Here is a 55,480-nt window from a genome sequence, read left to right as displayed (position 1 = left end):
AATTAAAATTTTTAGATTAACTTTTATAAATTCTAATATTAAACAATAGATTAAATTTAAATCAAAATCAAAAAGCTATACATTCTTTTAGAAAATCTCTTTAAAAAATTAATATACAATAATTAAAATAATTAAATACTAATATAATGTAATTATTAATATTTTAGACAATATTATATTTTATCCATAAGTTTAATATCAATAATTAATACATTAAATATAGATCAATATATAAATATTTCATAGATAATTGTTCTAAAATAATTTTTTTGTTTTATTTAGTATATAATAATTTGTTTATAAATAAACATATTAATTTTTTATAATTTTTTTTTTATTTAAACAAATAAAATAAAATATAATACAATTTTTATATTTTTAAATATCTTCAAAAATAGTTTTTTATTATTAGTTTTATTAAAATTTTAAATAAATATTAAAAATATAAAATTATTATTATATTTAATAATATATTAATAATATCTTTTATGTATATTTTATCAATAAAATAGTACATATTTAATGCAAATACAGATTTATTTAATAAACTATAATTTTATAAAAATTAAAAGCAAAAATTAAAAAATATTGAAAAATTATAGAAATAAGAAAAATAAATATAAATTACAATTACAATTAAAATCTAAATCTAAATATTTTAGAAAATAAATGGACCAATCAGATGTTAAATGTTTTGCATATTAATAAATATAAAATAGTATATCAACTATAACAAATTTAATACAAAATCAAAACCCTGAAATTTTCGATTTACATAATGATATCCAATATCAAAATGTCTTAACTACAGAATAAATAATTTAAGACATTAATTTAATTAACTTTCAAAATACCTACTAATAAAAAATAAAAAATTATTAAAAATTGAAAAGAGCACACACTAAAAGTGAGTAGAGTTTTTATGAATGCTATATATCATAAACAGAAATAAAAAATTTATGTGTATCAAATGGAAACATTTTTTATAAAAATTTAAGTCCATATAATGTGAATTTTAATACATTATAATAATAAGATAAAATAGCTAATTTATTGGATACAAAAGAAAAAAAGATAACTAAAATTTACTAAGTTCAGTTATTTTAGAGTAAAAAAAACAACAACTGTCTTAGAAAAAAAAAGTAAAAATATTTAAGAAAAATAATTCTAATTTTTACAATTGACAATTGAAGAAATTCAAGAAAAAAGCAATATTATGTAAAAATCTCTTCTAGATACAAAAAAAGAAAAAAGTATATAATTTTTTTTTTAATAATTTATTTAAAAAAGATTAACAAAAAATATACACATTAGGAAATCATAAAAAATATGATTAAATAAAAGTCTATTTTTTTAATAATCCTAATTATTGCTTAGATTTTAATTTAAACAAAGAATAAACTACAGTAAATAACTTCAAGTCCTTTGTTTTAGAATGCTATCTTTCAAATACCACTATGGATATTTCTTTAATAAAATAACATTAAAACTTCGATGAATATTATGAAATTAGGCCAAATTTAGGTTTTTAAAATGATTAATATTATGTTGCTGATTATGAAGTGCCAGAAATTTCTTAAGAAATTTTATTAATAAATACTGCTATAGAGGACATATGCTGTTTAGTGGAAAAAGAACATCGTAAATGTTCAATGGATTATTTTAATGAATTGTTATAGAAAAGCGATTTCGATGAAAATAATAAGCTTAGTCATATTTTCGATATAAAAAATACAAGCTTTAACTATTTAGATAATGCATCAAATTTATAAATCTTCGAAGAGGTATATTAGAGGAAAAAATAAATAGTTTTTTAAGTTTTTTATAGTGAAAAAGAATTCTAATCAATCATTAGAGTTGATTAAAATAAAAAAGTGATAGATTTATTTGATATTATAAGAAAGAAAATAAATATAAATAAAAATAATTATTTATTAATTGGAAAAATAAATGATTGTGAAAATTAAATACCATTAGACTTAGCATTACCTGTTTTATAAATTAAATCAAAATTTTTATAAATTAGAAAAAAAATATATTTTGATTAAATTTAATTATAAGAAACCAATAATACTTAATAAAAAATGAAATAATATTTTAGTTTAAAAAATGTAAATTTAAATAATAATGATGATAATTAAGATGATGATTCTTCAAAAACTTCTAATGATGATTCGATTCAATTAAATTACGAAAAATTAAATGAATTTGATATTGCTAATATACATTAATATGAGGAATTCAAAGTTATCAAAATTAGCAATAAATCAGAAAAAAAATCTTCTAGAATTATAGGTATTGATGAAAATAATATTTATAATAAAAAGCCAGGAGATATAGCTACTTTGAATATAAAAGAACTTATACTTATTTGCTATCCATTTCTTAATAGAAATTAAACCAAATATTATGAAAAATAAATTGATGATATCATCGATTTAAAAATAATATCTTAAGATACTGTTTTTATTGAGTTCAGGGAAAAAAAATAATCAAAAATCTGGCTTTTAAAAAATGAAACAGCTTACGAGGCATTTAAAATGATGAGAAAGTTGAATTATTTAAGAAAAAATTATGAATGTTGAAATAGGTAAAACAAAAAAAAGTTAAGTTTATTTATTTTTAATTAATTATAAATCACAATTTTATTAGAACATTTTTTATTTTTAAGAAATTAAGTAATCTAAGAATTAAAAAAATTAAATGAAATTCTTTAATTTAAGACAAAAGTAATTAAACCCATATTTTTTTATATTATTTATTATATATTTTTCTTTAAAAAGAACAAATGTGAGTCAAATTTTATTAGTTTAAACTACAGTCTTTCGTTTTTAAATTAATCTATAACAAATTTTAATTAATAAATTAAAGTCCAATTTCTTTTTAAACTTTTTCCTAAACCTTTTTAGCAAATCAATAATAACTATAAATTGAAAAAAACAAAAATAAAAATAAAATAAAATAAAATAAAATAGAAATGCAGTAATATTTTACAAAACCTGTTTTAATATATTCTTATTGAAGTAGATTTTTCTACCTTACTACTTAACTAACTATAAATTAATTTTTTATTTAATTCTTAAAACAAATATATTTGATTTTCATTCTTATATTTTACTAACATACCTATATTTATTTATGAAATTTGACAATTTAAGAATATTCATTTTTTTATTATTATTAATCCATTAATTTAAATCAATAATAGTTCAAAAAATCTTAAGTTTTTAAATTTTCTAAATATTGATATTTAATTTATAGTCCTTTTATTTAATCCATTTTTTTTTCTTTTTTAATAAAGTTAGCATCGTATTTTTTTTATTTTTTCCTAATTGCAATATTTTGAATTTTCATAATTATTTTATTTTAATCGAAAGATATATTTTGCATATTATTTAATTAAATTTAAGAAAATACCTATTTTTTTATTTGGGAGATTTATAATTAGAAATAATAATTTTTGTATTACCATTAGTAAAAAAAGTTTAAAAAATAAATATTTTTTTATATTAAATGATTTATTTTCACATAATCAATATAACAATTAATTTGAAAATACATTTTCTATAAACTTAATCTATTTAAGTTTTTATATGATACTACTAACTTATGCACAGTTGGATTCCTATTTTTTAATTCAATATAATATATATTTTTTAAAAAAACTACCTTAAACTATATTATATTAATTAACTTCAATAAAATATATATTTATTGAAAATATTAGCTAGTTCATATATATAATATATAAAATAAACTTACTTTATTATGTTTTTAAAAAAAATTCAAACTTTTAATATACTTTTATGAGATAATTATATTTTTATAAATGTAAAAAACTTCCTGCAATTAATACCAAAATATTATAATAAATGTAACAAAATTTCATATTAGTTTTATATTAATTATTAATAAATGTCTATATTATTTGCTAACTGGTAGGAAAATTAAATTAAAAAAAAATTAAATAATACTTTTATTTGTGAATATAATCTTATATAATTATGCCAAAAATTTTAGATTTTGAAATCGGTTGTTTGGCTTTGATTTTACTTCGTTTATTTTATACTTTGAGTTATTTATTTTTTTGATTATTTACAAAATATGTTTTAAGTTGTTTTTCAAAAATAAAATCATTAAGTTAATATATGTATATTATAGTAAAAAAATTATTATGATTTATATTTAAAAATATTATTAATAATAATTTCTTAATATTTTTTAAGGCTCCTTAATTTAAATTATTTTAATCTAATTATTTTTCAAATAAATAACACTTATGATAATTTTAAAGACTTTAATAATCTATTCAATAATTATTATTAACATTTATTTACTATTACTTAAATAATACATATAGGTTTTTACATTTCACTAATATTTTAAATTAGTCCTTGAATTGTTTTTTATTTATTTCTATTATTTATCTTTTAGATTTTTTATTATAATAAATATTTGATATATTTTTTTTTATTTACTTAAATATTCTAGCTTTTAATTATTCTTGATTTTTTATGATCTTTTATTTTTTATTTCTATCTTAATTTATTTTTAATGTAAATTTTTATCTTTGTTTATTCTTTTTACAAAATACTAATAAATATCAATATAAAGCATAATTATACATTTTCGTTTTCTTAAAGAAATTTAACAAATTACTTGTCTAAATCAAATGATTTATTTAATAATGTTTAGTCATTTTTGATTTAAAAATTGCAATTTTATATTATTTTTCATATTTAAGTCTTTATTGTTATATATATATATATATATATATATATATATATATATATATATATATATATATATATATATATATTAATATTTTTGCAAATTACTATTTGCCAATTTGCAATATTTTAAAATTATTAATTAATTAAATCAGCTTTTTTGTATGTAAATGATTTTTTGTTCTTTAAAATTATGTCGAAATAAAGAATAATTTAAATTTAAAGCATAAATCATTTATAAAAAAATTCAATAAAATAAATAAAAACTAACATGTAAAATAAAATTATATTTCTATATTGTAAAAGATAAAACATTGATAATACTAAATATATACGTATTTTTAATATTCGAATTTTTCAATTTTCAATTTTGTTTTTTTTATTTAGTGCCCAAATCTTGAATTATTGATTTGACATATGTTTCATAATATTTATTAGTTCTTGTTTAATTTACATAAACTATTCTTACTGTTATTATTAGTACTACATTTACCATACCGATATAATAGAAACGATTTATGTCATTTTTCTAATTTTAAATAAAGTAAATAAATTTATTAATTATAAAATATATTAGTACCCATGATTAATCTAGCGTTAGTATTTTTTGTAATAAAATGTCTTCTAAAATTGATGCTAATAAAACTAACGGAGATCCGAAAATAAAAACAGATAAAAAAAATAAAATATATTTAAGCATTTATAAAAATTTGATAATTAGATTTTTTTTTAAAAAAATTGAAAAATATTATAAATTTATAAAAAAATAATACAAAAGCTTTTTATAATAAAATTAATTTTATAAAATTTTTGTTATTATTTTTATCTTTTATATAAAATATATACTAATATTGATTTAATTTCCATATATAAATTTATATATTTTTTTTTTCAATTTTAAAAAATTATTTAAATATTTAATTATTATCATACATATTAAAATGTGTTTTACAAGAATAGTAAATATATAAATCTTCATTATAAAAAAACAAATCTTAAAATTCAATAAAAATAAAATAATTTAATTAAAGTTAATTTGATTAGTATATATATTATATTGAAACAATATCAATTATTTTTTTCGTGTATATTTTTATTATTTATAAAGTTTTTATTTTCGATTTCAAATTTTTCATAAAACATATAAGATAAAAATTAAATTAAACTCTTTGAAAAAATAGATATATTTATAATATAAAAAAAAGAAATACTATTCATATATGATAATTTAAGGATCTAGCATTTAAAGAAATAGAATAAAATCGACTCAAGCAAATTCCTATAAACATTTTTCAAAAAGAAATAATAGTGATTAAATTAATGCATATATACCTTAGTTATATAAATATGAACAAAATATCAAAGAAGATATAAATGAAGAATAATAATAAAATAGCAAAAGCACTTCTTAAAATAAAAACAATTCACCAGGAGCTCATTAAAGCAAAAAAAACAATTTTGTTCCTTATTTACAAAAACTTTCAAATAAATTAGTATTTTAATTGCTTGATTAGCCTATTTCGCTTTAATAATAATATGATGTATTATTAATTTTATTAAAAACTAATCACTTTGCTGATAAAAATCTTTCTACAATATAAGCTAATAAAAATAAAACCTAAACTTTAATTTAAATTTCATAAGGAATAAATTCAATTGACCCGTAATTTATAATAAAATATTTATTTATTTTATAAAAAAATTTAATAATACAGTATGATGATATTATTTATTTTAAATACCACTTTTGAAGAATTTCATACTCTTTTTTTAGATTTTTATACACTTTTTGACTAAAATAAAGATTTTTAAATTGGATAAAATGAGTTTTATTCTATAATAGAGTAAATTATTTTTTATTTTTCTAGAAATTAAAAAAAATATATTTTGTTTCTATTATATACAGTTTTTTGACATAAGAAGAGTTTATAGGAAAAGCTTAAATGGAAAATTTAAGTAAATTAATTTTAGGAAACGATAATTTATCCACAATTCAAAATTTAATATAAGAAATCCCTTAAGAAGGGAAATTATATTAAAGTATAAAAGATAAATTATTTTAAAAATTTGTTGGTTATTAAGAAACTCTTAACTAAACGGTTGATTTATTAGTAATTTTGTATATTAATTAATATATTTTTATAAGTTTTACTATTATATATTAGAAATTTATCGGAACTTTAATTAGCTTTTTCTTATAATTTACTAAAAAACGAATTGATGATAGAATTAATAAATTTAAAGTTATTTATATATTTATATTAAAAAAATAAAAAATAAAAATAGAATATTGTTGGCATAGAAACAATTACTGATAAACCAAACATTTAAAAGCCAATTGAAAATATTTATAATTTAATTTATGCCATAAAAATTTAAACCGGATACGATTATTTTAATTTATAACATTAATAAGCAAAAGAATTAAATTATAGGCAAATAGAAGATATTTTACTCAGATATTAAAACGAAAATAAACATATTTCTTCTTTTACAATAAATAATGTATTAAAAGATATATAAAAATTAATGAAAGTTGATTAAAAAACTAAAATCCATATAAAACCTGTAACTTTAAAAAGATTAATAACTAAATTAGGAATTTTTATAGGAATGCATTCAAGTTGTGATAATTTGCATAAAAATAATTTTAATGACAAGTTTAGATATTAGGAAGTATTAAAAAAAAAAAGGAAATTAAAATAAAAAAATAAAAAGGAAGCTTTATTATGGAATAATATAGATGCTGAATATATATTAAATAAATAAAATATTATAAAAAGTGTCAAAAAATTTTTTTTTAAGAAATAATTATTTTAATAGAAAATTTAATATAGTAGTTTAAAATAAATTTTAAGTGAATATTTTTAAGCAAAATGGACATTAATGTGTAGTAATGTAAAAAATATATATTTGATAAAATATAATTTTATTAATTTTAAGTCGGTTGAAAGAATTATTAATATTATTGTTGATACTGAAAAAGCTGAATATTATGAATAATTAGCTGAAATTTTATATACAAGAATTTTAACTGAAGCTGAATTTAAATTAAAATATTATATTTTGAAAATTGTAAAAAAAAAAAAAAAAAAAGAGATAGTAGTAATTTTATTTTTAATAAAAAATAGTTTTTATCTTAATAACAACATATTAATATAAATTAATTAATTAAATACTTTAGACTTTAAGAAAATGAATTTTATTATTTCAGTTGTAAACACTAGATCTTAAAGTAACGATGATTCTGATAATGAACATTAGAATATTTCATAATTATAATATAATGGAAAAGTTTAATAAAAATCTAGATTCTCTTTTTTATAAACTAATATTAATGATAAATAAAAAGATAATTAAAAATATATGGATATTTAAAAAGAATTAGAAAAAAAAAAAAATTCAGTATAAATAAATAGATTAGAAAATGTAAATACAAATCCAAAAGATTTAGGTTTTTTTTTATCATTTAATAAAAAATAAAATTAATATAATAAAATAAGATTTTTGGATTAAACTTTTATTAAACGGAAATAATTAAGATTCTTCTTAAAATTAAATATTTAAATATCACTAATAAAATAAAAGTTCTCAAGATGTATTAAACGCATGCTTTATTATGGAAGTATTTTATCTTTTTTTGTAAAAATAAAATAAAATAAAAAATATAAAAAAGCAATTTATTGAAAAATATTCTTATATGAATAAAGTAACAATAAATAAAGTATAAAATACAGACAACTCTTTATTTCCTAAACAAGATAAAAGGCTTTTAAAAAGATTAGGGACTTTGGATATGACATAAAAAAATAAAATTTAAGATAATAATAATTAAAAAAGTGAATAATTAGTTTCATAAAAATATATATTTAATTAAATGCCTAATATAAAATGTATATCGAATTAATCCATTCCAAATTTATTAAGTGAAACAAATATTTCAAACTCCAAAAGTGTTATTAATAACAAAAAGAAATAATTCTAATTACATGGTTTAAAAAGCATATAATAAGATAATTATTAAGACGATTTTGAAAATATTAAAACTACTATTAACCCTAATATTTAATCAAGTTAATAATTATTATAAAACCCAATAGTAGAAATGATGATGAGAAACAGTTTAGTATATTAATAAAGAATTAAAGATTAAAAAGCAAGTTAATCAAATATTGCTATTTACTAGATTGCTGAATCTAAAACAAATATAGATAAATAATTATCTTCTAAGTAATCATTATAATAAAAAAATCCTTCTAGATTTAAAAAATAGTCATTAGATTAAAAAATTATAAAAATTGATGAATTTAATCCAAAAATAAAAAAACATATTTTATAGTAACTAGCACAAGAAGAATTAAGATCTAAATAATAATAATAAAATTGGAATACAGTTATTCCAGTATAAACTTCTTATTAAATATAATAAAGAAAATCTATTAAATAAAATAAATAAAATTATTGTGTATGTTAAAAATGTATAATTTTTTGATTTAAATAAAATAATATTAATATATATATATATATATACAAACATATATATTTTATATATAAAAAAAATCTTTTAATAAGAAATGTTATGTTATTTGTATATATAAATAAAAATATTAATGTCTTATTTTGTTCAAAAAACACAACAACAATTACAATACTATGGTTAACTTATACTATTATACTACATACAAGGTTAAATTACACTTTAAACTAGAAACTAGGCGAAAATTGGTCTATGATCTGACCCTAAAACATTCAAAGCCATTTCATAATTCTACAACTATATACTATTTTTAATCTTTTCTTTAAATAATATTCTATCAGTCCATCCATGTATCCTGGCGTTACTTCCCAAGGCATAAGAGTTTTATTTCTTTAACATTTTATAGCTTGGTGGAAACAAAATAATTCCTTCCTTAAATTTTTAAAAGATATTTCCGTTAATTTTTTCTTATTAAAGTTAATCTTTTTTTAATAATTCGAACATACTTTTTTCTTTAATCATTAAGTCTGCTACATTCTTATTTTATACATCCAACCTATAGTTAAAATCTCCCATCCAAAAAATATAATCAAATCTTTTATTTAATTCTTATTCTTCCTTTTTTTTTCCAGGCGGTAAATCCAAATTTTTATAAATTCTTTCAAAATTATTTTTTCGTTTTTCAATTTCATCTTATCCACAAGCAAAGTGAGAATTTATAAATATGTATTTCTTAATCCCTATATCTAAACTTATCCCCAAACCTCCTTTGTTTCCTAAAATATTAAACATCCCTGTTGCTATTGAATCTGAATACACATTTTATATATGGTAAAATATATTTAAATGTGCAAATATTACTAAATGTAATGCATTCATTGTTACACTTTTTACTAGAATATATTAATTTCCTAATTAATTTTGCAAAATATTCTCCCATTTTTGCTTTGAAGAAAATAAAAAACTCATCGCAATAGACCTCTAACATTCCTAAGAACCTATAGCTATTAAATGATGTTGAACATTTTTTATTTCTATCAGTTATTTTATATTTTCTATTGCTAATTCACCATGCATATTCCAAGTTATACACAATAATTTTAACTATTAAGTATATAAAGGGTCTTCCAACTTACAATCTAAAAAAGCCCAATCAGGATTTCTTAAACAATCAAATCTTTCTAATAGTTAAAGTTTTTTTGTTTCGTTTTGTTATATATTATCTATAAATTCATTAAAGTTTTTATTTTATTCCAAATATTCATTTTATGTCTCAACAATACTATTTTTTTTAATAATTTAACTATTTTTTATTTATATTTTTGTACATTTATGCAGGAGGAAGTAATTATTTTTCATTATTTAAATTTAAATAAGTTTACTTTTTTTAAAAAAAATATTTTATTAAATGTATTATTTAAAAATTATAATAAAATATGAAATTATTTATTTATATTTATATATATAAATTACATTTTATGTGATCACTATACTTTATCTTAAGTAATTTTCATCCATTATTCCTTAAAAATATAATATTAATAAAATTTAACTATAATAACTAAATATTATTTTATTTTTATTTATTTATTTTTCAAGCCTTCAAAAAATTATATGAAATATTGAAAATAAAATAAATCTAAATATATAAATACATCTAAATTAATTTTTATTGTAATAAAATATTATTGATTATTAAAAAATTGAAATTGATAATTATTCATATAATATGTATAATATTATATATACTTTTAAATAAATAAAATATTAATTTATGAATTATATAATAGTAATAGTTATTAGTATAATTAATCGTATTACTACTATTAAATATTTTTTTTTCATTAAATATTAATTTTTATTTTTTAAAAAAACTTTTTTTAATTTATAATTTGTTTTAAAATTTGTATTTTATGTATTTCACATATCATATCCATAATAAAATAAAATACATTATATCCATTTTTAAAAAGTTTTTTTTTTATGATCTATTTTATTTCAATTTTTGTATGATTTTAATATTTATATTGTTTAACTATATATATTTTATTTTATGCTTATATTAATTTATTTTTTTGTTATATAATACTTTATATAAAAAAATATAATCAAGTATTATATAAAATTAAATGGTTGATTTAATTTTCATGTTTATTAATAATAAATCGTGAATTTTTTATAAGGTTTAAATAAAAATTACGAGTTTATTATTATTTTATTTTAATTATTTATCTAAATATTTAAAAAAATTAAATTAAATTGCTCTAAAAATATATTTAAGCTATTTTTAATTAAAAATCCTATTATTTTGAAATTTAAATTATTACTCTGTAATTATTCAAATAAATAATATAATTTCTTTACACAAAATTTAAATTATTTATTAAACTTTTATAAAATATAATTTCAATATAAATATAAATATAAATTTAATATTAGATTAAGTTTTTTTAGAAAAGTACACATATTTCGTTATTTATACTAAGGAATAAAAAGTAAAAATAATAATAATTATTATATTATTTGTTAAATATTTTAATTAAAAATTTTAATTATTAATTTAAAAAAATTATATAAATAAAATATATATTAATAACCAATTAAATTTAACAAAAAAAACAAAAAACAAAAAATATTTTTCTTAATAAAAAATTATTATATTGCAATATAATTTATAAATAAAAAAATAATTACAAAATAAATTTCTCTAATAAAAAAATAATAAATAAAAAATAAAAAAATGAGTGCATCTAAATAAGGAAATACAAGAGGTTTTGAAGACACACAAAAAGGATTTTATAATACTTAAAACTCTTTTGGAGGATCCAATCCTGCATCTTTAAAAGGAAAATTAATGTCATTAGAAGTAAAAAAAATATAATGTATATAACAAAAAAATAAAATAAAAGGAAATGATAAAAGGTATTGCCGAAGAAATGAATTTTCACAAAAAAGAGGTTTAAATTCTTAAAAGTGAAAAAGATACATTATAATCAGTTTTGTCAATGAAAACTTAAGATGTAAAAAAAACATTGACAAACGAATTGCAAAGAATCGATGAAGAAATGAAAAGGCATTTTGCACATTAAAAAGCCGAAAACGCAAGATTATAATAATAAATAACATCTCTAAAAGGTGAAAAAACAGCTCTTTAACAACAACTTTTGGGATTATAACGAAGAATTACTGAACTAGAATTATAAGTTGGAAACGAGGAAACTAGATGATATATTATAACTTAAATTATATATTCTAAAAGTAAATTTAACAATTTGTATTTTTTTATTTGAAAATAATAAAATCCAAAACATTATATTTACACCTATATTATTTCATATTTTTTTTTTTCAAAATAATATGTATTTATTTGATTTTGTTCTCTAATAAAAAGTCATAATTTTATAATAATAAAACTAAATAAAACATTATATATATTAAAAAATTTTATTTAAATTATTTATTTTATTAAACAGTAAAATATTAATTAAAAGAATAATTAAATGATTGCTTTAATACTTCAAATTTTACAATATATTTATTCATATAATTAATAAAAATAGCCTTTACTTTATTAATAAAATTCTAATACTAATATACATTAATTTATATATGTGTTTGTGTATATTCCTTATATAAGTGTTTATGTATGTTTTTGTGCTTCCAATAGATTAGATTTAGACATTAATCTTTATTAGCGATCGAAAGAAAAATTCATTTTTTATGGCAAATATGTTCGTATTAAGTTAAACTACACTATTCAACTTCAATAAAATCTCTAAAACAAATTAAATAAATAGTATAATGTCATCTTTATATAAAATATCTTTATATTTATTTATAGATAATTTTTTATCAATTAATCAATTTAATCTTAATATTATTTTTGGTGAAAGAAGATACTTTGAAAAAATGTTGATATGTAATTTTATTTTTAATGCATATCTTAAAAAAGGTGTTTTTTATGAAAAAATAATTTTTTTAATAAAATAATGATTTATGTAAAAAAATGCAAACAAATTTAATAAATGTCTCAAAATAAATTATTAAATTTTTCAGAACTAATTGAAAATATAAAATAAAATTAAGTATGTACTAATATTTTATTTGTTATAAATAAAAATTCATTTTATTTAAAAAATATAAATTAAATTTAATATATAATCATTTTTTATAATTAATAATAGAAATCAAATAAATATAGTTTAAGACTGAATGTAGTTAAATAAATATATAGATTTGATTAAAAATGTAAATATTTAATTAATTTATATAATAATAAAATAAAAATCAATTTTTTACAAAAGTTTTGTTAATATATATATAATTTGTAAAATAAAATTAGAAGTATAAAATTAAATAAAGCTTTAAGACAATTTAATTGTTAATAACATATTTTATTTTTATTGTTATTTATCAAATAAAAAAAAATTATAATAAATATTAAAGTAATAATAATATAAATACTATTCGTTTCTGATTAAAATTAATTAAGTAAAAATGTTTTTATTAATATTACTAAACCTAAAGACTTAAAGTTTATAATAATAAAATTATTAAGATTTTTGTAAAAATAATAATAATTAAAATTAATAAAAAAATATATCGCTCTGAATTAATTAAATACGACATTAATATAAAAAATTAAAGCTTTATTGTTTTTTAAGCTTTAATGTATTAAAAAAAAAAGAAAAGATTTTTAAATACGAAATTAAGTTTTTAACTATATTTTTGATAATAAAATTTATTTTAATTAATTCTTTTAACTATTAAAATATAAAAAAATTAATTTTAATTTAAATTGAAAATTATATATATTTAATAGCTTTTTTAGTAATTATAAAATTTAAAATATATTTCAAATAAAATATCATATTTAAACTTTACATATATATATGAAAATCTGATTATCTATATATAAATACTAATGAAACTAAATAATAAAAGTATATAATCAAAAATTAGTATTTATTTTTTTATGTAAAAAAATTATAAAAAATAACGATTTTATAAATTCATAAATTATTTTATTTAAAATAAATAAAATGATATCCATTAAAATAATAAATATATAAAATCAAAAAAAAAATGAATTATCAAATTAATATAAGTTTCTTAGTTTAATCCAAATTAATTTCTACAAATGCCATATATATTTTTAATTAAAAATATTTTTTACTCAATATATTAATGATCGTAACAAATCTATTTATGCATCCACTCTCCGACTATGTTTATTAGTAAATATTTGACTTTAAATCCCTTAAGATATTACTGAAATAATTAATTTTTGAGACTGTATAAACAAAATAATAACTTTTTTTCTAACTAATAATAATATTTTTCCTTTTATTCATGACATAAATTATATCATCTAAAAAGCATAAAATATTATATAAATATGTATTTTAACTTTAATGAACTAAAATATTTCTATTTTGCTTAAAAATTATCTCTCATAAGGAAATTAAAAAACATATGAATATATTGAAAATAAATTAAAATCTTCAGAATATTGAATAACCAATTAAGTATGTTTAATAAAATCAATTAATTTAATAAATATTTATTAATAATTTACAAATGAAATGACCCCTGAAAATATATAAGAAATTATCGCTTTTAATAAATGTCGAAATTTTTTCTTTAAGCAAATGAATATGGAAAAATTTTCTATTAAAAAGTTTATTAAAGAACTTTAAAATTGAGCTTTGATAAATTTAAAATAAATAAAAAAATATTAAGTACTTAAGTTGCAGAATTTTTTAAATATAAATTATTTTAATTTAAAATTAAATAAATACCACTCGAATTTAAGTTAAATTAAAGAATAATATTAACAAAAATTGTATCATGCAGCTAAATAATAAGCTTAAAGTACTAAATATAAAAAACCTAGTAATATAATTAAAGATTAATAGGATGATTTATTAGTTAAGTTAGAATATAAAATATCGCTAATGAATTTACATAATTTTTAAGAAAATATGATTATTATAATTTTTTAGAAATTTATATTTGTTTTTAATTTTTTTTTAAAAAAAAATACGAAAAAAACAATAAAATAAATATATTTTTCAAAAAATATTGATATTTCATAAGTTGTTGTATTTATACATATTTATAGAAAAAATAATATTTAAAATAATTAATTTTTATAAAAATTAAGTAACTATTTTGATGAAAATAGAAAAATATTAATAAGATATATATTATAAATTCAATTTTTTAATAATAAAATATAAGGAAAAAATATATTTATAATCTTGAAATTTTTTTAAATTATTATTTAAAATAAAAAATATATAATAAAAGTATATTAAAAATTATTATTTATGTTTTAAAAATAAAATTATTAAATATATATATATATATATATTTGAAAGAAAATTTTATTTTTTTTGATAAAATATTTAAATATTTTGTATAAATTATTTAAAAAAAAAATTAAAATATATATTAGTATTTAATTAAAACTAAAATAATAATAATACTAAATACTTTTTCATATAATTTATACATTACAAATGGAACAAAACGATAACTAAAACGATAATAATCAAAATAACAGATAAGATTCTTTCCAAATTGATGAACAAGAATTAAATGACTCTCACTAAGTACAAGAAATAAATTACATTTAAAATAATAATGAAGAAATATAACAATAATAATAAAATCCTATATAATAATAATAATTTAATCTTACATAATTTTAATCTGCGATAAATTTAATAAATAACGACGCTTTTTTACATGAAGAAAGTTTGTAAGGAATTTGTGATTTATTATGTTTAGAAGAAGAAGATATATTTGATAATATAAATTTGAGAATAGATTAAGAAAATAATGAGATTAATTAAAAAATAGAATAATAAGTTGAAAAAATATTAAAGAAAAAAATAGAAAGTCAATAAAAAAAAATTAGCTTTATTTTAGAAATTTATTAATAAAAAATGCCTTCGAAACAAATGAATAATCTAGAAAAAATAATGAGTATATTGAAAAGCAAAAATAAAGAAGTTTACATTAAAAAAAACACTAAATAAGAAACATCTTGTTAATGCGAAAATAATAAATAAAATGCAATGTTTTAATAACCAAAATAATTTTAAATTTAATAAGATGAAAATACATAGACAGAATAATAATATTAAGATGAAAATATTTAAAAAAAATCATAATAATAGAGAGAAAATATTTAAAAATAATAAGAAATAAATATGCAATAATAAGATAATAATTAATAATTATAAGAAAATAAATAATAATAATAAGAAAATATATAATTATAATAAGAAAATATAAAATTTATATAAGAATCGGATATTTAGTAGTAGGAAAATAATCAAAACATATATTAATAAACATAAATATAATAATAATAATAATAATAATAATAATAATAATAATAATAATAATAATAATTAGAAGAAGAGAATATAATAGGTTAATAATATGAAGAATATAAAAATAATCAAGAAGAAGATGATAAAAACAAATTAATTAATTAAATGCCTTAATAATTTATGACTATATAAGATATTAGTAACATCCTTTCAATGAAATTTGTAGATTTAAAACTATTTAAAAAATACGACCCGATTGATAATTCCATAACTTTTGACATGAACTAAAACTACACAGTAGTAGTAAAATCCTGTGAAAATATCAGATACAATACATCTTCATATTGTTCTAAAGTTCCTCATTTTATATTTCAGGATTATATATTCCCATGTTTATCTTCCTACGAGTTATTTAAAATACGAGCCGTTTGTCTTGAATGGAGACATATGATAAGAGAAGTGTGGCATAATACATTTAAAAGAGAAATGTACGAGTAATTAATGGCTGCTGATTTAGTGAAAGATATCGAAAATCAGTTTAAATTAGTTCATATAAGGAATCCTTTTAGGTCTAGACTGGCAATATTAATAAAGGCTATCATCGAAATAATAAACTGGGGAGACTTCGAGAAGAAATGCCTTGATAACTAATTATCTTTTAAAGAAAAGAAGATAATTTTTTGCATATTAAAGTTCCTTAATATTCATAAATTCGAAGAAATATATTAAATAAGTGATTTTTCTGAAAAAGACTATGAATTAATAAAAACCGATGTAAATATAAACTTAAATGAATATATGAATAGAATTTTTGAGGTTTCCTTTAATTTCTCATCTTCAGAAGATTTAAAAAAATTCAAAAAAAATTTCCTTAACGATAATGATTTGCAAACTTCTTCTTATAATAACTAAGAAGAAAAAAATTCACTTTTAATGGTTTTGTATTTGAAATAATTATATATATTTAGTTTGATTAAAAATTATATTTAAATAGCTTAAGTTTATATTTAGTAAGCTAAATTAAGATTAGATAAAATTTCTAAAGAATGGCCTGAAAACAAAGGTTTTTTGGAAGGTGCATATAAAATCTTATTACTCAGAAATGTCAAAATAGTCGAAGGAAGAGTTATTTCAGAAGATTCGGATGGTGAAGAAGCTACTTTAGTTTAAAAATAAGGGCAAAAAGAGGAAGATGAGGAAGAAAGTGATGTATCAAAACTATTAAAATCAGTCTTTAATGTCTAAAAGTAAGTTGGGGAAGACGAACCTGATTTCGTTTTAAAAAGAAAGGGGGTAAAACGAGAGTTTTTTTGGATTAAGGTACTAAATTCGATATAATTCTGCATTCTTTAATGAGTGTAGGGTTACATAAAATGTAATAATTAAATTAAATGTAATAGAGGGCTTAGGATATTGTAGAAGCATAAAAGAATACTTTATAAGAATTAGAGGAGAAACTTAATTATAATAAAAACTAGATAGAAATAATGAAATAATAAAAAAGAATTTTAGAAGAAAATTTAATGCAATAAATGCTAATTTAATAATAATAATAATAATAATAATAATAATAATAATAATAAGAATAAGAATAAGAATAAGAATAAGAATAAGAATAAGAATAAGAATAAGAATAAGAATAAGAATAAGAATAAGAATAAGAATAAGAATAAGAATAAGAATAAGAATAAGAATAAGAATAAGAATAAGAATAAGAATAAGAATAAGTATAAGAATAAGAATAAGAATAAGAATAAGTATAAGAATAAGAATAAGAATAAGAATAAGAATAAGAATAAGAATAAGAATAAGAATAAGAATAATCAGTTGAATAAGAATAATCAGTTGAATAAGATGTAAATTAATAAAAATTGAATGAAGGTAATAATTAATAAAAATAATAATAATAAGAATAATTGGAAATATAATTAAAAGAATAATTAAATTTATAATAATTAGAATAAAAAAATGAAAAAATTTAAGAGTAATAAATAGAAAAAATATAAGAGAAAATATAATTATAATAAAAAAATACAGAAAATAATGAAAATTAAGAAAAAAATTAAGTATAATATAAAAATTTTTATTTAAATAATTAAAATAATAATAATGTTAATAAATATTAATGAAAATTAAATGCATTTTGTATCTTTTTAAAAATAATAAGTATTAAATATATACATTTATTAATATTTTTAATCTTAAAAATGTAATTATATTTTATATAATATATCTAAGTATATATATTTATATATATATATATATATATATTATTTTATTTTATATATTTTTTTTTACTTTTATTTGTTTTTGAAATTTTAATAAAAATATATTATATATGATACTATTTATTTAATTATTTTTAGTTTTTATTTGTTTTTAATAATAATAATATGTATTATATTAAATAATAGTTTTTTTTAATAGATATAATTTAAATAAATATAGATTAATACAATATTTTTGATAAATATATATAAAATAGTATTTTAATAATATATATTTATTATTTTTTTTATTTTATTTTTTCTTATATATACTTTATTTTATATTAAAATTTATTATTTATCTTTATTTTTATTTAAATATAAATAAATATATTTATATATATGTCTCAATCAAAAATTATATTTCTAATTTTCATAAGCTTTTTTTTTATATTATTTATAAATATTCATAATACTTCTTAACTTTAAAATTACTTATTATTTAATATTCTCTTTTGTTTTACTTTATATTACTTAGTAATTTTATGATTTGTACACTTGAATTATTTATTAATTTATACACCTTTTATTATATTTGAAATTTTCCTTAAATTAAATATACTATTGAATGTATTTTTTTTTTAAACTTATTTAAATTATTCAAATATATATTTTCCACCTTCTACAGAATAATATTAAAAATTTATACAAATTTAATAAAAACATTTTAATATAAAAGTATATGAAAATATGACTTTAAGTATATAATTTTAAATATTATTAGTAATATATTATAAGTAAATAAAAATAGAATGTTTATTTCTTCTTTAATTAAATTTTTTATCTTAAATAAATTGAATTTGATGACGAGACAATATAAAAAACTAAATAAACTTTGTATAACTCTATAATATTACAAATTTATTTTTCCTGTAATTAATTTATTATAAGTATCTTTTCTGAAAAAGTTTGATTAAATAAAATTAAAACCTTAATTAATTGATAAAAAGAAAGTAATTTAAGTAAAAAAAATTCACTCTTAAAAATTAACAAAATGTATTTAGAAAATTATCTAAATGTATATAAAAAATTAACTTCGATAAAAAATTCTATCAAACAAGCTTACTTATAAATAAAATTAATATAAATATATTATATATTTTTGGACAATCATAGAATCATTAAATTATATATTATTTAGTTTTTTTTTTTATAATTATAAGAAAAATTCCTTAAAAAACTAATTTAACTAAAGTAATAAATAATCAATAAAATTCAAAGTAATTGTAAATATTAAAAGCTTCATAAAAGAAATTAAAAGGCCCGAAAACACTATAAATAATATAAGAAATATAAAATTAATATTTTTTTTAATTGTTTATTATTATTCAAAAATATTATTTAAAAATCAAAAATTAATCTTATATAAATTTGAATATTTTAAATATATTTATTGGCATTATAATATTATTTTAATATTAATTTTTTTACATATATTTTTTATGATTAAATAAAGTTTTTCATTGTTTTATCCAATTATCCAATATAAAATAAAAAATCAATAATTTTATTTTTGAAAATAAATTTAATTTATAATTAGTTTTTATTTATAATTTATATTAAAAAAAAAAAAATTCATTGAGCTTTATGAGAATATATTAATGGATTCATTGATTATATTTAATTAATATTTTATGATTTTTTTAACAAATCTTATTATAATTAATTTTCTTTAATAACATATTATTTTTAATGGTTGTTTTATCTTTCTTTTTCAAAATTATTTTAGCAATTATATTTCTTATAGAATAGTAATAACATTATTTTTTTAAATATATTGTCATTATTATTTCTAATACTATTTTTAAGATCCTTAATAAATTCAATAGTTTAATTATAATTAAGGGTTGCATTATATTATTACTATTTTGATATTCTTTCTTCTAAAATAGCTTAATTAAGATTAAACTTATCAAAATTAATAGAAAAGTTGCCTTAATTTTCTTCATTTTTATCAAAAAGTTAGATGATACATATTCCATTCAAAACATTAGTAATGTAATTCTCATAATATTTATTTAAAGATTTATCCTTTTCACATTCACAAATTATTTTTTTCACACTTTCATATATTTTCTCCTTGCATGAATTCTCAAATGGAATATAAATAGTTGTACTGAATTCACATTCTTCAATATTTAATTATTAAAGATGATAATTATTAGAAAGTTCTTAACAATTATTAAAAAATTATTTTATTTTATCATTTAAATATCTAAAATTTAAATCTTATTAAAAAATATTCTTATGGGCATATATATCATATTTCTTCTCAAATAAATCATTGAACATATCCCATATTCCTTCACTTAAATTTTATAAGCAAAAACTTTCATTTATATAATTTAAAGTAAACCAATTATTATTCTCATTTTGATATATAATTTTAAAAGAACAATATTTATTCATCATTAATGCAGATATTTATAATTCTATACTACAATATAATTAAACGAATTGTTAAATAGGCATATAATCATATCTTTTTTTATTTTATAAATTTATTAAATGAAATAAAAATATTTACTTATATAAATTATCAAAATGAAAGAGTAGTTTAGATTATTAAGTCCATAAATATTAAATATAGGAATCAGCAACTTAATTAAAACTTTAGTCATAAATTTTATTAAAATATTTATATTCCATATTTTGGATACATTTAATATCTACTGATTATAGAATAGCAACATTAATGATAGAATTCGAATCAATTATTTTAATTTATTGAATTTCATTTTATTTTTACATTAAATCATTTTTTATTTTATAACAATAATTTTAAATATTTTTTTAATTTTAATAATTATCATGTACGTAATTATTTAATTAATCTTAGTTTTATTTTTAATTAAAATCTACTAAATTCATTTTATAATAATATAATAATAATTCTTTAAAAGATAAGTTTATAAATTCTTAATTTTTATTTATACAAGAATTTATATAACTAACTATATCTTTTTGACTGCTAAAAATCTTATTTTTAATATTTTTTTTTGTTTTCTTGGACTATTTTTTAACTCCTCGCTTTTTTTTGTTTTACTTTTACTCTAAACAATTTTATTTCCAGTTTTTTTTTTATATATTTTGGGACTATTGTTTAATTCTGAACTTTTTTTAGTTTCAATGCTATAGTTATGGTCATTATAATAAGTATTATTAATTTTTTATGGCGAAATAGCTTATTATTAAGTATATGGTTATTATAAATATATATCTTTAGTTTTTAATTTAGAATTAGATATCGAATTAACTATGTTTATTTTTTTTCTTTAAGAATTTTATGAAATAATATCAAAATTGTCAAAATTATCAATATTTTAATTTTACTATTCGATTTCTAAAATAATATCTTTTTTTTAATTTGAAGGAGAATTAAATTTAGAAGTATTTCTTTTAGAATAATTTTTTAGTTATATATTAGTTTCAATTTTATTTTCAAGTTATTTTTTTAATTATTTTATAACTTTTTTTATTTTTATAAAAATAAAATAAAATATAAATACCTTCTATTGAATAATTTTTTCTTTATTCATTAGTTTAATATTAGCTAATTCGTATTTTTTTGTAATTTTAATCTTCAAAAAAATAAATAAAATCATCTTTCATGTATAAGGCATTTTCTTATTTTAAAATAGCCTAAGCTTTTTCCCTGTTACTTAATTTCATTTATTTACAAATGTCCATAACATCTTTTAAAAAATTAATATTTAATTTTTTATTTCTATAATCCTAATCATAATTATGTTTGTCTAAAATTTTCTAAAACCTTTATTTAAGTAAAACGTTTTCATCTAATTTTATATCTTTAGCCTTATCTTTTGATACAAATTTATCTCCTATATTAGCTAAATTATATATAATTTCTACAAACTAATCATAATCTTTCTCTAAATCTATATTATTTAATAATTTTTATTATTATTCACTTATGTTTTAGTTCATTTCTTATTCTTCTTCAATTATTTATTAATTATCAATAACCATATCAATAACAATAAATACTTCCCAAATAATACCTCCCATAAGAGCCAACATAAAAATAGAAATAAATTGAAAACTATTAAAATATAAAATGCTTAAAAATAAATTATCGAATTTATATCCATAATCATAAACGATGCTTCCCCATTCAGAAGCTACTGTTACTTATAAAAGAACTAAAAAAGCTCCTTCTAAAGTATTAAAATCTGCATAATTACATTTAGAGGAATCATTAATTTTATTTTCAGAAATTTATTAATCAGAACACATATTAAGACCATATTTAGTAGGTTGATATTTTGCAGGAGGTAAAGTAGTAAATAATTCAAGACCAATCACACAGTAAATATAATAAATAATTAATTAAATAACTAGTAATTTAAGTATTATAGGTATGCAAATTATTATTTTATAAAATAGTTATTTCACTTTACTAACTATATGCAAAACTTCAAATAATGCATTTAAAATCTTTATAGTACGAAAAACTCTGAAAATCCTAAAAACTTTTTATATTCTAGCTATTTTAATAAATCTACCAAATTAAAATTACTTCAAAAAATTACTATCTATGAATGTATAGAAAGTAAATTAACAAATTAACTTTTTTAAAAATATATAATATATAAATTTTTATATAATATGAATAAGTATATATATATATAAATTTTTCTACTTGAGATGCTACAATAAAGAAATCAAGTTTATTCCAAGAATCAAAAAAATATTCCTATAAACCATAAACAATTATTTTAAGAATACATTCCTATATAAAAAATATTAGCAATACATTATCTGCTATATCTAAATTATTTTATACTTACTCATTATTATTAATCATTTATGTAATAATAAAAATACAACTAAGTATAGTTAAAAACATCATAAATATTTAAAAATACTTATTATCTATAATTTTTTTTAAATTAAATTTTTACTTAAACTTTTTCTAAGTTTAACCCATTTAGGCCATGGCTTTATCTTTTATAAACTAAATTATCTATTTTATTCCATGGTTTCTATAATATTAAAAAATTAATCTATTGATACACTATGATTAAAATTATTATCTATTTTTTCATAAAAATTCTATGCTATTTTTGGGGCTTCAGAATCTAAGTTTACTTTAGCAAAAACAAATGTGAAAAACTCAATAAATTTATCTTTGGAAATGTTTTAGTCATCATCATAATTTTCTATCAAACATTAAAAGCAATTTAATAAAGCTACTCTTCTTTTTATTCTATCAGCTTTTTATTTTAAAAGTTTTTTTTATTTTTTATATTTAAATATATAATTATTTACTTATAAACAAATGCTATCTATATTTTTTAAAACCATCATATACAACAGCTACATGTACATGTTACAATAAAAATAGGAATGTTACTTATTATGAAAATAAATTAATAAAATAAAATAAATTTATATAATATAAATATTTTTATATGAATAAATATGTACATATGTAAGGTACGAAATATAGTAAATAATATTTAGAATTATTAAGAATATCAAGCATAATCTCTGGCCATAAATCAAAAGAAGTAACAATATATAAATTATTAAGGCTCAGAAGAAAATTATCAAAATATATATTTTATTCTTTTTATTAAAAATAATAATAATTTATTAAAAAATATTAAATACCAATTAAAGTATTTCCTAAACTAGCCCAAATTAAAATAACAGCTAAGTAAAATAAAAAAACAACAACTAAATTTATTGCAGTTTAAGCTATTCCTTAAAAATCTCTTCTAACAGACTTAGAATAAATTGTTAGTTAAAGAGGACGCACAAGCCTTCCAAATCTAAAAGTATTATAAGGAAAAGAAAAGGAAAAATAAAGAATATCAATTGATATAATTAGAAAGAACATACTTCTAAAAAAAGTCTTTTTTTTCAAAAGAAGAACTTTAAAAGCATTATTATTTTTATTAATTTATGAATATCTTTATGTGATTTCCATAATAAAATCTGCCATTTATATGGTAATAATAAAAATTTCTAAAATAAGTACTGTACAAAAATTATCATAATTTTAATTACTATCATATCTGTTTGCAGGTTCCAAAAAAGTTAATAAAATATAAATCCAACTTAAAGTCAAAAGAAAATCGTTCCACTAATTTGAATTTTACAGTCTATATATAAATAAATACAATTTTTTTTTATTATCAAGTTCATCTAAATCATATCTTACGTTCCTATATAAAATAGCATCTCTTAAATGTCTATATGCTTTTATTAAAAGCTATTTTTTATCAAGTTTATGTGCCATCATAACAGATCTTTTATATTCCCTTTATATCATTGTCAATTATTTTATGGAAAATTTTGTTTAATTTCTATTTCTTAAATAAACTTTCTTTTAAATTGAATCCTTTTTTTTGAAACTTAAAAATGTAGGCTTTGTTAACTTTTTTTTATTTTGATAATTCGATTTATCACTTGCATATGATTATCTTTTTTCAGATAACATTAAAATTAATTATTAATATATTTTAAATATTAATAATATTTTTAAATAAATTAAATAATGTTATTTAATTCAAAAAAATAAAAAATCGAACATATTTTTTTTAAATATAAAATTAGAAGTTTGAATATTAATGAATATATAGTTTTAAATTTTTTTTTTTTTTTTTTAAAAAAAAAATAAGACTTTTAAGAAATTGGTTTTTTAATTTCTTTGTTGTTAATTTTTTTTAAAAATTTTATAATTTTATTAAAAAAATTAATATTGTATAATTTGTTTTGTTTTATATAAAATATTTTGACGTATTATTACATTATGTAATAATTTTAACTATATCATTTAAAATTTTTTCGTATATAAAATATTTAATTTATATTAATATTTAAATAAAATTTTTATTTTTATTTACTTATAAAAAAATAATGTGTATTTTATTTTTAAACTTTCTTTTAACTTCATAAAATTTTAATAAAAATATTAAAAATATAAATTTTAAAGATATTTAATTTTTATTTTATTTAAAAAAGATTTAGCTATTTTTTTTGTTCATTTTAGATTTTAAAAATCTAAAAAAGTAATTTTCATTAATGTTTTTTGTCAAAAAAATATTTTTTTAAGTAATTTTTAAAGATTTTTTCTTGATTTTCACATTATAATTTACTTATATAAAATATTTTTATCAATTTACAAATGAATCTATAATGTATATAATAAATTTTTTAAAAAACTGTATTTTTATTATACTTTTTATTTGTTTTATTTGTTTATTAATAAATAAAAAAAGATAAAAAACTTTAAAAAAACAAATATTTATTTGAATATAAATAGTTATAATAATGTTTATTTAAACTAATAATTATGATAATAAAAAAAATGTATATAATTAAATTTTTATTAAAATTATTAAAAAAAGAAGAAAAATTTATTGGAAGATAATATGGTTTAATATTAAGAAATAATCTTTTGTATAAAAATATTTAATATCTAAATATTTTTAAAGTTAAGAAGGAATCAACAATTTATATTTAATTAAATAAAATAATATATATATAAAATTTATCAAAATATAAAAATAAAATAATTTTTTATTTTAAAATATAAACACTTTTTATCTAAGAAAAAAGATATTAACATTAAAATTTCAAATGTTATTTTCTATTTTAAAAAAATAATTTTTATTTATAATTAGAAAGACTTATAATAAATTAAATCTTATAAGGGTATGGTTAATTAATAAATAACATAGTAAAATAATAATTATGAATTTTTTCTAAAAAATATTTAATTATACAAAACTACAAAGATTTAAAATTACGAAGTTTTAAGTAATTAAAAATTTTAGAAGATATGTATAAATAAAAAAAAATTAAAATGTTAAATAAATTTTATTTTAATAATAATAAAAAATTATGAAATGCAATATAAAAATAAAATAGAAAATATATTAAATTAAATAATTATATATAATTAATAATATTATTGAAAAAACAAAAATTATATATTATATATTAAAAATAAATTAAATATATAAAAAAAAATAAAAAAAAAAAAATTAATATAAAAATATAATAAAATAATAATAATATAATAATAATAATAAAAAAAGATAATATAATATAAAATATATTTATTTATTTTATAATTTAACAAATATTTCTAAACTTTTGAAACATGATTTATATTTTTTTATATATAATAATAAAATTTCAACATTTTAAAATTTTAATAAATTAAATATTTTTATTTTTATATTTATAATTTTATATTTAATTTTAAATTTTTTTTATTTCTTTTTTATACAAATTGAGATTTGGAAATATTTTAATCCAATAATAATATTCAATATATTTTTGAGTATTTAAATCAAAAATAAAATTATATAATGTTTAAACTTTTAATTTTTTTATTTATATTAATTTGTAAATAAAATTTATTTAACCTATTTTTTAATGATTAATTTAGATATCATTATATTCTTAAAAAAATAATATATTTTGTAAAAAATATTTTTTTTAAAAAAAAATATATTTTTTAAAAATAATTAATTTATATATAAGTATTATTTATATTAGTTTTTTTTTTTTAAATAAGTTAGTTTATTTTTAAAAATTTAATAAAAGTTATAATTAATTTATTAATTAGTTATGGAATAATATTTATAAGAAATATGTATAAAAGAATTACTAAATATTCTTTTAATAAATATATCGATCGATTATTTGAAATTTAACTATTTTAAAATATTCAATTTTTTATATAAATCATTAACTTCCCATAAAGATAATTTATAATAAAATTTATTTATTTTTAATAAATTAAATATAAATATATTATTAATATATATTTAATTTAAAATATAAATATAGTTAAATATTTTTTTAAAAAATTAACTTTAAGTTTAAATCATATTTTCTTATTTTTCTATCTATATATATTAATAAATTAATTAATAGTCTATTGATCATCTAATCTTTTGTTTAAAAAAATAATAAATAATATGTAAAAAGAAGAAATATCATTTAAAATTCTTCATTTTAACGACGTATATGAAATAGAGGGTTTTAATTAAGAACCAGTAGGTGGCTCTGCCCGTTTTGCAACTATATGTAAAAAATTCAAATAGGAAAATCCAAATAAAAGTCTTATAATATTTTCCGGTGACTTATTTTCTCCATCTCCTCTTTCAATTATTTATAAAGGTGAATAAATGATTGAACCTATAAATGCTTGTTAAATCGATATTGCTTGTGTTGGCAATCATGATTTTGATTATAATTTACAATAAGTAGAATAATTGTTTAAAAAATGTAATTTCCCATGGTTATGCAGTAATATATATGATACTAGGACTCAGAATATACTCGCAGATAACCAATTATATTCTATAATTGATATGTAAGGAATTAAAGTAGGGTTTATGGGTCTTGCAGAGGAAGAATGGTTAAATACAATAACTGAAATAGACATTAGTATACTATAATATGAAGATTTTGTATCTTGTGGGAAAAAAATGGCCCATATGTTGAAGAAAGAGTAATAATGTGACATAGTAGTGGCTATAACACACATGAGAATGCCTAATGATCGTATATTAGCAGCTTAAGTAGATGATATAGACATCATTTTAGGTGGACATGACCATATAGTAATTTCAGAAATAATAAATAATTGCTTAATATAAAAAAGCGGTTCTGATTTTAAAGAATATAGTATAATAGATATTACCTATAAACCAAAAGATATTTAAAATAATAATATATAAAATACATTTTATCTGAAATAAAATAAACTAAAATGCGTTATAGAGACTTTTTAAGTCACAAAAAAAATTGAAAAAGACGATGAAGTTCAGAAAATAGTTGATTTCTATATATAATAATAAGAATAATACAATAACTAAATAATAGGACATACAAATGTAGATTTAGATACCAGATTTAAATAAATAAGGACTCAGGAGACTAATTTTGGTAATTTCTATGTAGATGTATTAAGAAATGAAGTTTAATCTGATGTCTGTATCATTAATTCAGGGACTATTAGATCAGATTGTATTTATCCGAAAGGAGACATTACTTTTTCGATGATTTAAAAAGCTTTACCCTTTCCAGACTTGATTGTAGTGGTTAAATGTAGCGGTTTAAAACTAATTTAGGCTTTAGAAAATGGAGTTTCTAAATGGCCTAGTTTCGAAGGAAGGTTCCCTTTAGTTTCAGGAATTAAATTTGAGTTTGATGGGTAAAAATAGCCTTTTTAGAGGGTTGATTTAGATAGTATTTTTATTGGAAAAGAGAAAATTTAAGTTGATAAAATTTATAGTTTAGCAATTAAATGGTTCATGTATTTAGGAAAAGATGGGTATGATATGTTTTAGGATTGTAATTTTATTATTGATTATATGAATGCACTTCCTCATTTATAAATTATGATTGGGCTTTTTAAAAGTCTAGAAGAAAAAAGCAAGACTACTAATATTTCGAGTTTTACTGAATTTTCTTAACTAAATTTTAATGAAAATCGGAAATATAATAGATTAATGAGTCTTCCTTTGATAAGATAAACTAGTATTTCATCAAATTAAATTTCGAATACTAATATTAATGATTTCAAATAGCTTTAAAGAAGATAAACTAGATGGGAAAAAATTGATGAGTCAGGATTAGTTAAGGAAATTAAAAATTTTGAAGATAATAAATATATTTCGATACATCCGGTTGTTGAAGGAAGAATTTTGATGGTAAATAAAAATAATTGATTTTAAATTATATAAAATATATAAATATTTTTATTTGAAAAGTTTTATTTTTTTATTTTATAAATATATATATATGTGTGTGCTTTTATTGTTTCGTTTTCATTTATATTTATTATGATGGAAATAACGTAATATAGCTAGAATATTCATGTTTTTAATTTATAATCCTAAATTACTAAAAATGTCTATAAATATTTGGATATTTTCTATATTTAGATAAGGTACAAAAACCACATATTTATCAAGATAATCGATTTCTTTTTCACCCTTTTTAAAGTTATTTTTTTAATCTTTTTCGCATTCTTTTTAGAAAAAAAAAGCTCCGAATTATGCTATTATGTTTCTAAAATTCATTTTATGATATTTATAGTCTCTTTCTTTTACTAAAGGAGTTTTTTTATCAGATTCTTACATATTTGATTTTAAATCTAGGCATTATTATAATAAATCATTAAGATCTTCAGAATTAATAAAAATCTAATATATAAATTTTAAATATAATTGTATATATTAATTTAATTTCTTTACATTTCCATATATAGAATCTTTTTCCTCATTTAATATTATTTTATTAATTTCTTCTTAATTTATTTCAGTTGCTGTTAATTTAGTTTTATCTAAAGAACCTAATATATATATAAACTTATTAGAATTATTAAATTAACAATAGTGATTTTTAATAATAATGTTTCCTAAAAGAGAAAAATAAATAACAAAAAAAATAACAAAAAAAAATACCTATTTCAATAGGAGAAGCATCAATATTTGATTAGACTGTATAATTAATATTATAATTCGGAAATTAACTTTTAAGATATTTATGTGTCTTTAAATATAAAATGATATTAAATATAATATACATTATATTACTTTAGTGATTTTATTTTAAAGATACATACTAGAGAAAGTAAAGAATTAAGCTTCGTTATTTAGTTTATTTATATAAAGTAGTAAATCAATACTATTAACACCAAACTTTCTTTTACTTTCATCAAATAATATAGGATTATAATTCTAATAATATATATAAATATAAAAATTATAATTAACATTTAATTAAAATATGTACTTTTTTATAAATATAATCTGATTCTATTATATCGAAATAAATATCAAGAGGCAAATTTTGTATATTTTAAAGTTAATTTTTAGCATCTTCAGGAAAGTTTTCTTTTAAATTTTATTTACATTTAGTAATTTGAATTGCATATTTTATATTTTTTTAAGCTTCTTATTCTAATTTTATACATTCTAATTAATTATTTTTTATTTGATTTTCTAATATTTATTCTATTTCTTATGTATTTTATTTTATGTCTTTTATATTCAAATGCTATTTTTAAAATTATTAATTTTAATATATATAATAATATTACCTTATAATTTCCTACTCTCGGTCTATATTCTCTTTTTAAAAGCAATATTTCAGAATGCAAAATGAAAAGGTCTTCTAATTTTCTCGAATTTTCAAAAAAAAGGCATACTTCACCTTTTTAAATTAAAGAAATTGCTTATTCTAGGTATTTTTGTCCATTTTAAAGCAACGGTAGATATTTTTACTTCAAAAATTTCGAAAAACAAGGAATTTCGATTAAATATTTATTCCTTGAAAGGTCTTAGAAGGGTTTTTTTAGAGCTATTTTTCTATATTTCTTCACTTTTTCCCTTAAGTCCTCATCTTTGTTTTTTTTTCCATCTTCATATATCTTAATATATTTATTTTATATTAAAATAATCTCATTTTCAAACTAAAATTTATAAAAAAGTCCATATAAGTAATAAAAATCCATTTTCAAAGAAACAGGAACCATATAAGGAATGACTAACTCAATTATTTTTTCTAATTTTTAAAGTAATTTCTATATATCCTCTTAATCTTATTTCTTATAGTTCAATGTAAGGTAATAATAAACATATCTAAGAGATACTTTCAAATATAATTAAATAATTTTTGAATTATAACTATTAAAGGAATCTTTTTTATTATTAATTTTTTCAATATCAACTTAATTATATGTAAATTTCTTTTCTTCAGAAAAATCATTTATCTAAAATTAATTTAAGCTTTCGACCTAAAAAGTAATATATGTAAATACAATTTTTATGTTTATCTATATATTTATATAATTTTTTACTTTCATTTCTTATACTTGAAGTTCATCTTTTTTTCCTTTTTTATTGTTTTTAGAATCATCATTTTTACCTTTTTTAGCTTCTTTTTTTACTCCTTTTGCATCTTTATTATTAATAGTTTCTTTCTCTTGTTTTTTTAATAACTCTGCTTCAATTTCCTGCCCTAATTATAATTCATTACAGACTAAAATACTTTCTTTTGCTGCTTTTTCATTTTCATTTTAAAGTTAAAAATCAAAGCAAATTTCCTTCAAAAAACTATCTAAAATTTCCAAAGAATTCTATATAAAAATATAGGCTTTTTCTTATTTTTTTCTCTCGAAAAAAACTTCAGAAAAATCTGCTAAAAATCTTGCATTTTCAATTATATTTTCAATACAATTTTATTTCATAAAAATTTAATTTTTCTCTATTTTTTAAACACTTTCTTCATATTTCCCCATTTTTAAATAAATACGAGCCTCATATTATTATAAAATTCCCTAAAAATACACATCTTGTACCTTTTAGCAATCTAAAATAGTACTTTGTATATATTATAAAGCATCATCAAGCCTATTTTCATTATATAAAATAATACAAAGTTCGCATCTTAATTTAATGAACCAAAAAGCGCTTAAATGATTTCTAAATTTACATTATTGGGCATTTTAAAAAGCTATTTTTTGCATTTCCTCGAGTTCAATTTTCCTTTTCTCGAAATAATTTTCGTCTGTTTTTAGTTCTTACCCCCCTTTAGCTTGTTTCTTAGATTCTTTTTAATTTTAATTATCTTTAGGAAGGGCTTTATCTTCTTTTTTAGCTTATTTTCCTTTATTTTAGCCTCCACCTATTACTAATTCTTCCTATTATTTTAATTATTCAATTTAAGTATTTTCCGGTTCTTCTCCTTATTCAACTAGTCTATATTCAGAGACGTATTAATTTATATTTTATATTGCATGGAATAAAACATGGAAACTTTTCTAAAATAATTACATTTAAGAATATATTCTTGCCCTTAAAAATCTAGTTCGGCAAATCATTTTTAACCTTTCATCTCTTTTTTAACTATAATTAAATAACTCTTCTCTATTATAAAAATATTCCTACTACATATAAAAAAATAAAGCTATAAAAATATATATATATAATTATATATACCATTTATATTTAATCAGATATTCCTTTTTATAAAAAAAGTTAAGTTTTATCATTTTAAAGGTTTTCAAGTTTTTTTTATAATTCTTCGACACGAATTTATTAAGTAATTTTTTCCTAAATTAATCTAATTTCTTCTTCTATACAACCTAATTCTTCTTCAAAGCTTAATTTTTTCAATAAAATTTTCAGAAAATCATCGCATTTTACCAAATAATTACACCTAATATCATTTTAATCATTCTAATCTGCATTTTCGCACTCAAAAGCGATAATAACAATTAAAGCCTTCCAAAAAATCAATAAATTGACATTTAATTGTCCATAATTTTTGCCAAAACTCTTCTCAATTTCAAACTTGGAAACCAATAAGTCTAAAATTTCTTTATTTTATTAAAAAAGCGGTCCTTAATTATTTTAATATTACAAATCTCCTTCCCAAAAAACTCCATTTTTCCTTTTAAAAAACTCGCTTTACTTAACCCATAAATTCGGAAGATCTTTTTCATTTAAAACTTTTTACAAACATGAAATACTTCCCTTTAAATCCCCTAAAAAAGCCAGCGCAATCCCCTTCATAATCTTACTTCTGAATGAAAAAAAGTTACTAAAAACCACATCTACTGCAATATATTCAACCAAGCAAATACACGGCAAGCTTTAAATAAAAAATTCCTCGTCAATTAAATTCCAAGCCAGTCTTTCTATACAAACAAGACTCTCAACAGGGTCTAATATATATGAATCTCCAAAAACATTTTCATTTTGCATAATTTCCTATACCCGGTAATTGTTATAATAATATAAATTCTAAGGATGTTCCAAATTAACTTTAAATATGGAGAAAATCATAAAAGAACCTAATATGGAACACTCCCGTTCCATTTTTAAATTCGAATGGTAGATAATATATTATAAATTGCTTAAAATATTAGCCCCAATAACCATAGATTATATCCCTAATTACTAAGCCATATTATCATTATATTTTTGCATTATTTATCTCAAATTTTTTAAAGCATTGGCCTTAAAAATCATATCTAAAGCCTCATTCCAGGCATCACATATAGCCTGGAAATTTCCCCGTGCGAAATAGAAGCCTCCAAGGTCTTTATTGGCCTAAGTAATGGCATATTTTTCTTATCTTTTTTGTAAAATACTGATCGTATTTTTCAATTAATGTAAAATTGTAGTTGCGAAAGATTGCTAAATATTCCTATTTTTCTTACTTTCTTATAATTGGGCGTCTGCGCAAAATTTCCTTAATAATTATCGTGATTTTTTAAGTTCTTCAAGTGCTTAATTGCAATCTCGTTGTAATTCTTGAATTATTTTTTGAGATAAATTTAATTATCCTTTTATAAAATTCTCGTTGTCGCCTTAAAGCTCAATTAGTTTTTCCAATATTTCCTTATCTTTTTCGAATTAAATTTGTTCTTCAGGAACTTCCCCTGTAAGTGCAGCTTATCTTGTTTTCCTTCGTTTATTATTTGTTTTCCATTCTTCGTATTATCTAGTTCTTTCCTCTAATCTCAAAATAGTACTCTAAGTTAACTCATGGGCTTTCTAAAACAATAAATCTTAAGCATAAATAAGGAAAGGGAGTAAAAACTGACTATAATAATGTTACATTTCATTACAAAAAGACCTCGTTATGCCTATTAAAACGCCCCATTTTTCCTCTAACATTAATGTCTAAACTGTATAGGCGATTAAATTTGCAATTACAGAAACCGACATTTCATTTTTACCTTAAAACCAGTATTCTTTGGTTAGATTTTAGGATAATTAAGGTAGAATATCTTCCTATTCCTATTCTTATTCTTATTTTAAATTTTCTTTAAATGTAACTGTATTTTGGAGGGGGCTTAATAAATCTACTTCTTCGACCCTAACATTTCTTTTAGCTTAATTTTCTCGTTTTAAAGGGCTTGAGTCTTTATTTTTATGCACTTCCTATAACATTTATATCAAAGAATATGAAATAATAGACAAATAAAGCCAAATTTTGGATTAAGAATGTATAAAAGGATTCAACATATCATAGACTAGAATATTATAAATATATTTAGAAATATTGAGTAGACTTTAATAACTTTTCGAATTTACCGCATATATAGAGGCCATTGAAAAATACTAAAAAGTAGATTCTAAATTGGATATTTTTTTCGAGTTTTTCTCTTATTAGAATTTCTTTAATACTTTTTCCATTTCAATCATATTTTTTACACTCTCAACATCCATATGTTAAATCGAAAAAAATATATACTCACTACTCGCACTACTTTTTTGGCAATTTTCTTCTTTAAAATTCATATAATTGACCTATCCGCATAAACTTAAAAGCTCACCATTCTATAAATTTAAATATAGAAATCTTAAATGAGGTTAAATAAACTCTATTTAAGATACTGGTGGTAATTATGCATTACTTTATTATGTATTATGTTATATAATAGGAGGATAATTAATACAGTTTTAATTAAAAAATTCTTCTTTTTCTAAAAGAATCTTAAGTTCTTTTTCTAAAATGAAAAATTTCTCGAAAATCTCAATTGCGGTATCGTTTCCTTTCCCTTAATTGATTTCTTTTTCATTTTTCAAAAAATTTAGCATTTAAGGGTACCATTCAATATCATTTTCTAAGGCTTTTATTTTCAGCTCTTTTATTCTCTCCCCTATTTAGAAACTCTACGAACTACAATTTTAAACATCAGGGTTTTATAGAACCTATTAAATAAATTCATTAACTTAATTTAACCCTAAACTTTAACTTTCTAAGCATTTTTTTATTAGTTTGCATCCCATTTCTATATAATAAGGTTTTCCTTTATAGAAAGTAAAGAATTTTTAAAAGGCAGAAGGTAAATCTTTAAATAACTCTGCAAATTCAACCCAAACACTTAAATTTTCCTTCATTTTTCCAATTCATCCTATGTATTCTCCACCAAACCATTAAATCCGTCTATTACTTCTTTCCATTTTTCAACAAATTTTTAAACAAAATCAAACCCGCAGATTTCTTCAGGTAAATTTAATAAAAAATCTTCCAAAAAACACTATTATTAAGATTAATACTCAAAAACTCTTCTGGTTAATTTAGGAATCATTTTTTATTCAATATTTTATTGTTATTATTACTATTATTATTATTATTATTCCTTTCCTTTTTTATTTTCTTTCTTTATTATTTTTTTTTAATCTTATTCCGATTCATCAATAAAAGGAACTTAAATAATTTTACTCACAGTATACCATTTTCTATTAAACCCTTAAGTAAAAGCTGAAAAAAGTACTCTTTTAGCTACTAAACACTCATTAAATTATAAAGAACACTTCAAAATTTCAAACGTTAATTTTCCAGAGATTACTCTCAGGTTTTTATCCCAAAATTACTTTGGAATCTCACACACAAGAATAATACTTTTTAACAAAACATGAAAAACTCCTACCAAAACATTCTTCATTTCAATAAATTCCCTAATATTATTATAAATATCAACCAAAACACGTTTACAGATGCCCCAATTTTTCACACTAACCCCAATTTATAGTCCCAAAACAAAGAAATTAATCATTTTAAGCTTTCTTTTCTATTTCTAGCATTCACTCTCTGATTTTTTTTTAAATTCTTTATTTTCTTCTTCCATTTTTCGTCCTAAACATCTTCCTTTTATAATTAAACTTTCCATAAAAGCCTACATTTCCCCATAAGACACATCTTTTAAAAAAACCTCCTATTTAATAATATAGAAAAATACCTAATTTTCCCCTGAACCTCTTTTATCTAAAAAAAAGCTCTTTTCGCAAAAAAACTCCAAAACTCTATCAAAGCAATTTTCAGCTCTTTCAAAATCTCCTATCTAATAACTGATTTTACACAAATAACACCATAATAAATTCACTGGCATTGGTAGTAAACAGATAATATCTTCTCCAGTTTCTCCTATTCCGCCTGAGATTTCCCCTCTTTTATCATATCCAGCGCACGCAAAACAATATTTTTAATTTTGAAGCAATTTTTTAACCTCTATACACTAGTTAGGTGCAAATTTGATTCCTGTATTTTCCAAATCGGTACATGTTTCTGACACATTGACTCCATTGGCTGATATTTTCCCAAAAATACTCATGCTTTGAACCTCAGTTTTCTCAGGGTGTTTTTTAGCCTCCATATCGCCTACTAAAGGTGCAAATGGAGGAAACTTTAAGGTAATTTAATTACTATTTCTTTAAATTAAAACAGGATTTCTAGGTACTTTATATTTCTTAATAAATTCCTTCATATATAAATGGGAAAAAGGATAAAATTACTCGTTTTTTTGTCCATTTAATTTATTATCTAAAAGCGTAGAGAGTACATAAATAGCATCTTTTTAACATTTATCGATATGCTTTTCTTCCATTTTTTCACAATCTTCAATATATTAAAAAGCCTATTGTAATAAATATTTCTAATCAGAAAAAGAGCTCTTGTTTCCACTCAAAACCATATATAAAATTGCCAAAGTATAAGGATTACTTATTTATTCTTACAAAAGAAAAACTTCATATTTTTGAAGAACGGGTTTCGGAGTTTGTAATTCTCCAGCATTCTATAATGTAGTTTATAATTATTTTACATTTTTTCGTATTTCTTTTGCTGTTTCTCCTTACATTAAAGTTGCTTTTATTTTCTCTTTATCAGGAATATTTCCATAATCCTCATTTAAAGGCAAATTTTTTATACGAAGTGCCTACAAAATTATAATAATACATATCTTTATATATATATATATATATAATATGAACTTATGATTTCGTCATATATTAATTTTCTTCTCTTATAGATTTAACAAATTTACTTTTTTCAATATTTGCTTTAGACATTAATTTTCCTTATTTAAGTTCATTTCTTAATAAATTAATAACTAAATCAACATGTATTGTATTAATATTTTTCTCTAATTCCGAAAAGCCTTATTTTTTATCTAATTCTTTAAAAAACTCATTATCTAAATTATCATCTTATAAAAATTCCCTTCTGGCTTCCAAAAATTCAAATTCTTCTTCCTATTCTTCATCTGAATCTAATTGTTTTCCTTTTTTTTATTATCTTCTAACTAAAGCACTAATCTCGTTTTTCGCCCTAACATATTATTTTTTCATATTTTCGATACATTTTCGTATTTTCCTTCCATTACAGCTCAATTGGAATGGTAAAAAAGCATCATATTGACTTTCAGCTCCTCTTATAAATAAGTAATCTCTAAAACTAACTAAAATACCTAAACACCATCTCAAATTTTAAATACATTATCTAAATTCTTCTTTTTCCTCTAACATTTTCGCTAATTCAATATTATATTTACAAACCCACAAAACATCACAATTTTCATTATTTCTCATATTTATTAAATTAAAAACTTTAAGTCCTTCCACGAAAACACTTTTAGCCTCATCAATAATCTCTTTATATTACTCATATTCTCTACTCGATATTTCCTCACATAAACTCATCTCATGTACATATTAAATCTACTAAAGACAGCCTAACATATATTTATTCCATAAAAAAAAAACTAGATTATTTAAAAAATCTTTCTTTTATTCAAAAAACTACTCGCCTAAAGGCCCTTCTAATGTATTTTTGATTACCTAAAAAATATCCTATAATTTCCTGACATCATAATTCATATCCAAGTGTATTTTTTTCTCCTCTTCCAATGTACTGACCTTCATTTACGGACTATTTGAAAAATGCGACTATTCCAACTTCCAAAAAGCGTTTAAAATCTATACTTCTCTCTCATTCACAAAATAGAATTCTTCGCTTTTAAAACTCAAAAAAACATACTCAGAATTTACATTTTTAAAATCTTCCTTCCGATTCTGCCTTAAATCACACTCTATTTTCGTAAATCGAACATCAGGTCTTATTATTTTACTTTTCCCAACAAAAGGCTTAATTTCACTAACTAAGCTTTTTTTCTCTTCTTCATTTTTGAGCATTTCTCGACTATGCTTCAATAATAAATAAGGCACAAATTTTTTCTCTTTTTTCCCCTCAAAAATCTATTAATGAGCCGCTTTTATAGGCAAAGCAATAGCCCTCCAACCTTCGTTGATTTTATTTTAAAGGCTTTTTTAATCTTCCTCATCTATTAAGACTACATCAATTCCATATATAGCATTTTCTGGATTTTAACTTCTTTTTACTGCCAAATATACATATGTGTGATTTATTTAGGCTAATTCTTCAGATGTAGCTCCTAATGGATTATTTTATTTATTTTATTATTAATTTTATTATTATTATTATTATTATTATTATTATTATTATTGGTTTTTATTTCCTTTTTTATCGTCTTTTTTCTCCTCTTTTTTCTCTTCCTTTTTCTGGTTATTATCCTTTTATTTATTCCTCAATTTTTTTAGCTCTGCCTTCAAACTACTCTCATTGATATCAATCTAAATCTTCTCATACCCATTCTAAATATTTGGAAAAGGCGTAAAATCAGCCACAACATCCACATCTACAATAAAAGGACACTCAATCCTCCTATATTTACACCTAACAAGTGCCCATTTAATCAGCTAATTGACCACCTACTCATTCCCAACCTCATACGCGTAATAAATCAACTCCACATGATATTCTAAAGGCACTTTCAGGCTTGCTTTTTTCCATTCTTTTTCCTTAATCATCTATCCGAGAAACTCCCTCATTTTTTAAGTAGCTTCCAATCTTCCTTCCTCATCCTAAACTCCCTATCTATATTCTAAAATTTTACTCATTTTTTCATTTTCTTATTCCAGACCATTACTCAAAAGTTCCAAATCGCTTTTATAATATTATTCAAAAATAATCTAAACAGCCTAGTTTTTCCAATTTTAAGCACCCTTTTTATCTATAATATTACCAATTTTGGCATTATTTAGTTTCAGACTTTCTATAAAGGCCATATTTTTTCCTTCGAAATCTTCCTGAAAATACTCGTCAATTTTCTTTTTCCAGCTTTCAATATTAAAAATCCCGTTTTATAATTTAAACTTCACTTCCAAAACTCTCAAAATTCTAAGGTTATTTAAAAACATATTCTATATAAAATCCGGTAAAGGAGGATCTAATTCTTCCAAATTTTTCTATTCAATTACTTTTTAAAGCCCATTCTCTATTACTTTACAAGCTGCTTAAAAAGACCCACATTCCGTATAAGTAAACGCCAATTCTACATAGAATTTAACTCTCCAATCTAGATATTTAGACGACATTAGAATAATATTCCCTTCTAAAGAAACAATACAAAACGCTAAAAAATCTACACTTAAATATCCAAAAACGCTCCTTCGTAAATACCTGCAAATATCCATCATATATAAACTAATATTATATGTCAAATAATAATTCTTCACTTTATCCTCAAAACTACCCAAATTTAGTTAAGCTAAACACATTTTCAATTTATCCAAAAGCTACTTCAAAGACTTTGCAGTGTCTTTTCTTTTTATTTTAAAATCGGATTGGATTAATTAAGGAAATTAGATATCAACTTCTTCCATTATTTTTTGGCAAAATTCACGAGTTTCCATTACTGGCATATATTGTTATTTTTAAATATCAATTTATGGATCCAAGTTTAGTTTGGATTTTGGGTCTTCTTCGGGTGGATTTTCTACTTATTGGTCGGCAAAACGAACCGCTGGTTTTTAGTTTTCGCTTTATAATTGACTGCTTGCTTGCTGTTGTTATTGCTACTTTTTCATTTTATTTGTTTGTTTGTTTTTTGATATATATATATAAGTATATATATAAGTTATATTTTATTTTTTTATATTTAAATATATGTAATTTTTTTTTTTAATTTAAAAATATAAAAATAAATTTTTTTTAGATTTTTTTGGATTTTTAATATATTTTTTTAAATTAATTTTTTATTTTGTAGTAAAAAAAAATATAAATAAATAAAATTTTCATTATTTATTTCTGTATAAATCTTATAATTTTTACATAATTAAATTAGCTTCTTAACAAACTTCACAACAAATTTGATTTTTATTATACGAATAATCTTATTTTAACTAAAAACTTGAATTAATTTTAGGTTAAAAACTATATTATTATTCATAAATGCATTTATTTTTAAATTATTAATTTAATTCTTTTTTTTCAATATAGGAAAGTTTTTAGTATAAATAATTAAATTCACATTTGAACATTTTAATATTAAATTATTTATCATTTACTTTAATATTTTAAAGTAAGGGTTACAAAAAATTCCTCTATTTTTCATTAATTTAATTTTCATTTAAATTATTTTAACTCAAAACCCCTATTTTTTAATAATCTAATTTCTCGAAAATTTATTCAATTAAATTATTTAATTTCAATATTAATAAATTTTAGCTTTTCTTGTTAATTTTTTCAACTTAACTTTTTTTCTCGTCTTTTTATAGATTCTTTTTCCTTTTTTCACAAAATTCTATATTTCTTTAAATTATGCGCTCTAATTTATTATTATTATTATTTTTATTTCTTTCCTTTTATAAATCCATATGATCTATATTAGGTTATGGTGGTGTTAATATACGTACAGGGCTATCCAAAATTAATCCCTTTTTAATTATATTAAGTTTAAAAAATTTATTTTATTTGATGTTAATCTTATTATTAGTTAATAATATTATTTTATATTTCATTATATTCAAATTATTATAGAGATTTATTGTTTTTTATTTTGCTATATTTTTTTTTTTAATAATAAATTTATTTAAAATCAATTATTATATTTTATATTAATATAAATATTACGTTTTAATTTGAATTTATTCTATATTCTCTTTTTTAATATATGAATTATCATATAAATGTTCAAACACATTCTTTTTTTATTTATTTTTTTATGATAATTATTTACTCCTATTTAAAAAATAAATGAATAAATAATATATATAAATACATATAATTTATAATAGGCTAAAAAGAGCATTCTTCGAGTTCTTTTTATTTTTATAATTATCTTAATTAATCTTAGATTTTTTCAGACTTTTCTTTTGATTTTAATTTTGACTTTATTTAAATCAATGTTTTACTATTAAATAAAAATAAAAATTAAAGTTAATATATAAAAAAAAAATACAGATATTAACTTAGAATGATAATTTAACTAAGGTTAAAAAGTAGCTTCCTATATTTATTAGGTTTCAAGTTCTATATTATGTATTTTATTCTAATAATATTGTAAATTAATAATTAAAAAAAAAAAAAATTATATAGAAAAAATTAATATTTAAAATACAATATACTTCTTTTTAATTTGATCTTGTAAAGCTAATAAATATAATCTATTTGATGAATTTAAATTAGTTTATTATTTCTTAAAAAATATATATTAAATATATATATATATATATATATATATATATATATACTTTTATTATACAATTTTTATTTTATATTTATTTTTCTATTGCTTCTATTATATAATTTATTGCTTCACATTTTAATTAGTTTTATTGACAAAATTAATTTGCTAATTATTTAATATCATCTCCGTTTTTATATATTAATTTTTATTTGAAATTTTTTCCTATTATTATGTTTAATTCAACTCCTTAATATTATTTATCCATATTGTATTTTATATTTATATTTAATTTTTTAATTTATGATAATTTTTTATTAATTTTTAATTAATAATAAAATTTAATTAAATTTATAAAATATTACAAAAATATTTTAAGTTTTTTAATATTTATTTATTATAATATAAAATTCCAAAAAAATATTATTTTTAATATTCTTTAATTTTTTCTTAATAAAAAAAAATCTTTTAAATATAATAAAATAATATATATATTAAATAAAGAAAATATTATTTCTATAAAAAAATATTTTTATATCTTATTATAAAAATGGAAAAACCAATAAATTTCTTATGTTAATAACATTAAAAGCCAATATAAGCTGTTTGTATATCCTAAAGCTGTAATAGCAATAGGCTTATATGTATTACATGTCTTCTTTAAAATCCTCTTTATCACAGTTCTCATAATGATAGCGTATACTAAATAGAAGCCAAACATAATTTTTAATTTGAATAATGCTTATTACCAATAAAAGATAAAAATTTTTAATAATATGAAATGATTAACTAAAAATTCGAAGAATTAATAAAATAAATACATAATCTACAAACAAGTTTTTTAAAAAAAATCCATACATAAAAACCAGTACCAAAATAGAATAAGAAATTAATAATTTAAACAATAAAATGTTCTCCTATATATAAAAACAAAACGATGAAGAATATTAATAATTGTGCTATTCATTAAATAATACTATAAATCTAATATATGAATAGAATAATAATGATTCATATAGTTTATTAAATGGATAATTGCTAAATTAACAAATAAACTAAATTTAAAAGAATATTGATAATATTGATAAAATAATAAATGATTAAGAAAACGAAGTTTTTTAAGAAAAATAATTATTTAATATTGACTCTTTAGATTAATTATAATAAATTCTTTCTTAAAAAACTAAAGAAATAAATAAAGACTATAAAAATATTGCAGTTAGCAAAACTAGTCAATACTTTTATGAAAATAATATATAATATATCATTTCTATTTATAATGTTAATTATATAAGCAAAATAAATGAAATATTAGATATTTTAGAAAGTTATAATTAAGAAAATATATGCTTTAATATATAATTAGATAGTTTGAATAATAAAAATAATTTAAATATTTTAATAAAATAATTAGATTTGATAAAAAATACACAAAGAATATAATTAAGAATCGAAAATAATAAATTAACTAATGAGGATTATACACTAATTTTTAATTAGTTGAACTAATTTCATTTTTTGGAGTTTCTTTTACTATATTTAGATAATAATGATTATATTAATAATTCAAATATAAATAAAATAAGTGAATTAATTTAAAATAACAATAAAAATTTAAAATGTATTTCATTAAGTTTTGAATAAACTAATTCTACTGAATAAAGATTATAAATTTAAACACTTTTTGAAGAAATAGAAAAGGCTTAAAAACTTGAGTAAATTTTTATAAATGTAAAAAATAATAATTTATTAGATAATGATACAGAATTTATTCTTTTTTAAATTTAAAAACTTAAAAATTTAAAGTTCTTTTGGGCAAGATTAGGAAATAATAATATTGGTTAAAAAACAATTGATTAAGTTAATTAATAATTTAAATTTATTTCAAATTTAAAATGGTTTTATTTAGATTTAAAAGATAATGAGATAAGTGTATTATAATAAAAAAATATAAAAAAATAATTTAAGAGTGCATAAAAAACAATACAAGAATATATGGATATGATTAATTAATAAATATTATTCTTTGTTATTTTTTATTTTTATATGAAATAAAAATCAAATTATAGTTTATGGTTATAAATTTATTTAATTTTATAAATATTTTTTTAAAAAAATTCAGAATTAAAAAATCATTAATTATTTATAATAGAATATATTCAATAATAATTTTTTTTAAAATGATTTATTAATTTAATATATTTAAAAAATAAATAATTTATATTTGTGAGTATATCATTTAAAATTATAATTTAAACTATTTTATAAACTTCATCTATTTATTAATTTCTTTTATGAGCATAATTTTAGTTCATTAATTTTTCAAATGTTTTTATTTTTTAAGTTTATTACTTGAAATATCTAAAGCAGTAATAAATACTATCAAAAACCTTAATTAAATAATGTTTTTATAAACTTACTTTATTTTTTTGACTTTCTCTAGATTTTTTTTTTTTTAATTATTGTTTCTAAATAACTTTTTAATAATAAATATTAATCAATTTTTTTTTTGTAAATTTTTTCAAACTTTCTTATTTTTAATTAAATGGCTTAAATAATACTAATGAAATAAAGAAAAAAATTATTTTATTATTCTAAGGAAATATAACTTATATTTATTTTTAAGGCCTCATAAATAGTTAAAGTTTTATTTAAATTCTAAATATTTAAGTAATTATATTAATCAAGTTTAATATTTTAATAAAATACTAAAATTTTTATATATTTTTAGCATGTTTCATATATTTAAACTCTTATTTAATCGAGAGAATGATTATTTTGATGAATTAAATTAACTTTTATATTATTTTTTTGTTTTTCTTTATTAATTTTTTCATTCTATGATATTAAAAACTAACATTATTTTCATCTTTTCCTATTTTGGTATATTATAATATGAAAAAGGTAATATTAATTTAAATTAAATCCTTTCTTAATTCCTATATTTCCAAAATTTTAATTTTGGAAACTTTATATATTTAATATAAATAATATATTTCCTATAATTTTTTAGAAAATTAGAATCATAATACAAAAACATAGGCCTGATACTATATAATCAATAACTATTTATTTTCGTGGATTAATATATAATAAATTCATAAAAATAATACCTAACAATGATATTTGAGTCTATAATTAATTTATTTACGTATTTTCTTTATACTTATGATGAACTTTATAATGCGAATACTATAAACGTAATAATCTAATTCTGTTAATATTATTATGTTTTTAGCTAATTTATTTTAAATTAGAGATTGTTTTCGTTTTATTAATTTATATTAGAAAATAAGAATAAAATTTAATAAACTTAAAATAAATAAATTAAATACATAATTACAATGTAAAATTGTGGTTTATACTTAATGAAAATAATAAATATTATGTTCATAATCTTAATTATATATATAAAATTTAAAGTAGTTTATTATTTTTTATAATAATTTTTCTAAACTAAATTTATAAATTATTATTTTTTATATTAATATTAATTTTATATAATTACAAATTATTAGATAAGAATTATAATATATATTTTTTGTTGAAGAAATATAATATAATTAGAATATTTTAAATTAATAAAATATTTAAAGTTTTATTTAATTTATTTAAAAACTTTTTTTTTTTCTAAATTAATAAATATTTATTTAATTTTATTAATAAATATTATATTAAAAAATGAAATTATTTTTTTTCTTAATATAAAAATATTTTTTTTTAAAAAAAAAAAAAAGCAAATTAAAAAAATTAAAAAAAAACAAACGAAATATATAAATAATTAAAATATATATTTATATAAAAAAAATATTTAAAAATACTTGAAAAAATAAACAAAATTCCCATAAAGAAAAAAAAAAATAAAAGAAGCCATTTCACAATAAAAAAAAAAAAAAAATTATAAAAAAAATGTCTACTCAACTCCCAACCAAACCCCCAATTTAAATAAAAAAAGACAAAAAAGAAGTCATGAAGCTTTTAATACCATAAATATTCTACACAAAATTCACCAAAGATACCGATCGTCCCTGGCTTCAAAGTAACTAAGATCTTACTGATTACTTCAACTATGGTTTTTGTGAGGAGACTTTTCGCGCATACACCAACCAAGTACGTGCTTGTCGTGGTAATTTTTCAATAAACGACACCTATAAGGAAAACGAATACAATCTAAATAAAATGAATGATAAAACACCATTAGAATATGGTGGTTTTTCGCATCCTTTTGACAAAAATTTGTTAGATAATTAATAAGGATTTAATATTTTTGATAAAAATTAATTAATAATGGTTTGTTTAGACAGAAGTTTTGCAAAAAACTAGAATATAAATGAAAACAATTTCATGTAGACACTATATAAAAGCAATTGCATAGTTTCGAAATTCGTGCGAAGATTCGAAGAGGAAAATGATGAGGAAGAAAACCAAAACGAAGATTTTGAAGAAGAAGATGAAAATTAAGAAGAAGAAAATTTCGAAAACTACAAAGAATACAATAAAAAAAAAACAAAAAATAATAGACTATGTGGCATTATAAGAATAGTTTATACATAATATTGGATTAAAAGACGAAAAAATCTCCAAAGAACCCATTTCTAAAATATATTATATAAATGAAATTTTTGAAGAAAAAAAAAATAATGTTTCTTATGGAAATATTAACCCTTCAAATCTAATTAAAAAAAGCAATATTCCCTTACCTTAAAAACCGCCCCTTTTTTTGCCTTAATAATCTAATATAATGAATAATTTTATGATGAAAACGCCTTATAATCCCTATTTTAATCCTTATTTTTAATAAAATTTAATTCCGAATTAAATGTAAACATAAAAATCTGTTTTTTAATAGTAGTAATAATAACAATAATTATAATAATAATTATAATAATAATTATAATAGTAATAGTAATTATAATAGTAATAGTAATCTATTTAAGATATAAATATGAAAAATTTAGAAAATAATAGCGATAGTTTAAGTAATGAAAATGATTCTAATAATTTGAAAAATTAAATAGTTGAGGAAAAAATTATACCAAAAAATAATTCAAGTAATCCAAAAAAAATTTATGGATCGTATAGAAAGAAAATAATAATTATAATAATAATAACATACTATAATTAAAAATAAAAAAAAAGTTGAATCACCTCCCCCTCCTCCCCTTAATAATTAAAAAATAGAAAAGAAATAAAGTTTAAATAATTCTAATAATATGGAAAATAAAAACACTTTCTTCTAAAAAATATTTAAGGATTTGTAAAAAAATAGTAATATTATTAATGAAGATAATAGAGATAAAAGAAAAAAAAACAGAAGATCTTTTTCCAAATCTAGATCAAGGTCAAGAAGTTCTTCGAGTAGAAAAAAACATAAAAAACATAAAAAAAAAAAAGACTATAAATGAAAAATATAAAAAAGTAATATATATATATTTTTTATTCAATATTTTTTTGTAATTTTTTATAAAATTAATGTAATAATAGTATATAAATATATATATAATCTTAAAAAAATATACAAAATTACAAATAAATAAAATATAAAATTAATTTAAAAATATAAATTTTATAATTATATGATGAAATCATATTGCTTATTATATATAATTTTATCCTAAATTTACTTAAAATCTATATTTTTAATATTTAAAATAATATCTTATATTTAAATTTCATTTACATTTAAAAAAAAATTATAATTTCAGATCTTTACATATTTCTTTACATATTACTAAAAAACTAAAAATATAATTTAAGTTCCAATAATAAAATATAAATAATGCTAAAAACTATCATATAATTATTCTCATAAATTCAATCAAATTAAATAAATTATTGCAATTAAAATCTTTATTCCAAAAAATACTTTATATTCTAAATAAAGGTTTATATAAAATAGTTTATAAAAAATAAAATTGACTAACTATAAAATAAAATATTAAATTTAAATAAATAAACTATAATTTATATAAATTTTATTTAAAAAATCCTACAGAAGCATATTTTCTTAAATTTAAAAATTATTTTTAATTATTTAAAATAAAAAACCTTAATAATTAATATTATATTATTTAAAAAAAAATAATGAAATCATATTTAAAAATAAAATATAAAACCCAATTAGAAATCTATCTAAAATAATTTAAAATAGAAATATTTTCCTTTAATTTTTAATAAAAAAAAAGCATCAAAATTACTTCATAAAAAAAACTAAACCATTTTCATCAAAAAATAACTTAAAAAAATTATTCAATATTGTAAATTAAATCAATTTAAACAAAACTTAATATTATAATAACATGACCCAGTCATATAAATTTTATGAATTTTCCCAAAACAATTAAATTTTCTAAATTTTATAAAGACTAAATTAAATATTTTTTTATTTTGTTTCGACAATAAACGCATTATATTACTCTGTATTAATTAAAAATCTTATTTACATGTAAAATATTTTTAATTTCTGTCTCCTTGAAAAGTTATACATTTTAGGTCCAAATTTTATTCATTATTAAGTTTTATTATTTTAATATTAGCCTTCTAAGCAATCATTTTCATAACATTATCTATATAAAATACATTTTTAGATCTTAAATTTTAATACGTATTTCAAATTTAATTATAGAAATTAAAAATTAATAAAAACTAAAAATTAAATAAATACAAAAAATAAAAAAATAAAAAATAGATATATATAAACTAATATATATAAAAATCGCAAAAATGGATTCTTTAGTGTTACAATAAGAATATAACAACAGTAGTATAAATAATGATAATGATTAAAAATAGCTCCATTAAATAGTAAATAACTTAGACAAAAGTGTATAAAATGAAGAAACAGACATAAATATTTTAATAGACATGGAAAAATACAATTACTAAATTATAAACTTAACATGTTATGCAAATAATTCTAAAGAACATTTAATATTAAAGAGTCGTTTTGTATTTTACTTTATGATTTTCCATGCTTCATTCACTAATGTACTCATGGCCTACCATATAGGCCTATTTAACAACTTATCCGACCATCTAGATTACATATATTCCTGGAATTTAGAATAAAAAATTCTTTATATATCTTTAATAAACTCTTTACCACAATTTGTAGCTGCAATAATAGCTTTATTTGGCGGTAAATGGGCCCAAAAACATGGTAGGAGAAAACTTTTGATAATTTTTAATTATATATCTGTATTAGGGACTGGAGTAACATTAATAAAGCACACATATGCCTTAGTTGCTGGTATTTTTTTTTTTAAAAAATAGCTTTTTTTAAAAATAGCTTTTTTGAAAAAATAGCTTTTTTTAAAAAAAAATAGCTTTTTTAAAAAATAGCTTTTTTTAAAAAATAGTTTTTTTAAATAATAGCTTTTTAAAAAAAATAAAATAAAATTAAAGGACGTATTATAATAGGATTTAGTTTTGGTATATGGAGTACAATTGGTCCTTTATACACCTTAGAAGTCGCCTGTAAAAAATACAAAGGAATAAGTGGGGTAATATACTCTATATTTTTTTGCCTAGGAATTGCTTTTTCCTATATAGCAAGTTATGGCTTACCTTCTGACCCAAAACAAAGCCAAAAAAATAATTTTTGGCGAATAATATTAGGCATTCCTGCAGTTTTAGGTATTTTAGTGAATATTATTTTCCATATATTTTTCCGCAACGAGACTTTTTCATATATAATGATAAATAAATAAGACTAAAATGAGGCTAGAAAGACTCTTGAGAAATACTACTAGCAAGATATAGTTGAGTAGGAAATTAAATCAATGATAATTTTTTAATAGGAAATAAATAACACCAAAAACTAATTATAATATAAAGACTTATTTAACAAAAGATACTTATCTAGGACTATTCTAATTACTTTTTTTACACTAGTCTTTTGTTATTCAGGTTCCGGTATTATTAATGTATATTCATATAGTCTAATGAGGATAAATTAATCTGATTAAACTGCAAGACTTTTTACTTCTATTATGCCCCTAGGGGATGTTATAGGTTGTATATTAGCTATGTTTATGATTGAAAAATTCAAAAGGAAAAATATGTATATAGGTGGTTTATTAATTTCATCAGTAATGCTACTTACATATGCTGTTTTTGGATGGAAATAATTATATGATTATTAAAAATATCTACTTCTTATTTATAAATTAATTATTGGGAGTTCTGTTGTTACTATACATTGGAGTTGCTTATATATATTTTATATTTATATATTTTATTTTATTTAGTTTTTCCAAGTGAAATTATGCCTCCTATAGGTGTAGGGTTATTTTGTTTTGCTTATTGGATTTTTTAATTAACTACAGTGTAACTTTTTCCATATTTATTAAAGTATTTTGGACCGGAGTATTCAATGCTTTTTTTTAGTGTCATTACGATTTTAATTGTGCCAATTTTGATTAGGAAAATGCATTGTACGACTAAAAAGACTAAAGAATAAATTGAAAAAATGTATTCGGAATATCATAATTAAGATTAGGATTAGGATTAGGAGTAGGAGTAGGATTAGAATTAAGATTTAAATTAAAATCTTATTAAAAATTAGTAAAGTTTAAATGATAAAATTTCTATTATGAAAAAAAATCATACATGAATATGTTTGACAATATAATAAACAAGCAAAAAATTAATTTTTAATTATTTTTTCATAATATCATATATTACTTTATTGTATATAAACATACAATATATATGTATATTTAAAAAATAAATTAACTAATTATATAATATAAAATATACAAAAATACAAGATAAATATATATATATATCTTAAATCAAGAATCAATTCTTTTTATAAAATAAATTATATGTAAAACTGCATTAATAACCCCATAAAGTGAGCTCCATGCATAATGTTTATGCTCTATATAAAGTGCAAAAGTGCTGCATTTGTACATATAGAATATGTAATAAAAATCCAATAAATTCCTTTTTTATATTACTTTTATTTAAAAATCGCATACTCATTAATAAAAAAGCTAAAAACCAAATTAATTAAAAACATTTTATTAAAAGTCCAAAAAGCGAACGGGTTTTTTTCCAAATTTTCTTATATTATTCTATCCAAATATTAAAAAAGGAAAAAAAAGGAATAGGGAAGCTTACACTAATCATTAAAATAACAATGATAATTAAAATTGCAGAATCATAATCAATCTTAAATTAACTTGAACTTCCGCCTGAAGAAACTTCGGAAATTTCCTAAACAATCCCTTAAGCATTTTATAGACTACTTTCATATTAATTAGATGCAAAGCTATTTAATTATTCAGATATATTACTCATATCATTGTAATAATTTATTTATGAAGAATAAAATAAATAATCATAAGCTACTGATAATGTATGTAATATTATATTCGTATGTCCATGTTATTCGTAATAATTAGTATCAAAATAATAAGCATTCTGTTTTCTATATTTTTATTACTAATAAAGATTCTGGCTACTTTATTTAAAATAAATTTTCTCTAATTAAGGCGGGATTATAGTTTAGAAGCATTGATTTTATATCGGTTCAATGTATATTTCGGCTAATGAATAATTTAAGCATTCTATATGTTATTATTTTGTTAATTATATAATTGTTATTATAAATATTAATATAATTAGATGTTATTTCATATTTATATAAATTGAGCACATGTATTTGTTATAAATTTAAATTATATATAATAATATGTATTATCATAATATAAATATAATTTAATTTTTTTTTATATATATTTACTAAATTAAATGTCTTTTTTAAAATAAAAATTTGTAAAATTAAATAATAAATATATATCACAAAATAATTTAACTATTTATAAAATACTTATTATGTATTAGATTTTTATACTAATAATCTATATATATTTATTTTATATTATTTAATTTTTTAATCATACTATTTTTAAGAAAAGTTATTTATAAATCATTATTAATATATATATATATATTAAAAAAAATATTATTTATATTAAAAAAAATATTATATTTTATATATAGAAACATAAAAATAATATTATTTAGACAAATAACACTATATAAATATAAAATGAATTATTAAATATATAATATAAAAAATATATTTTAATTAATTTTTCTTTTTAAAATATATTTTTTAAATAAATTATCTTTTTGATAGTTTTATAATCAAGAATATTTAAATACTTTTAATAATAAATTATGTTATTAAATTTATAAATTTATTATATTTTTTTTTTAGGTTTATTTTCAAAAAATAATAATTATCAATACAAACATAATAAAAATTTTAATTGATATTTATTTGAAATAAATAATAAAAATTATTAATATATATTGATTTTAATATAAAAATATCTTTTAATAAATTATTTGTTTTGAAAGTTAATTACAAAAAGTAAGTATACATATATTTTAATTTCCTATTAATATTTTCAAAAAATAAATTAATAATTATATATTTTTTTTTAAAAAAAAATTAATTATATTAATTAAAATTAAATATTTTTTTTGTTTAACAAAAAAAATGCATATATATAAAATAAAATATACTTTATATTTTCTAAATACTATTAAAAAAACAAAAAAATAAAAAAAATAACTAATAATCAAAATATACATATAATAATATAAAAAAAAAATAACATGAGTAAAAACAGCAAAAATACAAATAACGAAAACCTTGAAGAAATATCTCCCCATTTCGACGAAGTATCTGACAAAGGCCTATCTTTCCTTAGTGAAGAATTAAACAATAAAAAAGATTAAAATTAATAAAAAAAAAAGCCTGATCCAAACTACGATGACCAACAATATTAAAGTAAACCAAAAAAGAAAATAATAAATAAAATAAAAATATAGACAATGATGATGATTTAGATGAAAATTAAGACGAAAATCAAGAAGAAGATGAAGAATTTGATTCTTAAGAAGATTCCGACCACCAAAACATAACTATGAAAAAAAAAAACAAGAAACCCTCCGTTAATAAAAGGCAAATACTCGTTTAAAATAATTAAAGACTTCTTAACCAAATCCCAAAGCAAACTAATAATAATAAAAAACTCAAAACCTTAAAAAGAATAAATAACAAGAAGAAATCCAAAACTAAATAAATTAACAATAAATATAAAAGCAATAACAATAACAATAAAAGCAAACACACACATAACCCACAACATCTTCCAATTAAAAATTTTACATATATGCCGAAGGAGTTAAACTCCCCGATCTTTCCGACCAACTAAACCAAATTATTGAAGTTCGAGTATCAAAAGAATACATTCACAGATTTAACAAACAATACTTAAACCGCTGTATTTGGGGTAACGAAAATTATACTAGTGATTCAGATATTGTATGCATTTTAATACACCATGGATTTTTAAATTTTAATAATCCACATATATAAAAAGACTCACCTTATGCAGGAGTCTCACTTACTTTTAAAGTCAGCAAAAATAGAAAAAGCTATGTAAGTTTTTTTAAGAATGACATTCTTTCGAGATCTAATAAATAATATTTAGGACACACAATTAAGCCTGAAAGTTTCAGATTATTAAATAGTTTAGGAAAATAAGAAGATATAAATAAAAGTTCATATTTAATGTCAATACCTAATGGTAGAAAAAAAGTATTAATTAAGAAATATATATATATATAAATATACATATAAATATATAAATATATAAATATATATATATTTAAATTTTTATATATTATATTTATATATAATTTAATATTTATTTATTTTAGGTTAAATTAAGTAATATTGTAACAGGAAAAAATATTTTACCAATTCCAGAAGTAAATATAGTTTTTAATTTAAGTAATGATCCTGCTTATAAATATTCCATAATTAATTTTTGCGATAAATCTTCTGAACCTAAAGAATGGGTTAGTCATCACTTAAAAAAGCATGTATTATATATAGAAACTGATAATTAGAGATTTGAAGTTAGTATGAATGATGAAGAAGATATGATTCTTGTAAATGAATTTGATTAATATAAATTGGTGAAGGTAAAAGATCCATTCTTATATGATAATGAATTTATGAAAAATAATAATATTCCTTTAAATGATAAAAATGTTGAAGTTATTTATAAAGATTTAGATTGGAGCGAGTTTAAATGGGGAACATAATATCTTAAAGTAAGAGATTTTGAAATAAATTGTTTAAAAAGCTATAAATTTTATTAAAAAACAGAATTATGAAATTTTTGTATTTTTTTTTTTTATTTATTAAAATATATTATATTTTTATTAATTTTATTAAAAAATATAATTATAAATAAAATTTAAAAATATTAAAATTTAAAAAATTTCAATTAATTTTTATAAATATTTATATATATATAATAATATTTTTTTTTATTTAAAATACTAATATATTTGAATTAAAAAATTATATACGAAAATATTTTATATTGTATATTTAATACAAAATAAAATTAATAGATAAAAATTAAAAAAAAACTATTAATATAAAAATCTATATAAATTTATTAACTTTTTAAAAATAATTTGATAATTTTAAAACTTTAATCATAATTATTTTATTTTTTTATTTCAAAAAAAAATATATATTATTTTTATAGATAAATAAATATATAAATATATATATATATATAATGTATATATATATATATATATATATATATATATATATATATATAATTAATTCATTTAATTAATTATTAATATATTATATAAAATAATTTTTTTATATCAATTTTTTTTTTATTCATTGAATACAATTATATATAATTGCTTAATAAATTTTACAATAACAAATTGATATAATTATTTGTAAACATTAATATATATTATTTATTAATTTATTTTTATTTGTTTAAACTTTTTTCTTATTCAAAAATTAAAATACGAAACTAATCAAAAAAAAGTATAAAAATAAAAGCCATTTTTAATTTATTTAATTAAAAATAAAATAAAAAAGAAAAAAAGATAAATAAAAAACAAAACTTATATGATTATTATATAAATATGGGTATCAATATAATAATAATTAATTTTATTATTAAATAAAAAAAATATTTATTTAATATATAGATCATTAATAAAAATAAAATTAAAATGACTAAATATTAAAATATTATAGTAAAAATATAAAAATAATATGTATTATATTTATAAAAATAATTATCATATTACTATAAAAAGATATTAAGAAAATAAATTAAAATTTATTAATAATATAAATAGTTTCTTATATAAAATTAATAAATAAATAATATAAAATATATATATATATATATATATATATATATATATATATATATATATATTATTATTATTATTTACTTTTACTT

At 17.6% G+C, this 55,480-nt stretch overlaps 11 protein-coding genes across 11 annotated transcripts, besides 66 other annotated features; 7 read left to right on the top strand and 4 right to left on the bottom strand. All coding sequences in view use genetic code 6, as the record gives it.

Annotated features, from left to right (window-relative positions):
- Nucleotides 1-100: 100 nt before the first annotated feature.
- Nucleotides 101-144: a microsatellite.
- A 2,798-nt stretch (nt 145-2,942) lies between these two features.
- Nucleotides 2,943-2,979: a microsatellite.
- Nucleotides 2,980-4,754: 1,775 nt separating this feature from the next.
- Nucleotides 4,755-4,819: a microsatellite.
- Nucleotides 4,820-6,475: 1,656 nt separating this feature from the next.
- Nucleotides 6,476-6,523: a microsatellite.
- A 2,620-nt stretch (nt 6,524-9,143) lies between these two features.
- Nucleotides 9,144-9,193: a microsatellite.
- Nucleotides 9,194-11,915: 2,722 nt separating this feature from the next.
- Nucleotides 11,916-11,949: a microsatellite.
- Nucleotides 11,937-12,533, top strand: IMG5_155380 (hypothetical protein; the record flags this gene model as incomplete). The annotated part of the gene is made up of 2 exons (XM_004030649.1): nt 11,937-12,073; nt 12,117-12,533. Coding segments are annotated over 2 exons (453 nt in total), but the record flags the coding sequence as incomplete, so codon positions are not given.
- A 3,070-nt stretch (nt 12,534-15,603) lies between these two features.
- Nucleotides 15,604-15,644: a microsatellite.
- A 219-nt stretch (nt 15,645-15,863) lies between these two features.
- Nucleotides 15,864-15,918: a microsatellite.
- A 466-nt stretch (nt 15,919-16,384) lies between these two features.
- Nucleotides 16,385-16,439: a microsatellite.
- Nucleotides 16,397-16,509: a microsatellite.
- Nucleotides 16,433-16,479: a microsatellite.
- Nucleotides 16,457-16,526: a microsatellite.
- A 53-nt stretch (nt 16,527-16,579) lies between these two features.
- Nucleotides 16,580-16,632: a microsatellite.
- A 407-nt stretch (nt 16,633-17,039) lies between these two features.
- On the top strand, nt 17,040-19,020 carry IMG5_155370 (hypothetical protein; the record flags this gene model as incomplete). The annotated part of the gene is made up of 4 exons (XM_004030648.1): nt 17,040-17,327; nt 17,565-17,757; nt 18,138-18,409; nt 19,002-19,020. Coding segments are annotated over 4 exons (772 nt in total), but the record flags the coding sequence as incomplete, so codon positions are not given.
- Nucleotides 18,096-18,376: a microsatellite.
- Nucleotides 18,365-18,408: a microsatellite.
- Nucleotides 18,449-18,517: a microsatellite.
- Nucleotides 18,768-18,843: a microsatellite.
- Nucleotides 18,775-18,824: a microsatellite.
- Nucleotides 18,792-18,843: a microsatellite.
- Nucleotides 18,816-18,857: a microsatellite.
- Nucleotides 19,021-19,801: 781 nt separating the features above from the next.
- Nucleotides 19,802-19,853: a microsatellite.
- Nucleotides 19,854-20,578: 725 nt separating this feature from the next.
- Nucleotides 20,579-20,623: a microsatellite.
- A 1,865-nt stretch (nt 20,624-22,488) lies between these two features.
- Nucleotides 22,489-25,745, bottom strand: IMG5_155360 (hypothetical protein; the record flags this gene model as incomplete). Its single annotated transcript, XM_004030647.1, has 9 exons — nt 22,489-22,515; nt 23,484-23,573; nt 23,746-23,826; nt 23,933-24,057; nt 24,113-24,196; nt 24,272-24,412; nt 24,458-24,499; nt 24,857-24,951; nt 25,696-25,745. 9 exons carry the CDS (start codon nt 25,743-25,745, stop codon nt 22,489-22,491), a joined length of 735 nt encoding a protein of 244 aa, XP_004030695.1.
- Nucleotides 24,206-24,264: a microsatellite.
- Nucleotides 25,295-25,337: a microsatellite.
- Nucleotides 25,298-25,337: a microsatellite.
- Nucleotides 25,746-26,786: 1,041 nt separating the features above from the next.
- Nucleotides 26,787-26,825: a microsatellite.
- Nucleotides 26,790-26,898: a microsatellite.
- Nucleotides 26,808-26,913: a microsatellite.
- Nucleotides 26,819-26,908: a microsatellite.
- Nucleotides 26,823-26,903: a microsatellite.
- Nucleotides 26,840-26,886: a microsatellite.
- Nucleotides 26,852-26,910: a microsatellite.
- Nucleotides 26,914-27,020: 107 nt separating the features above from the next.
- Nucleotides 27,021-27,060: a microsatellite.
- A 195-nt stretch (nt 27,061-27,255) lies between these two features.
- Nucleotides 27,256-27,328: a microsatellite.
- Nucleotides 27,263-27,324: a microsatellite.
- Nucleotides 27,267-27,330: a microsatellite.
- Nucleotides 27,331-27,783: 453 nt separating this feature from the next.
- On the top strand, nt 27,784-29,541 carry IMG5_155350 (ser thr protein phosphatase family protein, putative; the record flags this gene model as incomplete). Its single annotated transcript, XM_004030646.1, has 2 exons — nt 27,784-29,326; nt 29,444-29,541. 2 exons carry the CDS (start codon nt 27,784-27,786, stop codon nt 29,539-29,541), a joined length of 1,641 nt encoding a protein of 546 aa, XP_004030694.1.
- A 99-nt stretch (nt 29,542-29,640) lies between these two features.
- On the bottom strand, nt 29,641-31,075 carry IMG5_155340 (hypothetical protein; the record flags this gene model as incomplete). Its single annotated transcript, XM_004030645.1, has 2 exons — nt 29,641-30,555; nt 30,611-31,075. 2 exons carry the CDS (start codon nt 31,073-31,075, stop codon nt 29,641-29,643), a joined length of 1,380 nt encoding a protein of 459 aa, XP_004030693.1.
- Nucleotides 30,243-30,275: a microsatellite.
- A 691-nt stretch (nt 31,076-31,766) lies between the features above and the next one.
- On the bottom strand, nt 31,767-33,660 carry IMG5_155330 (hypothetical protein). Its single transcript, XM_004030644.1, has 2 exons — nt 32,818-33,660; nt 31,767-32,765 (listed from the first exon to the last, which is right to left on the bottom strand). Exon 2 carries the CDS (start codon nt 32,627-32,629, stop codon nt 32,063-32,065), a length of 567 nt encoding a protein of 188 aa, XP_004030692.1. The 5' UTR covers nt 32,630-32,765; nt 32,818-33,660; the 3' UTR covers nt 31,767-32,062.
- Nucleotides 33,661-35,729: 2,069 nt separating this feature from the next.
- On the bottom strand, nt 35,730-40,573 carry IMG5_155320 (hypothetical protein; the record flags this gene model as incomplete). The annotated part of the gene is made up of 2 exons (XM_004030643.1): nt 37,606-40,573; nt 35,730-37,550 (listed from the first exon to the last, which is right to left on the bottom strand). Exons 1-2 carry the CDS (start codon nt 40,558-40,560, stop codon nt 35,730-35,732), a joined length of 4,776 nt encoding a protein of 1,591 aa, XP_004030691.1. The 5' UTR covers nt 40,561-40,573.
- Nucleotides 35,936-35,974: a microsatellite.
- Nucleotides 35,964-36,008: a microsatellite.
- Nucleotides 39,073-39,137: a microsatellite.
- Nucleotides 39,150-39,194: a microsatellite.
- A 13-nt stretch (nt 40,574-40,586) lies between the features above and the next one.
- Nucleotides 40,587-40,616: a microsatellite.
- Nucleotides 40,617-42,178: 1,562 nt separating this feature from the next.
- Nucleotides 42,179-42,224: a microsatellite.
- Nucleotides 42,225-45,792: 3,568 nt separating this feature from the next.
- Nucleotides 45,793-45,841: a microsatellite.
- A 37-nt stretch (nt 45,842-45,878) lies between these two features.
- Nucleotides 45,879-45,945: a microsatellite.
- A 122-nt stretch (nt 45,946-46,067) lies between these two features.
- Nucleotides 46,068-46,775, top strand: IMG5_155310 (hypothetical protein; the record flags this gene model as incomplete). Its single annotated transcript, XM_004030642.1, has 2 exons — nt 46,068-46,396; nt 46,523-46,775. The coding sequence occupies 2 exons, from the start codon at nt 46,068-46,070 to the stop codon at nt 46,773-46,775; spliced, it is 582 nt and encodes a 193-aa protein (XP_004030690.1).
- Nucleotides 46,603-46,632: a microsatellite.
- A 232-nt stretch (nt 46,776-47,007) lies between the features above and the next one.
- Nucleotides 47,008-47,086: a microsatellite.
- Nucleotides 47,022-47,074: a microsatellite.
- Nucleotides 47,022-47,086: a microsatellite.
- Nucleotides 47,041-47,086: a microsatellite.
- Nucleotides 47,053-47,086: a microsatellite.
- A 1,085-nt stretch (nt 47,087-48,171) lies between these two features.
- Nucleotides 48,172-48,240: a microsatellite.
- A 547-nt stretch (nt 48,241-48,787) lies between these two features.
- Nucleotides 48,788-48,842: a microsatellite.
- Nucleotides 48,789-48,843: a microsatellite.
- A 38-nt stretch (nt 48,844-48,881) lies between these two features.
- Nucleotides 48,882-50,420, top strand: IMG5_155300 (major facilitator superfamily protein, putative; the record flags this gene model as incomplete). Its single annotated transcript, XM_004030641.1, has 5 exons — nt 48,882-48,962; nt 49,098-49,407; nt 49,563-49,793; nt 49,869-49,923; nt 50,408-50,420. The coding sequence occupies 5 exons, from the start codon at nt 48,882-48,884 to the stop codon at nt 50,418-50,420; spliced, it is 690 nt and encodes a 229-aa protein (XP_004030689.1).
- Nucleotides 49,415-49,545: a microsatellite.
- Nucleotides 49,415-49,548: a microsatellite.
- Nucleotides 50,372-50,403: a microsatellite.
- A 227-nt stretch (nt 50,421-50,647) lies between the features above and the next one.
- Nucleotides 50,648-50,698: a microsatellite.
- A 1,408-nt stretch (nt 50,699-52,106) lies between these two features.
- Nucleotides 52,107-52,156: a microsatellite.
- An 84-nt stretch (nt 52,157-52,240) lies between these two features.
- Nucleotides 52,241-52,303: a microsatellite.
- Nucleotides 52,304-52,793: 490 nt separating this feature from the next.
- Nucleotides 52,794-53,108, top strand: IMG5_155290 (hypothetical protein; the record flags this gene model as incomplete). The annotated part of the gene is made up of 1 exon (XM_004030640.1): nt 52,794-53,108. The coding sequence occupies one exon, from the start codon at nt 52,794-52,796 to the stop codon at nt 53,106-53,108; it is 315 nt and encodes a 104-aa protein (XP_004030688.1).
- Nucleotides 53,109-53,265: 157 nt separating this feature from the next.
- Nucleotides 53,266-53,307: a microsatellite.
- Nucleotides 53,308-53,754: 447 nt separating this feature from the next.
- IMG5_155280 (hypothetical protein) lies at nt 53,755-54,365 on the top strand (the record flags this gene model as incomplete). Its single annotated transcript, XM_004030639.1, has 2 exons — nt 53,755-53,770; nt 53,929-54,365. 2 exons carry the CDS (start codon nt 53,755-53,757, stop codon nt 54,363-54,365), a joined length of 453 nt encoding a protein of 150 aa, XP_004030687.1.
- Nucleotides 53,794-53,900: a microsatellite.
- Nucleotides 53,796-53,881: a microsatellite.
- Nucleotides 54,366-54,729: 364 nt separating the features above from the next.
- Nucleotides 54,730-54,826: a microsatellite.
- A 263-nt stretch (nt 54,827-55,089) lies between these two features.
- Nucleotides 55,090-55,132: a microsatellite.
- A 276-nt stretch (nt 55,133-55,408) lies between these two features.
- Nucleotides 55,409-55,456: a microsatellite.
- Nucleotides 55,457-55,480: the final 24 nt, after the last annotated feature.

Source organism: Ichthyophthirius multifiliis (genome assembly GCF_000220395.1).
Source record: "Ichthyophthirius multifiliis unplaced genomic scaffold scaff_1120509251181, whole genome shotgun sequence".
Classification (NCBI taxonomy): Eukaryota; Ciliophora; class Oligohymenophorea; order Hymenostomatida; genus Ichthyophthirius; species Ichthyophthirius multifiliis.
The sequence above is the reverse complement of the archived record's forward strand: the minus strand, read 5'-3'. Positions and strand labels throughout refer to the sequence as shown.